The 72,089-nt window shown below is 38.7% G+C and overlaps 2 protein-coding genes and 1 pseudogene across 2 annotated transcripts; all 3 read left to right on the top strand.

Moving 5' to 3' along the window:
• The first annotated feature begins 6,570 nt into the window (after window positions 1-6,570).
• On the top strand, window positions 6,571-7,665 carry LOC133251868 (olfactory receptor 7A10-like; annotated as a pseudogene).
• A 23,955-nt stretch (window positions 7,666-31,620) lies between these two features.
• On the top strand, window positions 31,621-37,753 carry LOC133250515 (olfactory receptor 7A17-like). Its single transcript, XM_061421835.1, has 2 exons — window positions 31,621-32,382; window positions 36,610-37,753. Exon 2 carries the CDS (start codon window positions 36,623-36,625, stop codon window positions 37,592-37,594), a length of 972 nt encoding a protein of 323 aa, XP_061277819.1. The 5' UTR covers window positions 31,621-32,382; window positions 36,610-36,622; the 3' UTR covers window positions 37,595-37,753.
• Window positions 37,754-57,294: 19,541 nt separating this feature from the next.
• On the top strand, window positions 57,295-69,667 carry LOC133251867 (olfactory receptor 7A17-like). Its single transcript, XM_061424623.1, has 3 exons — window positions 57,295-57,791; window positions 67,159-67,170; window positions 68,713-69,667. The coding sequence occupies exons 1-3, from the start codon at window positions 57,295-57,297 to the stop codon at window positions 69,665-69,667; spliced, it is 1,464 nt and encodes a 487-aa protein (XP_061280607.1).
• Window positions 69,668-72,089: the final 2,422 nt, after the last annotated feature.

The following is a 72,089-nucleotide window of genomic DNA, read 5'->3' as shown; positions in this document are numbered from 1 at the left end:
CATAGTATTCTCTTCATTATTTTTAAAAAAGAATGTAAGTTGCAGTTGACATACAAAATGTATTTGTTGCTGCTGTACAGCACAATGAATCAATATTTGTTCATATTGCTAAATGACCACCACAATAAATCAAATTAGCATTTGTCAGCATGCGTAGTACAATTGCAATTTTTTTGTGATGAGAGCTTTTGGGATCTGCTGTTCCTTAGAAACTTATAAATATGCAATAGAGTATTATTAACTATTAGTCACATTACTGTACATTATAACCCTTCCATTGCTTTTTTATTGTTCAGTTCAGTTCAGTTACTCAGTTGTGTCCAACTCTTTGCAACCTCATGAATCGCAGCATGCCAGGCCTCCCTGTCCATCACCAACTCCCGGAGTTCACTCAGACTCATGTCCATCGAGTCAGTGATGCCATCCAGCCATCTTATCCTCTGTCATCCCCTTTTCCTCCTACCCCTAACCCCTCCCAGCATCAGAGTCTTTTCCAATGAGTCAACTCTTTGCATGAGGTGGCCAAAGTACTGGAGTTTCAGCTTTAGCATCATTCCTTCCAACCAGGACTGATCTCCTTTAGAATGGACTGGTTGGATCTCCTTGCAGTCCAAGGGACTCTCAAGAGTCTTCTCCAACACCGTAGTTCAAAAGCATCAATTCTTCAGTGCTCAGCCTTCTTCACAGTCCAACTCTCACATCCATACATGACCACTGGAAAAACCATAGTCTTGACTAGACAGACCTTTGTTGGTAAAGTAATGTCTCTGTTTTTGAATATGCTATCTAGGTTGGTCATAACTTTCCTTCCAAGGAGTAAGCGTCTTTTAGTTTCATGGCTGCAATCACTATTTGCAGTGATTTTGGTGCCCAGAAAAATAAAGCCTGACACTGTTTCCCCATCTATTTCCCATGAAGTGATGGGACCAGATGCCATGATCTTCGTCTTCTGAATGTTGAGCTTTACTCTCCTCTTTCACTTTCATCAATAGGCTTTTTAATTACTCTTCACTTTCTACCATAAGGGTGGTGTCATCTGCATATCTGAGGTTATTGATATTTCTCCTGGCAATCTTGATTCCAACTTGTGCTTTTTCCAGCCCAGTGTTTCTCATGATGTAGTCTGCAAAAAAGTTAAATAAGCAGGGTGACAATATACAGCCTTGACATACTCCTTTTCCTATTTTGAACCAGTCTGTTGTTCCATGTCAGTTCTAACTGTTGCTTCCTGTTCTGCATATAGGTTTCTCAAGAGTCAGGTCAGGTGGTCTGGTATCCCCATCTCCTTCAGAATTTTCCACAGTTTATTGTGATCCACACAGTCAGTCTTTGGCATAGTCAGTAAAGCAAAAATAGATGTTTTTCTGGAACTCTCTTGCTTTTTCGATGATCCAGCAGATGTTGGCAATTTGATCTCTGGTTCTTCTGCCTTTTCTAAAACCAGCTTGAACAACTGGAATTTCACAGTTCATGTATTGCTGAAGCCTGGCTTGGAGAATTTTGAGCATTACTTTACTAGCATGTGAGATGAGTGCAATTGTGCAGTAGTTTGAGCATTCTTTGACATTGCCTTTCTTTGGCATTGGAATGAAAATTGATCTTTTCCAGTCCTGTGGTCACTGCTGAGTTTTCCAAATTTGCTGGCATATTGAGTGCAGCACTTTCACAGCATCACCTCTCAGGGTTTGAAACAGCTCAACTGGAGCTATTCCATCACCTCCACTAGCTTTGTTCATAGTGATGCTTTGTAAGGCCCACTTGACTTCACATTCCAAGATGGCTGGCTCTAGGTGAGTGATCACACCATCGTGATTATCTTGGTGATGAAGATCTTTTTTGTACAGTTCTTCTGTGTATTCTTGCCACTACATTAATTTAGCTGCCACTTTAATATTCTCCATGTGTCAATATTTGCTATAAACAAAACCAAAAATCCTTAGAGGTAATAAATAATCTTTTATACTATTATATGTTCCCAGTGAATTTTCATATCCCTGTTATTCCTTAATGCTCTTTGTGGCCTTGTGACTAAATCCTTTTCTAGAAGTTCATCACCTTTCACCATAATTTGGGAAATATTTATCTTGACCTTTGGACTAAATGTCACCATTATATTCGATAAGCATGTTTGAATCCATCTGTCTCTATATGAGATGAAATTATCATTTATTTACTGCTCCATCCTCACATTTTAAAAGCACTTTGGTTATAATATTATTTCATTTTCAAGTCTTTGGCAATTTTAATGTTGAATTAACGACCCATGTTGGTATCTCTGAATTAATAATTTTTAATCTTTGTATAAGTTAGCCACAGATTTTCATTCAATTTTGTTGCATACTCTTTTTTTTAAATAAAACATGTACTTAATCTAATTTCATTCTTACTGACATTTTTGTCTATAAGTTCTTAGTTTCCTTTAAATCTTCTTGTTCTAAATTATGCACTTACACATATTCACATACATTTTCACAAATATTTGAACATGATCTTGTGTACCTCATAAATGTTCTTTATGTTTTAATGAGGTCTTTTTTCTGCTGTTTGTTCCTCTCTTTTTTAAAATCAATAATACCTTAGGAACTTGCTTCCAATCAAGTAGTATAAGTCTGCTTCATTATTTTAGTGTCTGTATAACATTTCATGGTGTAGCTATAATACTCACATACATGGGGAGTCTGCCATATTATTTTTCAACAAATTACTATTATAGTACAGAGTTACAAATATTTGATATTATTCACCTAAAATTGTGCTTATCAATCAAGGATGATTAATTCCCCCAGGGGACATTGACTACACCCATAGACATTTTTCACTATCACACTGGGATGAGGTAGGTGGTGGGCAAGGATCCTTCTGAATATCCTAGAATATATAGGAAAGATACCACTACAGAGAATAACCTGGCTCAGAATATCCAGTAGTGCAGAGACTGAGGAACCCTGAATTAGAGAATATCTGTTTTTAATGTTTACAGCTCTCTTCAAGTTGTTTCCCCAATGTACCACACTTCACTTTTATTCTAGCAAAATTAGAGAATACTCTTCTTCTTTGTGTTTATATATATCTATATATATATATATCTCTATATATCAATCTCCCAATTCATCTTATCCCAATTTCCCCTCTTAGTTTCCATATGTTTGTTCTCTCTATATCTGTCTCTGTTTCTGCCTTGCAAACAGGTTCATCTGTACATTGTTCTAGATTCATTTTTCCTGAGTATTTTTGACCAAAAATTTTCTGTTTCATAGAGTTTAATGTATGATTCTTTTAAAAAAAAGTATATATTTATTTATTTGGCTGCACTAGTGTTAGCTGGGTCTTCCCAGGTGGCTCGGTGGTAAAGAATCTACCTACTTGCCAATGCAGGAGCCGTAAGAGACTTGAGTTTGATCCCTGGGTTGGGAATATCCCCTGGAGAAGTGAATGGCAACCTACTCCAGTATCCTTGCCTGAAAAATTCCATGGACAAGAGGAACCTGGTAGGCTATAGTCCACCATAGGTTCACAAAGAGTCTCAGCCACTGAACCACCAGAAAAGTTCCCTATATTGTTCTTTTTTTTTTTTTTCTGAATTTATAGCTTTAATTATTTTAGTTTTCTAAGTGCAGATTTTACATGAATTTGCTGTATGTTCATCTGAAATGGACAGTTTACCCTGATTTTCTGAAGCTGTGTTAGATTAAAAACAAAAAAAGTTCCTTATTTCCTCCGAGAAAGACAGTCATTTATTCCAGCTTTTATTCAAAAATTCAGCTTTTCCCAGCTCAATTAAAATGTAACTTTCCTATGTATTAAATGTTCATATCTGATATGATCTTATTTCTAATCATTCAACAAATAATAATGGAGCAACTGCTTTGTGCCAAAAAATTCTAGATACGTTATATGTTATAATCACTTAAGTGAAAGTCTTAGCTAAAATAATTATTAATGCATACTGCTCTTGTTTAGTTACTGCTATCATATATCATGTTTCAATCAGTTTTTGATGTTCCATTTAGTTTTCTTTAATACAACTGTATGAAATCTCCCTATTTAACTGGCTTTATGTTGACTGCCATTATTGCTTTTAACTGAAATATAATTGATTTAGCAAATTATATTAGCTTCTTTTTATAGATTACTCCCCATTTACATTGCAAAATATTGGCTACGATAAATACATACTACATATTAAATAATATATAGTAGTATATTTCTGTAGTTTTGCCACTAATTTTTATTTAATCACTTCCCATTATCTTAAATGTGGATGCAGGCATGCTCAGTCTCTTCAGTCATGTGTGACTCTGTGTGACCCCATTGACTGTAGCCCACCAGGCTCCTCTGTCCATGGGATTCTCTAGGCAAGAATGCTGGAGTAGGTTGCCCATCTTCCCCATCCAAGGACTGAATATGCATCTACTGTGTCTCCTGCATTGCAGACTGATTCTTTACTGCTGAGTCACCAGAGAAGCCCCTGTGTTTGTAAATAGGTACACAAATATGCACATACATTTGGGAAAAACAAAGTGAGCTATGCAGGTGCATCCCCTGCTCATTTGATGGTGGCATATACTGTTGAAGTCTGAGTACAGTATGCGATGACCACCTTTATGGCAGGAAGTGAAGAAGAACTAAAGAGCCTCTTGATGAACGTGAAAGAGGAGAGTGAAAAAGTTGGCTTAAAACTCAGCCTAAGGGAACTAAAATCATGGCATCTGGTCCCAACAGTTCAGTTCAGTTCAATTCAGTCGCTCAGTCATGTCCGACTCTTTGTGACCCTGTGAATCGCAGCATGCCAGGCCTCCCTGTCCATCACCAACTCCCGGAGTTCACTCAGACTCACATCCATTGAGCCAGTGATGCCATCAAGCCATCTCATCCTCTGTCGTCCCCTTTTCCTCCTGCCCCCAATTCCTCCCAGCATCAGAGTCTTTTCCAATGAATCAACTCTTCACACGAGGTGGCCAAAGTACCAGAGTTTCAGCTTTCGCATCATTCCTTCCAAAGAAATCACAGGGCTGATCTTCAGAATGGACTGGTTGGATCTCCTTGCAGTCCAACGGACTCTCAAGAGTCTTCTCTAACACCACAGTTCAAAAGCATCACTTCTTCCGTGCTCAGCTTTCTTCACAGTCCAACTCTCACATCCATACATGACCACTGGAAAAACCATAGCCTTGACTAGACAGACCTTTTTTGGCAAAGTAATGTCTCTGCTTTTCAATATGCTTTCTAGGTTGGTCATAACTTTCCTTCCAAGGAGTAAGCGTCTTTTAATTCCGTGGCTGTAGTCACCATCTGCGGTGATTTTGGAGCCCAGAAAAATAAAGTCTGGCACTGTTTCCACTGTTTCCCCATCTATTTCCAATGAAGTGATGGGACCGGATGCCATGATCTTCATCTTGAGCTTTAAGCCAACTTTTTTACTCTCCACTTTCACTTTCATCAAGAGGCTTTTTAGTTCCTCTTCACTTTCTGCAATAAGGATCACTTCATGGCAAATAGATGGGGTAACATTTATTTTTTGGGGCTCCAAAATCACTGCAGATGGTGATTGCTGCCATGAAATTAAAAGATGCTAGCTGCTTGGAAGAAAAGTTATGACCAACCTAGACAGCATATTAAAAAGCAGAGACATTATTTTGACAACAAAGGTCTGTCTAGTCAAAGCTATGGTTTTTCCAGTCATCATGTATGGATGTGAGAGTTGGACTATAAAGAAAGCTGAGCATCAAAGAATTGATGCTTTTGAACTATACTGTAGGAGAAGACCCTTGAGAGTCCCTTGGATGGCAAGGAGATCCAACCAGTCCATCCTAAAGAAAATCAGTCCTTAATATTCATTGGAAGGACTGATGCTGAAGCTGAAACTCCAGTACTTTGGTTACCTGATGTGAAGAACTGATTCATTTGAAAAGACCCTGATGCCAGGAAGATTGAAGGCAGGAGGAGAAGGCGACAGAAGAGGATGAGATGGTTGGATGGCATCACCAACTCAATGGACATGAGTTTGAGTGTATTCTGGGAGATGGTGATGGACAGGGAGGCCTGGCATGCTGCAGTCCATGGGGTCACAAAGAGTCGGACGCGACTAATCTGAACTGAGTATAGTAAAATAAATATATGTATGACAAGTGAGAAAATCATAAGAAGAAAGTTATTCAGTGTAAAAGGATGAATAATCATGGCATATACATGATTTATAGAGTATGGTCTAGGGAGGGCTTTGAATGCTGGTAAAAGAACAGAACCAGAAGTAGTGTGCCGACTGAACCTACAAAGGAGAGATTAAAGCTTAAAGAACATGAATAACAAAGAAAGTATGCCATATAAGAAAAATGAGAAAGGACTTTTCCTCACCCCCTACTGATACCTATTGAAGTTAATGTCTTGACTGTGAAATGTAAGTAATAGCATTTATGTTGGGTTGGTGCTAATGGTAAACAACTTGCCTGCCAATGAAGAAGACATAAAAGACACAGTTTCGATCCCTGCATAGGGGAAGATCCCCTGGAGAAGGAAATGACAATCCACTCCAATATTTTTGCCTGGAGAATCCCATGGACAGGGGAGCCTTGCAGGCCACAGTTCATGGAATCGCAAAGACGGACATGACGGAAGTGACTGAACATGCATGCGTGCTAGGTTGCTAATGCTTGCTTATGTAAAAGTTAATAAGTTATTGTTCTATATCTTGGTAGTTACCTACATGGCATGGAACCACAAAATATTTCAGAAGTTTCAGAATTTCTTCTCATGGAATTTTCAGAGGCACCTGAGCTGCAGCCCCTCATATTTGGACTTTTTCTGTCCATGTACCTGATCACTGTGTTTGGAAACCTGCTTGTCATCCTGGCCACCATCTCAGACTCCCACCTCCACACCCCCATGTACTTCTTCCTCTCCAACCTGTCCTTTGTAGACATCGGCTTCACTTCCACCACTGTCCCAAAGATGCTGTGGAACATCCAGACACAGAACAAATTGATCACCTTTGAAGGTTGCATCATCCAGATGTACTTTTACATTCTCTTTGCAAGTTTAGATGACTTTCTCCTGGATATGATGGCCTATGACCGGTTTGTGGCCATCTGTCACCCGTTGCACTACATGGTCATCATGAACCCCCGACTCTGTGGTCTCCTGGTTCTGATATCTTGGTTCGTGGGTGTCATGTACTCCTTGTTACAGAAGTTAATGGTGTTGTGATTGTCCTTCTGTTCAGACTTCAAAATACCCCACTTTTTCTGTGAACTCAATCAAGTCTTACAACTTGCCTGTTCTGACACCTTTCTTAATGACATGGTATTGTATTTTGCAGCTACCTTGCTGGGTGGTGGTCCTTTTGCTGGGATACTTTACTCTTACTCTAAAATAGTTTCTTGCATATGTGGAATCTCATCAGCTGAGGGAAAGTATAAAGCATTTTCCAACTGTGCATCTCACCTCTCAGTTGTCTTTTTATTTTATTGTTCTGTCCTAGGAGTGCACCTTAACCCTGCTGCTCCCCACAGTTCAAGATCAGGTGCAGCAGCTTCAGTGATGTACACAGTGGTCACACCTATGCTGAACCCCTTTATCTACAGTCTAAGGAATAAAGACATAAAGGGGGCTCTGAAGAGATTTTTTGAAATATTAGGTAGAAAAGGCCAACTCTGCTGGGGGAAATGAAGTGGCCTTGATGGCATGACTCAAAGGCTCAGAATCAGAAACTGTGATTCTTTGATCATTGCAAAATCAAATTTGCTTCTTTTCATTGTTCCCTGGAATTTTCATTAAAATAATTCCATGTATTGATTTATTAAGCTTTCTTTTTTTTTCTAATTTTATTTTATTTTTAAACTTTACATAATTGTATTATTAAGCTTTCTCCTCAACCTGATATATAGGCTTTTTATTTGTACTTATCCCTACTTCAAAATTTTCCTACATTTGGATCAGCAATATTTGGAAATACTCATGTACTTCATGAGAGGACTGAGTTTCTTAAGAATAATTTATTCTCAAATGACATATGTCATTACAAGTAATTGTTCTCTTATTATTCTAAATGATAGTTATTAGTTTCATTACTCATATTTGTTTAAAGTAAAGTTGACAACTAAGGTATTTTAAATAACTTTTAATAGATTATGTTGAACATTCAGATATGGAACTGTGGATATAGAGAGCTGACTGAAAAATTATATTTAGATTTTTTTACTGCACAGAAGATCAGTGCCCTTCACCACAGTGTTGTTCAGAGTGAACTTTGTATATCAAAATATATACATGACCAAAGGATGGCTCACTGGAGGACTGAAATGCCTATCCAGTCATGTGATTCAAGGTTACATGTTTAGTGCAAACAAGCACACTTTTCATCTTTTCCTGCTTATCTGGAGAGGAAACTTAATGTACCAATTTTTAATATAGTTATCTGAAATAAAATTTAAAGACAGAGTAATCATGAATGCTACCTTTAAATATCAGAATAAGTGCATAGTTGAGAAACCAATTAATATAATTGTCTTCAGTTCTGTTCACTTTTATTTTTGATTAGTTAGCTATTGTTGCATAATAACTCATTTTTGTAGTAGATGCTTTAATATAATGCTTATTAACAAATGAGTTTGTATCAGATCAGATCAGATCAGTCGCTCAGTCATGTCCGACTCTTTGCGACCCCATGAATCGCAGCATGCCAGGCCTCCCTGTCCAACACCAACTCCCGGAGTTCACTCAGACTCAAGTCCATCGAGTCAGTGATGCCATCAAGCCATCTCATCCTCTGTCGTCCCCTTCTCCTCTTGCCCCCAATCCCTCCTAACATCAGAGTCTTTTCCAACGAGTCAACTCTTCGCACGAGGTGGCCAAAGTACTGGAGTTTCAGCTTTAGCATCATTCCTTCCAAAGAAATCCCAGGGCTAATCTCCTTGAGAATGGACTGGTTGGATCTCCTTGCAGTCCAAGGGACTCTCAAGAGTCTTCTCCAGCACCACAGTTCAAAAGCATCAATTCCTTGGCGCTCAGCCTTCTTCACAGTCCAACTCTCACATCCATACATGACCTCCCCCTGGACTGCAGCCCTCCAGGCTTTTCTGTCCATGGAATTTTATAGGAAAGAACATTGAAGTGGGGTTGCATTTCCTACTTCAGTAAATGCAACTCAGATGCAACTCAGGTAAAAGAAACAAAAGACTTGTGTTACTGTGTCACCTAACTGAAAAACACAGAAAGGCCTCCTGTTACCAGTTTGTTGAATTGTTAGAATCAGAGTGAACAGACCTTTACCTAAGTGAAAAAGGTGTTTGTTATTTCAAGTGCACTGCCAGAGGAGCTACCCACTGGGCACTATAAAAAACCACAGTAACACAGAATCACACACACAAAAAAAGACAATTTTCCAGAAAACAATCTTAACACCATAGAAGATTGTGATCAAGGCAGTGGAAAACTCAAATAGTGTCATGAAGAAACTCAGGAAGCTATAGGAACACTCACAAATGCACTTACACTCATAAATTTAAAAAATAAATGAAAATAAGAAACAATTTTCAAAGAGATGAAAAGTCTTAAACATAACCAAACAGACATACTGGAGTTGAATAAATCTATAAATGAGTTGAAAGATGTATTAGAAAGCACTAAAAGTTGAGCAGATCATATGGCGAAGAGAAATAGTGACCTCAAAGGTAGAATGATTTAGGATTAAGAGAACTGCTTTTCTTTCTTTCTTTTTTTTTTTAATGAAGAGAATCTACAAGTATTATAAGACTCCTTTAGAATAAGTAACAAGTATATTATCTTAGAAGAAAAAGAGAGTGCGAGAGAAAGATGCTATTTAAAGAAATAATAGCTGAGATCTTTCCCAGAATAGGGAATAAACAACAGGTGGACTATAACAGGTGGTCCAACTTACCAATTATAAAGCCTTTCTTAATGACATAGGGATATATTTTGAAGCTGTATTCATGGGTGGTGATCACTTATGATCCTTTGCTCATACTCTAAGATAGTTCCCTCAGGTGGTGCTAGTGGTAAAGAACCTGCCTGCCAATGCTGGAGACTTAAGATATCCCTCAGTCAGGAAGATACCCTAGAGAAGGAAATGGCAACCTACTCCAGTATTCTTGCCTAGAGAATCCCATGAACAGAGAAGCCTGGTAGGCTACAATCCATAGGGTTGCAAGGAACCAGACATGACTGAAGTGACATTGCACAAGTATGCACCCATTTCTGTGTCTCACCTCTCAGTCTTCTCCTTATTTACTATAACAGTCTAGACTATACCTTTGCTCTGCTGGTATCCATAGCTCACAGTCAAATGCAACAGCTTCAGTGATGTTCACTGTGGTTACATCTGTGCTGAACCATTTCCTCTTAGCCTAAGGTATGAAGATATAAAGAAAGCCTTGAAAATATTCTTTGGGATGGCAGTAATAGAAGGACTAATTGTCATAGGGTTAAAGAAGTCCTCATTTTTAGCAAACTGCAAAGCATTTGAGCCAGAATTTAATATTATTTGATTGGAGTGTATACATAGAATTGTTCTGTCTCTATTTCCTGAATTTTCATTTCTTTTTTAAAAAATTTTATTTTATTTTTAAACTTTACAATATTGTATTAGTTTTGCTAAATATCAAAATGATTCAACTTCTTTATACCATTGAAGTAACTCAGATTTCTGTTTCCTTCTCTGTCTGATTTATAAATAATTTTTCCCTTTGTTCATTTTCTACTTTCTCAAAGCTTTCCCAAACTTGATTTAAAATATCTCTAATGCCTATTTATTTAGTAGGGCAGCATGGATTTCTTAAGAATAATTTCTACTCAGATGACATATATCAAACCAAATATTTTTTTTTCTTGTGCTACTGAAAGACTGTAGTAAAAAATAGGACTAATGTGGGAATTCCTGTGGTCATGTATGGATGTGAGAGTTAGACTGTGAAGAAGGCTGAGCACCGAAGAATTGGTGCTTTTAAACTGTGGTGTTGGAGAAGACTCTTGAGAGTCCATTGGACTGCAAGGAGATCTAACCAGTCCATTCTGAAGGGCATCAGCCCTGGGATTACTTTGGAAGGAATGATGCTAAAGCTGAAACTCCAGTATTTTGGCCACCTCATGCAAAGAGTTGACTCATTGGAAAAGACTCTGATGCTGGGAGGGATTGGGAGCAGAAGGAGAAGGGGACGACAGAGGATGAGATGGCTGGATGGCATCACTGACTCGATGGACATGAGTCTGAGTGAACCCTGGGAGTTGGTGATGGATAGGGAGGCCTGGCATGCTGCGATTCATGGGGTCGCAAAGAGTCAGACAAGACTGAGCGAATGATCTGATCTGATCTGAATGTGGGAAAACTACTTTTATTATTAGCCAAGGTGTTTGGTATGATCTTATAATAGAGGATATCTAAGACTACAGCTTTTCATTATGTGTACCACATTCTTCTGAAAATCACTGCCATAACTGTCCTTGAAAATGGAGACTTAAACCTACAGTGTGACTGTGTGGATCAAAATAAACTGTGGGAAATTCTGAAAGACATGGGAATACCAGATCACCTGACCTGCCTCTTGAGACATCTGTACGCATGCAGGTCAGGAAGCAATAGTTAGAACTGGACATGGAACAACAGACTGGTTCCAAATAGGAAAAGGTGAACATCAAGGCTGTGTATTGTCACCCTGTTTATTTAACGTATATGCAGAGTACATCATGAGAAACTCTGGACTGGAAGAAACACAAGCTGGAATCAAGATTGCTGGGAGAAATAACAATAACCTCAGATATGCAGATGACACCACCCTTATGGCAGAAAGTGAAGAGGAACTAAAAAGCCTCTTGATGAAAGTGAAAGTGGAGAGTGAAAAAGTTGGCTTAAAGCTCAACATTCAGAAAACGAGGATCATGGCATCCGGTCCCATCACTTCATGGGAAATAGATGGCGAAACAGTGGAAACAGTGTCAGACTTTATTTTTCTAGGCTCTGGTGACTGCAGCCACGAAATTAAAAGACGCTTACTCCTTGGAAGGAAAGTTATGTCCAACCTAGATAGCATATTCAAAAGCACAGACGTTACTTTGCCAACAAAGGTCCACCTAGTCAAGGCTATGGTTTTTCCTGTGGTCATGTATGGATGTGAGAGTTGGACTGTGAAGAAAGCTGAGTGCCAAAGAATTGATGCTTTTGAACTGTGGTGTTGGAGAAGACTCTTGAGAGTCCCTTGGACTGCAAGGAGATCCAACCAGTCCATTCTGAAGGAGATCAGCCCTGGGATTTCTTTGGAAGGAATGGTGCTAAAGCTGAAACTCCAGTACTTTGGCCACCTCATTCGAAGAGTTGACTCATTGGAAAAGACTCTGATGCTGGGAGGGATTGGGGGCAAGAGGAGAAGGGGACGACAGAGGATGAGATGGCTGGATGGCATCACTGACTCGATGGACTTGAGTCTGAGTGATGGACAGTTGGTGATGGACAGGGAGGCCTGGCATGCTGCAATTCATGGGGTTGCAAAGAGTTATACACGACTGAGTGACTGACCTGAACTGAATCCAGTCTTAAGGGAGTACAGCTGCGACCAGTGCACTAAGCATGGGCAGTTGCGACTGGTGCACTAAGCATGGCCAAGAGGAGCTACCCCACGTCCGAGGTCAGGGGCAGAAGCTGGGAGGACCCCATGCTCAAAGGGCAGTGGCCAAGAGGACCCCACATCCGAGGTCAGGGGTAGTGGCCTAGAGTGCCAGGCTGCAATGGCACAGGAACGGCCGAGAAGAGCTACCCAAGTCCGAGGTCAGGGGCAGAGGCCGAAAGGAGCTACCCTGAGTCTGAGGTCAGGGGTGGCGGCTGGGAGGAGCTACAACACGCCCCCACGCCCAAGACCAGGGGCGGCAGCCGGGAGGAGCTACCCCATGTCTAAGGAGTGGTGGCTGCATGGGTATAGGAGGGCCTAGAGGAGCTATCCCTAGGTCAGGAAGGTCAGGAAGGGCAGCGGTGAGGAGATATCCCTCATCCAAGGTATGGAGCAGTGGCTGCGCTTTGCTGGAGCAGCCATGAAGAGATACCCTATGCCCAAGGTAAGAGAAACCCAAATAAGATGGTAGGTCTTGCAAGAGGGCATCAGAGGGCAGACACACTGAAACCATGCTCACAGAAAAGTAGTCAATCTAATCACACTAGGACCACAGTCTTGTCGAACTCAATGAAACTAAGCCATGCCATGTGGGGCCACCCAAGACGGACAGGTCACAGTGGAGAGGTCTGACAGAATGTGGTCCACTGGAGAAGGGAATGGAAAACCACTTCAGTATTCTTGCCTTGAGAACCCCATGAACAGTATAAAAAGGCAAAATGATAGGATACTAAAAGAGAAACTCCCCAGGTCAGTAGGTGCCCAATATGCTACTGGAGATCAGTGGAGAAATAACTCCAGAAAGAATGAAGGGATGGAGCCAAAGCAAAAAGAATACCCAGCTGTGGACGTGACTGGTGATAGAAGCAAGGTCTGATGCTGTAAAGAGCAATATTGCATAGGAATCTGGAATGTCAGGTCCATGAATCAAGGAAAATTGGAAGTGGTCAAACAGGAGATGGCAAGAGTGAACATTGACATTCTAGGAATCAGCAAACTCAGATGGACTGGAATGGGTGAATTTAACACGGATGACCATTATATCTACTACTGCGGGAAGGAATCCCTCAGAAGAAATGGAGTAGCCATCATGGTCAATAAAAGAGTGGGAAATGCAGTACTTGGATGCAATCTCAAAAACGACAGAATGATCTCTGTTCGTGTGCAAGGCAAGCCATTCAATATCACAGTAATCCAAATCTATGCCCCAACCAGTAATGCTGAAGAAGCTGAAGTTCAACGGTCCTATGAAGACCTACAAGACCTTTTAGAACTAACACCCCCAAAAGATGTTCTTTTCATTATAGGGGACTGGAATGCAAAAGTAGAAAGTCAAGAAACACCTGGAGTAACAGGCAAATTTGGCCTTGGAATACGAAATGAAGCAGGGCAAAGACTAATAAAGTTTTGCCAAGAAAATGAACTGGTCATAACAAACACCCTCTTCTAACAACACAAGAGAAGACTCTCACAGGGACATCACCAGATGGTCAACACCAAAGTCAGATTGATTATATTCCTTGCAGCCAAAGATGGAGAAGCTCTATACAGTCAACAAAAACAAGACCAGGAGCTGACTGTGGCTCAGATCATGAACTCCTTATTACCAAATTCAGACTTAAATTGAAGAAAGTAGGGAAAATCACTAAACCATTCAGGAATGACCCAAATCAAATCCCTTATGATTATACAGTGGAAGAAAGAAATAGATTTAAGGGCCTAGATCTGATAGATAGGGTGCCTGATGAACTATGGACTGAGGTTCATGACATTGTACAGGAGACAGGGATCAAGACATCCCCGTGGAAAAGAAATGCAAAAAAGCAAAATGGCTGTCTGGGGAGGCCTTACACATAGCTGTGAAAAGAAGAGAAGTGAAAAGCAAAGAGAAAAGGAACGATATAAGCATCTGAATGCAGAGTTCCAAAGAATAGCAAGAAGAGATAAGAAAGCCTTCTTCAGTGATCAATGCAAAGAAATAGAGGACAACAACAGAATGGGAAAGACTAGAGATCTCTTCAAGAAAATTAGAGGTACCAAGGGAACATGTCATGCAAAGTTGGGCTTGATAAGGGACAGAAATGATATGGACCTAACAGAAGCAGAAGATATTAAGAATAGGAGGCAAGAACACACAGAATTACTGTACAAAAAATATCTTCAAGACCTAGATAATCACGATGGTATGATCACTCACCTAGAGCCAGACATCCTGGAATGTGAAGTCAAGTGGGCCTTAGAAAGCATCACTACAAACAAAGCTAGTGGAGGTGATGGAATTCCAGTGGAGCTATTTCAAATCCTGAAAAATGATGCTGTGAAAGTGCTGCACTCAATATGCCAGCAAATTTGGAAAACTCAGCAGTGGCCACAGGACTGGAAAAGGTCAGTTTTCATGCCAATCCCAAAGAAAGGCAATGCCAAAAAATGCTCAAACTACTGCACAATTGCACTCATCTCACATGCTAGTAAAGTAATGCTCAAAATTCTCCAAGCCAGGCTTCAGCAATATGTGAACCGTGAAATTCCTGATGTTCAAGCTGGTTTTCGAAAAGGCAGAGGAACCAGAAATCAAATTGCCAACATCTGCTGGATCATCGAAAAAGCAAGAGCGTTCCAGAAAAATATCTATTTCTGTGTTATTGACTATGCCAAAGCCTTTGACTGCGTGGATCACAATAAACTGTGGAAAATTCTGAAAGAGATGGGAATACCAGACCACCTGACCTGCATCTTGAGAAATCTGTATGCAGTTCAGGAAGTAACTGATAGAACTGGACATGGAACAACATACTGGTTCCAAATGGGAAAAGAAGTACTTCAAGGCTGTATATTGTCACCCTGCTTATTTAACTTATGTGCAGAGTACATCATGAGAAACTCTGGACTGGAAGAAACACAAGCTGGAATGAAGATTGCCGGGAAAAATATCAATAACCTCAGATATGCAGATGACACCACTCTTATTGCAGAAAGGGAAGAGGAACTAAAAAGCCTCTTGATGAAAGTGAAAGAGGAGAGAGAAAAAGTTGGCTTAAAGCTCAACATTCAGAAAACTACGATCATGGCATCCGGTCCCATCACTTCATGCGAAATAGATGGGGAAACAGTGGAAACAGTGTCAGACTTTATTTTTGGGGCTCCAAAATCACTGCAGATGGTGATTGCAGCCATGAAAATAAAAGATGCTTAGTCCTTGGAAGGAAAGTTATGACCAGCCTAGACAGCATATTGAAAAGCAGAGACATTACTTTGCCAACAAAGGTCCGTCTAGTCAAGGCTATGGTTTTTCCTGTGGTCATGTATGGATGTGAGAGTTGGATTGTGAAGGCTGAGCGCCGATTAATTGATGCTTTTGAACTGTGGTGTTGGAGAAGACTCTTGAGAGTCCCTTGGACTGCAAGGAGATCCAACAAGTCCATTGTGAAGGAGATCAGCCCTGGGATTTCTTTGGAAGGAATGATGCTAAAGCTGAAACTCCAGTACTTTGGCCACCTCATGCGAAGAGTTGACTCATTGGAAAAGACTCTGATGCTGGGAGGAATTGGGGGCAGGATGAGAAGGGGCCAACAGAGGATGAGATGACTGGATGGCATCACTGATTCAATGGATGTGAGTCTGAGTGAACTCCAGGAGTTGGTGATGGACGGGGAGGCCTGGTGTGCTGCGATTCATGGGGTCGCAAAGAGTCAGACACGACTGAGTGACTGAACAGAACTGAACTGAATACTCCATTGTGTATATGCACCACAGCTTTCTTATCCATTCATCTGCTGATGGACATCTAGGTTGCTTTCATGTCCTGGCTATTATAAACAGCAGTGCGATGAATATTGGGGTACACGTGTCTCCTTCAATTCTGGTTTCCTTGGTGTGTATGCCCAGCAGTGGTAATGCTGGGTCATAAGGCAGTTATATTTCCAGTTTATTAAGGAATCTCCACATTGTTCTCCCTAGTGTCTGTGCTAGTTTGCATTCCCACTGACAGTGTAAGAGGGTTCCCTTTTCTCCACACCCTGTCCAGCATTTATTGCTTGTAGACTTTTGGATATCAGCCATTCTGACTGGCGTGAAATGGTACCTCATTGTGGTTTTGATTTGCCTTTCTCTGATAATGAGTGGTGTTTTGCATCTTTCATGTGTTTGTTAGCCATCTATATGTCTTTTTTGGAGAAATGTCTGTTTAGTTCTTTGGACCGTTTTTTGATTGGGCCATTTTTTTCCTGGAATTGAGCTGCAGAAGTTGTTTGTGTATCTTTGAGATTAGTTGTTTGTCAGTTGCTTCATTTGCTATTATTTTCTCCCATTCTGAAAGCTGTCTTTTCACCTTGCTTATAGTTTCCTTTGTTGTGCAGAAGCTTTTAATTTTAACTAGGTCCCATTTGTTTATTTTTGCTTTAATTTCCAGTATTCTGGGAGGTGGGTCATAGAGGATCCTGCTGTGATGTATGTCGGAGAGTGTTTTGCCCAAGTTCTTCTCTAAGGGTTTTATAGTTTCTGGTCTTATGTTTAAATCTTTAATCCATTTTGAGTTTATTTTTGTGTATGGTTTAGAAAGTGTTCTAGTTTCATTCTTTTACAAGTGGTTGATCAGTTTTCCCAGCACCACTTGTTAAAGAGATTGTTTTCTCTCCATTATATATTCTTGCCTCCTTTGTCAAAGATAAGGTGTCCATAGGTGCGTGGATTTATCTCTGGGCTTTCTATTTCATTCCGTTGATCTATATTTCTGTCTTTGTGCCAGTACCATAGTGTCTTGATGACTTCGGCTTTGTAGTAGAGCCTGAAGTCAGGCAGGTTGATTCCTCCATTTCCATTCTTCTTTCTCAAGATTGATTTGGCTTTTTGAGTTTTTTTGTATTTCCATACAAATTGTGAAATTATTTGTTCTAACTCTGTGTAAAATACTGTTGGTATTTTTATCTTGATAGGGATTGCATTGAATCTATAGATTGCTTTGGGTAGTATACTCATTTTCACTATATTGATTCTTCTGATCTATGAACACGGTATATTTCTCCATTTATTAGTGTCCTCTTTGATATCTTTTACCAGTGTTTTATAGTTTTCTATATATAGGTCTTTAATTTTCCTACCTTTGAATCAAAAATGTCTGGAAATTCCATTTCTTTGATGGGGTACCATAGGTTTATTAAGAATAATTACTTCTCAAATTAAATATGGCATCCTAATTAATTTCTCCTCTTTCCCTGAAGTGATGAGTTGCATTATTCATTAAAAAAAATACATTTAAGAACTAAGATAATTTGTATTATTTTTTTTTTAATTTGGTTGAATCAGTGATACAGAAAGATGAGTTTATAGGAGGATTTTTGCCTATGCAGTAGGTTGGAACCCAGCCCTCTTTTTGTTCAAAGGTGAACCTGTGTGTCTATATACACTGCTTTGCCCAAAAGGTTGATTTTTTCCCCCCATACCACGCATCCTGGGCTTTCCTGGTGACTCAGAAGGTAAGAAACTGCCTGCAATACAGGAGACCCAGGTTTGATCCCTGGGTCAGGAAAATCCCATGGAGAAGGAAATGACTACTTTCTTGCCTGGTGAATTCCACAGAGAGGGGAGCCTAGTGGGCTACAGTCCACAGGGTCCCAAGGAATCAAACACGACTGGAAGCAAATAGCATGCACACATATTGGATGACATATTTTAATATTTTCATTGAATTATTTCATTGCTTCCTTTTGAAAACTTCCAATGATTCTTATAAATATGACTCTTCCCATTGCTCTAAATAAAATAACTCAATTTTTTTCTAAATTTCATCATAAACACTAAGGGGGAAGCAGATAAACTATAACTCTTATATATCCCCTATATATTCAGTACAAAGGCATTTCTTCAACTTCATTATCATAAATTACTCATAAGACAACTTGAATCTACCTGTTCATGGTATTCAAGGTAAGCACCAGCATGCTAACCTTGGTGCAGCAATGTTTCTGCACCAACATACATGTCCTGAAAAGCTCTCCTGGGTAGCTGGAAAGGATATCTGTGAAGTCATCCTTTAATACTGTTACCTGACAAAAAGATAAATAATGCTACAATCAGAAGGGTTATCTTCAAATATAAGAATAAATGTCAAAATTAAGATCAATATAGTCATAGCTGTGGTTTTTCCAGTAGTTATGTATGGATGTGAGATTTGGACCATAAAGAAGGCTGAGCACTGAATTGATGCTTTTGAACTGTGGGGCTGGAGAAGACTCTTGAGAGTCCCTTGGGCAGCAAGGAGGTCAAACCAGTCAATCCTGAAGGAAATCAACCCTGAATATTCATTGGAAAGACTGGTGCTGAAGCTCCAATACTTTGGCCATCTGATGTAAAGAGCCAACTCATTGGAAAAGTATCTGATGCTTGGAAAGGTTGAAGGCAAAAGAATAAGGGGGCAACAGAGGATGAGATGGTTGGATTGCATCACTGATTCAATGCACACATTGTTACTCTTTTTCAGTCACCCAGTAGTGTCTGACTCTTTGCAAAACTCTTTGCAACCCCATGTGCTGCAGCACGTGAGGCCTCTCTGTCCTTCATCATCTTCCAAAGTTTGCCCAAGTTCATGTCCATTGCATTGGTGATGCCATCTAGCCATCCCATCCTCTGACATCCTCTTCTCCTTCTGCCCTCAATCTTTCCCAGCATCAGGGATTTTTCCATTGAGTCGGCTGTTCACATCAGATGAACAAAATACTGCAGTTTCAACTTCAGCATCAGTCCTTCCAATGAATATTCAGGGTTGATTTCCCTTAAGATTGACTGATCTGATCTCCTTGCTGTCCAAGGGTCTCTCAGGAGTCTTCACCAGCACCACTGTTTGAAGGCATCAATTCTTCAGCACTCAACCTTCTTTACAGTCCAACTTTCACAACCATACATGACCACTGGGAAGAACATAGCCTTGACTATCAATGGACATTTGTTGGCAGAGTAATTAATGTCTTTGCTTTTAGCACACTGTCTAGATTTGTCAAAGCTTTCTTGCCAAGAAGCAAATGTCTTCTGATTTCATGGCTTCAGTCACCATCAACAGTGATTTTAGAGCCTAAGAAGAGGAAATCTGTCATCACTTCCACTCCGCCCCACCCCCCCCCCCCCGCCCCTGCCATTTGCCATGAAGTAATGGGACCAGATGTCACGATCTTAGTTTTTTTTTTTTTTTAATATTTAGTTTTAAGCCAGCTCTTTCACCCTCATCAAGAGGCTCTTTATTTCCTCTTCACTTTCTGCCATTAGAGTGGTATCATCCACATATCTGAGATTGTTGATGTTTCTCCCACCTGTCTTGATTTCAGTTTGTAACTCATCTAGCCCAACTTTTCTCATGATGTACTCAGTGTATAGGTTAAACAAACAAGGTGACAGCAGACAGCTCTGTTGTACTCCTTTCTCAATCTTGAACCAAACAGTTTTTCTATTCAGGGTTCTAACTATTGCTTCTTGACCCACATACAGGTTTTTCAGGAGACAGGTAAGATGGCCTGGTATTCCCATCTCTTTGAGAGCTTTCCACACTTTATTATGATCCACATGGTCAAAGACATAATTAATGAAACATAGGTAGGTGTTTTTTTTGGAATTCCCTATCTTTCTCTCTGATCCAGTGAATGTTGGAAATTTGATCTCCAGTTCCTCTTCCTTGTGTAAATCCAGCTTGGCCATCTGGAAGTTCTTGCTTCACATAATGCCAAAGCCTATCATGAAAGATTTTAAGCATGACCTTACTAGCATGCGAGATGAGTGAAGTTGTTTGATGGTTAGTATATTATTTAGTATTACCCATTTTGAGAATTGGAATGAGGATTGACCTCTTAAAGGATGATACCATCAAGGTGTTACATTCAATATGTCAGCAAATCTGGAAGACAAAGCAGTGGCCACAGGACTAGAAAAGGTCAATCCTCAATGGACATGAGTCTGAGCAAACTCAGGGAGATAGTGAAGGATAGGGAAGCCGGGCATGCTCCAGTTCATAGGGTAGCAAAGAGTTAGACATGACTTAGTGACTGAAAAAAACAAAAACAAAGAGGAGCAGAGTATATTCACTGATGTCAATTATGTTTGTTCTGGTTATTTAATCAACAATTTCCTCAGTTATTGCAGCATAACAAGCCAATCTAAAATAAAATGATTTATCATCATGTCTTTATTATTGAATGGGGCAGTCAGGTGGGGAGTGGTACCGAGCCCTGCCTGGCACCTGATGAATCTATATTCAGTTGTGAGTCTCTACATTGTGTTTCTAAGGCTCATCCACGAATCTGCCTGTGACTCTCGTGCCCTTTTCCCTCAAACATATTTATACTCATCTTACTCCATGTTTATAACTAAGTTACCCATTTACAGAAAGTAAATGAGCTTTTAAATGTGAATATTCTTAATTTAAGGTCACTGTTGCTATGTCCATATATGTTGTTGTTTAATGGCTGTCATGTCTCCAACTCTGTGACCCCATGGGTTGTATCCCACCAGGCTCCTCTTTCTATGGAATTTCGCAGGCAAGAACACTGGAGTTGGCTGCCATTTCCTTCTCCAGGGGATCTTCTCAACTCAGGGATCAAACTCAAGTCTCCTGCATCAGCAGACAGATTCTTATAAACACACGCACAAAAATAAATAAATAAATAACCCCCCCCCCCAAATAAAAGGAATCTTTCAAAAGAAAAATGGAACAGTAGGAATCAGACTTCCTGACTTCAGACTATACTTCAAAGCTAAAGTACCAAAACAGTATGGTATCGGGACAAAAATATAAGTGCTCATCAATGCAACAGAATAGAAAGCTCTCAGAATTAAGCCCACTTACCTAAGATCAACCAATCTATGACAAAGGAAGAAAAACTAAACCATAAGCATAGTCTCTTCAATAAGTGATGCTGGGAAAACTGAACAGCTTCATGAACAAGAATGAAATTAGAACATTCTCTCTAACAGCATACAGAAAATAAACTTAAAGTGGATTAAAAACCTAAATATAAGATCAGATATTATAAGCTCTTAGACGAAAACATAGGCAGGACTTTCACTTAATCACAGCAGTATCTTTTTGGATCTCTGTCCTAGAGTAATAGAAATGAAAATAAAAATAAAGAAATGGTACTTAATTAAGTTTAAATGCTTTTGCACAGTGAAGGAAACCATAAGCAAAGCAAACAAAAATTTTTTCCTAAAGATGTGACCAGTAAGAGTTAATTTCCTGAATATATCAAACATCTCATGCAGCTCAATATATATTAAAAAAAATTCCAATTAAAAATTAGCAGAAGATCTACATATTTCTCAAAAGACACAGATGTCTAAAAGGCATATGAAAAGATAATCAAAATCACTATTGTGTGCTGTGCTGTCACTTCAGTCATGTATGACTCTCTGCGACCTTTTGGACTTTAGTCCCCCAAGCTCCTCTCCAGGCAAGAATACTGGAGTGGGTTGCCATTTTCTTCTCCAGGGGGATCTTCTCAACCCAGGGATCAAACCCACATCTCTGGGTTCTGTAATAACCTATAAGGGAAGAGAATTTGAAGGAATATATATACATATACATACATATATATATATATATATATATATATATATATATACACACACAAACACACTTGTGTGTGTGTGTGTATGAATTATTGTGCTGAATACCTAAAACAAAAATGGTAGTGTAATTCAACTATACTTCAATAAAAATAAATTAGTAATTGTCAATGATTTTTAAAAATTTACAAAGATGTTTACCATTTTATCTTTTAAAAATATCCTACTATTGTACATGGTATTTACTGTTGCAAATTGTGGGTTTATTCCCTTAGCTCATTAAATCTGAGATATCATTCCTTTCTCTTTTGAATACATTGACTTTTTCTGCTTTAATTGTAATTCTGGGCATTATGGGGATTTAGCAGTTGGACTGCTGCCAGAATTGATTAATCTTTTCCCTTTTCAGGTCTCTGAGGGTCTACTTCAGCTCACTAGATACTTTTTTTTTGCCTTTTATGGCCATTTTCCTCTATCACTGTTTCTTTAACCAATTTTTAAAGTTTCTTTAATTACAAAACACAAAATTATCATATTAAAAGGGAGACATATTTACATATGCATTAAATGATATTTGTGTGTGTGTGTGTGTGTGTGTACCATTTTTATGCTCAGTTCTCAGTCATGTCCAACTCTTTGTGACCTCAAGGACTGTAGCCCACCAGGCTCCTCTTTCCAAGGAAATTTCCAGGCAAGAAGAATACTGGAGTGGGTTGCCATTTCCTTCTCCCAGGGATCTTCTGGACCAAGGGATCAAACCTGTGTCTCTTGTGTCTCCTGCACTGGCAGGCAGATTTTTTTTTTTTTTCACCACTGTGCCACCTGGGAAACCTCAGGAAATGATGAAGGATAGAATTTGGGTACTATATCTATATATTATATAGATACAATATACTGTTGAAGTAAATCCCATTATGTTTCCTTCTCTGCCTGATTTATAGGCAGATTTCCCCTTTGCCATTTCCTACTTTCTCATTTTTTTTTCTCAGACTTGATGCACAATATTTAAAATTCCCATTTATTTTAGGGGCTTTTGAGAAACCTATATGCAGGTGAGGAAGCAACAGTTAGAACTCGACATGGAACAACAGACTGGTTCCAAATAGGAAAAGGAGTACATCAAGGCTGAATATTATCACCCTGCCTATTTAACTTCTATGCGGAGTACATCATGAGAAACGCTGGGCTGGAAGAAGCACAAGCTGGAATCAAGATTGCCAGCAGAAATATCAATAACCTCAGATATGCAGATGACACCACCTAATGGTAGAAAGTGAAGAGGAACTAAAAAGCCTCTTGATGAAAGTGAAAGTGGAGAGTGAAAAAGTTGGCTTAAAGCTCAACATTCAGAAAACTACGATCATGGCATTTGGTCCCATCACTTCATGGGAAATAGATGGGAAAACAGTGAAAACAGTGTCAGACTTTATTTTTGGGGGGCTCCAAAATCACTGAAGATGGTGATTGCAGCCATGAAATTAAAAGACGCTTACTCCTTAGAAGAAAAGTTATGACCAACCGAGATAGCATACTGAAAAGCAGAGACATTACTTTGCCAACAAATGTCTGTCTAGTCAAGGCTATGGTTTTTCCAGTGCTCATGTATGGATGTGAGAGTTGGACTGTGCAGAAAGCTGAGTGCTGAAGAATTGATGCTTTTGAACTGTGGTGTTGGAGAAGACTCTTGAGAGTCCCTTGGACTGCAAGGAGATCCAACTAGTCCATTCTGAAGGAGATCAGCCCTGGGTGTTCTTTGGAAGGAATGATGCTAAAGCTGAAACTCCAGTACTTTGGCCACCTCATGCGAAGAGTTGACTCATTGGTAAAGACTCTGATGCTGGGAGGGATTGAGGGCAGGAGGAAAAGGGGATGTCAGTAAATGAGATGGCTGGATGTCATCACTGACTCGATGGACGTGAGTCTGATTGAACTCCGGGAGTTGGTGATGGACAGGGAGGCCTGCCATGCTGCGATTCATGGGGTCGCAAATAGTTGGACATGACTGAGTGAGTGAACTGAACTGAACATATATTTCTAAAGAATAACTTCTTCTCAAGTGACAGACATTATTCCAAGTAATTTTTATTTAGTATTACTGAAAGAATAGTCACAAGTTACATTATTCATATGGAAAAACACTACACCTAATAGCTGGGGCAAGACATAAAGTTTTGTGATAGAGGAAAGCTTATACCACTGTTTTCACTTCTGTGTACATCGTCCCTATGTTAATCACTGTCTTAACTGCCCTTCTTAAAAATGGAGTACTTAAGTTATTTTTTTTTACATTGGTGGTTATTCAGTTTTATTCTTCACTTTAGTATGTTCTCTCATTCATTTGTGTTCACAGTGCCTACCCTAGTCAGTGGGACAATGATTATCAACTATGTGACTCCAAGTGCAGTCTACAACAGGAGTCACCTGTTGTACAACAACTCATGCAAATGGTTACTAGAGGGCCTAGCCAGGGTCCAAATTCAAATAGATTCACTTAGTATTACCTTTGAATCAGGGAAAATGTTAAAAATGATAAAATTTTAATTTACATTTTATATTTCTGAGCAAAATATATCATTTTTCATTTTCTATATCTGTTCATTGAAGTATGGGTTTTGGTGTCAATGGGAACAAATCTTATTTCAGTAGGATGAAGGATTCGCTGGTTTACACTTTACAAAAACTGTTAACACTTTTTAAATTGAAGTATCTACTTGTATCTGTTTGCAAACTTCCAGTGCTGCATAGAAATGACTCTTTCTACTGCTTTAAACAAAATATATCCTCTTTTCAATTTTTTAATAACCATGAATAGGAAGTGGGCCTCCCTGGTGGCTCAGACAGTAAAGAATCTGCCTGTAATGTGGGAGACCTGGGTTGATCCCTGGTTTGGGAAGTTCACCTGGAGGAGGAAATGGAAACCCACTCCTGTATTCTTGCCTGGAGAATTCCGTGAACAGAGGAGGCTGGTGGGCTACAGTCCATGGGGTCATGAAGAGTCAGACACGACTGAGCACCTACATAATCATATGTAATATCCATTTATCCTCATGATCAAAGAATGACTCATTAGAGAGCTTCAATTTATGTCTGTACATGTGACTCAGGTCAGCATTTTGTACAGAGAGGCACATGTCCTTTTGACTCCTTATGATTTCCTGGAGGGAACTTCCACAGAGTCTCTCATAAACACAATTATCTGTATTTAACCATGAATGTTATCTTCAAATATCAATAAAAATACTTAGAATGATATAAAACAAATTATTATAATTTCCCGGTTTTTCCAGAAGTTTTCACTTTTGTCTCAGGTTCAAAGGATTTGTTAACAAAATAAGCCACTCATTATACCCAAGTAAATATTACCAATATTTATTAGAGAATTATCTAGCTTACTTTTAATATATTAACATTAAAAGAAAAGTAGAAACAGCAGTGGATGCATCCAGACTCAAACAGCACTGAGAAGTCCCGTGACACAGCTCATCTGGAGTCCCCATCGAAAAGGTTTCCAGGCAGTGTGTCCTATCTATAGGTGAGACTTCAAAGATTGCAGTTTGGGGTTCCCAGATATAATCCCAGGACTCAAACTAATATCATCATTAGTGTGTGAGCAAATTGCACCTCTGATTTCATGTTTATGCTGTTGGTTTTGTCATGTGAAACTTGAAAAGTGGTTAAGCCTGGGGCCTGTTGGCCAGACCATCTCCAGGCGCTCAACAGTCTCAAGATTCCTCCCCCATCTCATCTAAGGTGCTGCAAGTTTGGCACTCACAGTAAGCAGTCATTCACAGTCACCCATATTCAGGTCAGTGTCCAGGCAGGTTAGAAGCAAGGTCAGAGGCCTGCTCTGTTTTGCCCCTGAAGCCTAAACAAGTCTATTTAATTTATCTAACATTCCTCAGTTCTGTTAGCTTTTATTGGTTGGCTCTTACTGCATAAGAAGCTAACTTAAAAACACTTATTTTATGATAGTTCCATTACCAATCCAGTGATTGTTTGGTGAGATTTTTCCAACCTCTTCTGGGCTGCCCATAGATCTAATTCAGCTGTCATTTGTTTCTGAAGCTTATGCATGATGTTGCATCTGTACTCTTCTCCTTTCTTCAACCAATATATGATGTTTACTCCATTTATATATGTATGTTAACCCTTTATGGGAGAAATAGTTTACAAATTTAAATTGGCTTAATTTCACTATTTCTCTATCAATATATAACACTTTTCTTTCTTCATAGTTATGTTAGGAAACCTCCCACTCTGGCTAGGCACCACAGTAACCATTGGCATGAGTTGTTTTAAGACAGGAGGTCCTGGGAAGGAACATGGAACTAATAAGCTGTCATGAACCGGAAGAGTTTGGGGAAGGTCAAAAGGAGACACTACATATCTGACCACCTCCCAGAATCCTCACTAGCATCCATCTTGGCTGAATAAGGCGGGCATCACCTAGAAGGACTCTGAGTGAGAATGATTGTCTAAAGACAACCCAGAAACTAATCCCATCACCATAAAACCAGAGAGCCAGTGGCACAGCAGTTCTCCTAGGTTCCCTTACCCTAGTACTCTCCACCTGGCCACCCTTTCCCAATAAAATCTCCTTGGACAATTCATTTCTGAGTGTTAGACAATAGTCCAGTTTCAGGGGCCCTGGAAGGGGTCCCCCTTCCTGCAACAGTTATAAGGTGACTCTTCTAGCAGTGTCTGGAGTGAATCAGCTATATTTAGATATGACCTGACTCATGAACACTAAAATTTTAATTTTAATTAATTTACAAGAGTACAATCATATTCAGTAATCTTCACATAATGTAACAGTGAAAAAAATAAAAATAAAAACACTGACTCTCTGTGCTTGAAAAAAAAATGTACAATCTGCCAAATTAAAGGATTCTTACAAAACTGATAATACATAATATATGGATTCATTTGTATGCAACTGAAGAAGATACTGAATAAGTTTGAACTGCTTTCTCAAATAATTGTTAAAATGTAATCCACCTGGGAATAAGACCCTTATTTCTGAAGGCAGTATGGGATAATACAACTTAATTCAGATGAAAGTTGTGAAATACATGAAATGGTGGATATATTTTGAGTCCAAAGAAAACCTTCAGGAGTAAGGAGTGTGTGTATATATACATGTATGTGCATTCGTGAACATTCCTCTTTCAACTAAACAGACTCACACATTGTTGTAGGAAGCAGGGGCACCCCTCCAGCTCCCCAAGAGTGGGCTCTTGTCTAAGACTTTGAAAAGAATTGTCTAAGGAGACACGTGCTGACAAAGTAAGAGACTTTACTGGAAGAAGGCACCCAGGCAGAGAGCAGCAGGCTAAGAGAACCTAGGAGGACTGCTCTGCCACTTGGTTCACAGTCTCAGGTTTTATGGTAATGGGATTAATTTCTGGGTTGTCTTTGGCCAATCATTCTGACTCAGAATCCTTCCTGCTGGTGCACGCATCACTTAGCCAGGATGGATGCTAGCGAGAGGGATTCTGGGAGGTGGACAGACTTGCGGCATCTCCTTATGACTTTTCCTGAACTCTTCCAATTGGTGGTGGATTATTAGTTCCGTATTCCTTACCAGGACCTCCTGTTGTAAAACAAGTCATGCAAATGGTTACTAGAGAGCCTGGCCAGGGTGGGCTGTTTCAGTCAGTATGCTTCCTCTGACACTGTGTCTTGAAATGAGTCTCATTGGGTTTAAATCAAGACATCTGGAGGGCTTGGATCTTTCAGGATGTTCCAGGTGAGGAATAATTCTTTCTCCTATTCCAATTTTCAGGGACCACCTCCATTCCATATATCCTGGAATGATATATACTCTTATATCCTTCCTCCATCTTCAAAGCCAGCAGCATAACATCTTCACATGTTTCTCTGACTCCAGTTCTTCCTCTCATTCACACTTAGAGGGTCATTGTCCTTACACTAGTCCAAAGTGAAAATTCAGGCTAATTTTTATATCTTAAAATACATTCAGTTCAGTTCAGTCACTCAGTAGTGTCTGACTCTTTGTGACCCCATGAATCGCAGCATGGCAGGCCTCTCTGTCCATTCACCAACTCCCGGAGTTCATTCAGACTCACATCCATCGAGTCAGTGATGCCATCCAGCCATCTCATCCTCTGTCGTCCCCTTCTCATCCTGCCCCCAAACCCTCCCAGCATCAGAGTCTTTTCCAATGAGTCAACTCTTTGCATGAGGTGGCCAAAGTACTGGAGTTTCAGCTTTAGCATCATTCCTTCCAAAGAAATCCCAGGGCTGATCTCCTTCAGAATGGACTGGTTGGATCTCCTTGCAGTCCAAGGGACTCTCAAGAGTCTTCTCCAACACCACAGTTCAAAAGCATCAATTCTTTGGCGCTCAGCCTTCTTCACAGTCTAACTCTCACATCCATACATGACTACAGGAAAAACCATAGCCTTGACTAGATGGACCTTTGTTGGCAAAGTAATGTCTCTGCTTTTGAATATGCTGTCTCGATTGGTAATAACTTTCCTTCCAAGGAGTAAGTGTCTTTTAATTTCATGGCTGCAATCACCATCTGTCATGATTTTGGAGCCCCAAAAAATTAAGTCTGACACTGTTTCCACTGTTTCCTCATCTATTTCCCATGAAGTGATGGGACCAGATGCCATGATCGTAGTTTTCTGAATGTTGAGCTTTAAGCCAACTTTTTCATTCTCCACTTTCAATTTCATCAAGAGACTTCTAGTTCCTCTTCACTTTCTGCCATAAGCGTGGTGTCATCTGCATATCTGAGGTTATTGATTTTTCTTCCAGCAATCCTGATCCAGCTTGTGCTTCTTCCAGCCCAGCGTTTCTCATGATGTACTCTGCATATAAGTTAAATAAGCAGGGTGATAATATACAGCTTTGACGTACTTCTTTTCGTATTTGGAACCAGTCTATTGTTCCATGCCCAATTCTAACTGTTGCTTCCTGACCGGCATATAAGTTTCTCAAGAGGCTGGTCAGGTGGTCTGGTATTCCCATCTCTTTCAGAATCTTCCAAAGTATATTGTGATCCACACAGTCAAAGGCTTTGCCATAGTCAATAATGCAGAAATATATATTTTTCTGGAACTCTGTTGCTTTTTCCATGATCCAGCAGATGTTTGCAATTTGACCTCTGGTTCCTCTGCCTTTTCTAAAACCAGTTTGAACATCTGGAGGTTCACAGTTCACTTATTGCTGAAGCCTAGCTTGGAGAATTTTGAGCATTATTTTACTAGCATGTGAGATGAGTGCAATTGTGCAGTAGTTTGAGCATTCTTTGGCATTACCTTTCTTTGGGATTGGAATGAAAACTGACCTTTTCCAGTCCTGTGGTCACTGCTGAGTTTTCCAAATTTGCTGGCATATTGAGTGCAGCACTTTCACAGCATCATCTTTCAGGATTTGAAAGACCTCAACTGGATTTCCATAACCTCCACCAGCTTTGTTCGTAGTGATGCTTCCTAAGGCCCACTTGACTTCACATTCCAGGATGTCTGGCTCTAGGTGAGTGATCACACCATCGTGATTATCTGGGTCATGAAGATCTATTTTGTACAGTTCTTCTGTGTATTCTTGCCACCTCTTCTTAATATCTTCTGCTTCTGTTAGGTCCATACCATTTCTGTCCTTTATCAAGCCCATCTTTGCATGAAATGTCCCTTTGGTATCTCTAATTTTCTTGAAGAGATCTGTAGTCTTTCCCATTCTGTTGTTGTCCTCTATTTCTTTGCATTGGTCGCTCAGGAAGGCTTATCTCTTCTTGCTATTCTTTGGAACTCTGCATTCAGATGTTTATATCTTTCCTTTTCTCCTTTGCTTTTCATTTCTCTTCTCTTCACAGCTATTTATAAGTCCTCCCAAGACAGCCATTTTGCTTTTTTGCATTTCTTTTCCATAGGGATGGTCTTGATCCCTGTCTCCTGTACAATGTCACGAACCTCAGTCCATAGTTCATCAGGCACTCTATCTATCAGATCTAGTCCCTTAAATCCATTTCTCACTTCCACTGTATAATCATAAGGGATTTGATTTAGGTCATACCTGAATGGTCTAGTGCTTTTCCCTACTTTCTTCAATTTAAGTCTGAATTTGGTAATAAGGAGTTCATGGTCTGAGCCACAGTCAGCTCCTGGTCTTGTTTTTGCTGACTGTATAGAGCTTCTCCATCTTTGGCTGCAAAGGATATAATCAATCTGATTTCGGTGTTGACCATCTGGTGATGTCCAGGTGTAGAGTCTTCTCTTGTGTTGTTGGAAGAGAGTGTTTGCTATGACCTGTGCATTTTCTTGGCAAACTCTATTAGCTTTTGCCCTGCTTCATTCTGTATTCCAAGGCCAAATTTGCCTGTTACTCCAGGTGTTTCTTGACTTCCTACTTTTGCATTCCAGTCCCCTATAATGAAAAGGATATCTTTTTTGGGTGTTACTTCTAAAAGGTCTTGTAGGTCTTCACAGAACCATTCAACTTCAGCTTCTTCAGAGTTACTGGTTTGGGCATAGACTTGCATTTCTGTGATATTGAATGGTTTGCCTTGGAAAAGAACGGAGATCACTAAGACACATTACTAGTAGCTATATTCCATCTACTGTCTTAATTATCCTGCTATGTAAACTAATATATTAGAAAGTTATTTGGTTTAGAATGTGATGTCTTTTGGAGTCCTTTATTTTCTCTATCACAAACTCTTCTTAATATGTATATTTTATTTATGATACTCAAGAGCTCTTATATTTAAAAGATCTGCCACATAATTCACTGCCATCTATAAAATGAGTGAATTTTTTTTTCAAAATTACATACATAAAAGAGCCTCTGTGGAATAGACTAAAGCTATATACACTTGACCCTAACATAGGAGTGCTGCCTTGATGCCCAAACTGTCGTCCACAGACCAATACTTGCAGTTTCAATAACTAAGAGCTTATTTGAAATCCATTCCATGGGCCAATTAGAGACCTCATGAAACAGATTTTGCATTTCAACCACAGACCTTGGTGATTTTTATGCAAAATGAACTTGTAGAAGTTCTGGTCCAAAATAACTTTTCTTACCTTCTTACTGTTGGTATTTGGGACAGTACAATTACTTTTATTGGACTCTATCTTGTAGTATATAAGAGATTAACATAATCCCTTTGCTGCTGTTTAGTCGCTCAGTTATGTCTGAATCTTTGCAACCCCATGGACTATAGCCCACTAGGATCCTCTGTCCATGAGATTTCCCAGAGTGAGCATCCCTTTAAACATTGCCAGATATTCCTAGGAGAAAAATCATCTATGGTTAAGAACCTCTGCCCAGAATCTGAAAACTGGAAGTATCTTCAAGGTTTCATCCCTCACTTGGTATGTGCCTTTAAGCAGAACATTAAATCCCTCTGAGTTCCATCTCTACAATGGAGAATGAAATTCATATAAGTTCTAACTCATAGAACAAAGTGTTTTAAAAATTAAATTTGACAGTCTCTATAGTATGTAGGTTAGTAGTGCATAAGAGTATCTATAAAGGTCTTCAATAGTTACAAATATTTTATAAAGAAGGATAAATGACAGCTCTTAACTTCTGATATAAGCAGAGAATCCGTATTGGAACTGCAAAACTTTCATGAAACCAATGATTATAATACCCAATACTTTTATTAAAGGAGTAAAATTATCCCCCTCTAGGATGAGTGGGAATAGTCACATTCAGAGATTTCAGAGGTTGTGCTCCACCACAAATCAAAGCATTGAAGAACCAAGGTACCTGGTCAAGACAAACCTTCAATATTATACTTTTGAGAATATTTGAACTCAGGGATGTGATGAAGTGCTGGGAGTCAGAGCTTTGGAAGAAGGAGAGATAAAGGAGAAGGAGTGATGAAAACTGGATTCATCTAATGTAATGCAGTCTGCTAGGAATGGAGAAGCAATAAAAAATATTCATTATGTCCACATCAGCATCCCCAAGGGAAATCATGTACTTGGAGGTTGGAGTAACAAGAGGAAAACATGACTAATGAGCTGATATAGAAAGATGTAAATACCTCCTTGGCTATAGTCCCTCAGCTTGTGCAACTTTGGACAGAATGTGGTTGCTGCCTTTGCAGTCCTAAATCTAGCTGGGTGATCAATGCTTGATCCTCTTCCCTATTGTGTGGTTTGGGAACAAAACCTGTCTCCATTGGCAATCATTTATGAAGGAATTTTGACTTCCACACCAAAAGCTTCTTCCCAGAGTCTCCATGCAGGTGAGTCTGAGAGCTTAATAGGCACTTCAGGAGAGGACCGGAGAGCAAGGAAGCCGTGAACTTGTCCCAGAGGTCACCTAAGAGCCAATACAGCATAGCACAGAGGCCAGAGATCACTCAGGTTGTTTGCTGGCTTTCTTAATAATGCATTTATTTATGATGCTGACAAAGGAGCATTGCATTTAGAAACTCAATTGCCAATGTTCATAATTAAAGTGTGCTAGTGGAAGCCCAGTGGAAGAAAGAATGGGAGCTGTAAATTGCTTCCAATGAAAGTAGTTGTTGTTGTTCAGTCACTAAGTCTGGTCCAGCTCTTTGCCACCCCATGAACTTCAGCACGCCTGGCTTCTCTGTCCATTGCTATCTCCCCTAGTTTGGTCAAACTCATGTCCATTAAATTAGTGATGTCATCCAACTATCTCATCATCTGTCTCCCCCTTCTCCACAATTTTTCAGGGTCTTTTCCAAAAGGTGGCCAAAGTATGGGAGCTTTAGCTTCAGTATCAATGTTTCCAATGAATGTTCATAATACAATAAATTACAGGACTAGACAAATAGGTTATTACCTGAGAGGGATATCCAGTGAAATAAGGACATTTCTTTTTGTTTTAAGATGAGACATATTAGACTACATATGCTATGGTTTCTCACATCATACAGATATCACTGTTTCTGTCCTTGGGGAAAACAGAAAGGTATTTATGTTTATGATTTTTTTGTGGCACCAAAGAATGTAGCTGAAGTTGGAAGGCTGCCCAACTAAGAAAGCTTTTCTTCATCACATTGTCTCAGGGGCCATTTGAGCTTATTAGATATTTTTCCTTCATTTTTTCCCCCTCTCTATCCCTCTCCCATAACTTTTTTATTTCTTTAAAAACAGGGCAGAAAGTGGCCATAGCAAAAAGGAACCTCAAATCTATTCTTCTCTTGGAAGCTTATAAGCTGGAATTTCTGGGTTTTCCACATTCTTTAGGGGAAAGCTAATCTGATCTGACCAGCTTGAATTGTCATCCCCAATGGCTTAAGGAGGGTGGTTCTGGGAGTGAAATTCATGATAGAAACACAGCCCAGGAGACCATGGTGTGTCTGCAAACCTGTGCCTGTGGAGTGAGAGAAGTTCCTAAAACAGAGGCACTTGGACTCGTGTATTTGTTTTTGTTATTCGCTAAATCATGTCTGACTCTTTTGCAACTCCATGCTCTGTAGCCTACCAGGCTCCTCTGTCCATGGGATTTCCCAGGCAAGAATGCTGGAACTGGTTACCATTTTTTTCTCCAGAGGAGCTTGCCAACCCAGAGATTGAGCCAGTGACTCCTACATTAGCAGGCAGATTCTTTACCATTTGAGCCACCAGGAAAGCCCATTCCCTGTGCCAGGCACACATTTTTTCTGATCCCTCTAGATCCTTCTCTCTCTTTCTTGAGCTGAAAGTGAAAGTGAAGTCTCTCAGTCATGTCTGACTCTTTGCGACCCCATGAACTGTAGCCTACCAGGCTCCTCAGACCATGGGATTTTCCAGGCAAGAGTACTGGAGTGGGTTGCCATTTCCTTCTCCAGGGGATCTGCCTCACCCAGGGATCAAACCCTGGTCTCCTGCATTATAGACAGATGCTTTGCCATCTGAGCCACCAGGGAAGCTCCTTTCTTGAGCTATCTGTTCAATCATCATCTTGTTTGCTGGCCTTGCCTGAACACTCAGTACAGAAAAGCACCTCTTGCCTCTCCTTCCTTTATACCTGGTTTTATTTTCTTCATAGAATCTGCCATCAGTGGATATAGTCTATATATATTTATTTGAATATTATCTTTCATCTTTCTTGGAATGTGGGGGATTTGTTTCTCTGTATCTCTGTTTATTCCCAGTATGTGTTTGAAATATGTTGACTCTCAATATACACTTCTCAAAGTCATGAAGGAGTTTCTCATTAGAACTGTACATATTGTGCTGACAAAAAAAAAAAGTTCCTTCATTTTTTCAAGTAAAATAAAAGACATGTTTTTCCTTTTCACCAAGAACTTTATTGGACAGCATATTCAATGTTTTGTTCCACTACTTTCTGCCATTTTCCAGGCAACTTCATAATTCCATCTTCCTAAAATGTTAAACCTTTTTGAACAGAGAATTGCCCCAGGTGCTTTTTGCAGTCTTCCAAGGAAGTGAAAAAAAATTTTTTTCTCTTAAAGAGAATTTTGTAAAGACTGAAATAAATGGAAATTTGAAGGTACAATGATGGTGAATATGGTGGATGACTCAGAACTTCCTAGCCAAGAAGTAACAATTTTTTCCTGTTCATCAAAGAAATAAGCAGTCTTGTGGTTTCCTGATGGAAGATTATGCTTTTTCTGCTCACTAATTCTGGATGTTATTCATCAAGTGCTGCCTTCAGCTGGTCTAATTGGGAGCAGTACTTGTTGGAATTAATCTTTTGATTTTTGAGAAGGACCTCACAATAGAGGACTCCCTTCCAATCCCACCATATACACAGCATCACCTTCTTTGATGGTTGGTGGTGGGTTAATTTTGCTTGGCCCATGAGCTCTTCCATTCCACATTATTGTGCAGTACTCTTTCCATTGCCCATCACATATTGTTTCAAAAGTAGAATGTTTTCATTAAATTTAAGTAGAGTCACATGTGGAAATGTGGTCAAAAAGGATTTTATTTCTTTCTTTCTTTCTTTTCTTTTCTTTCTTTTTTTTTTGCTTAACTTATGTGATAAGGGCTTCCGTTGTTGCACAGTTGATAAAGAATCTGCTTCTATGTGGGAGAACTGGGTTTGATCCCTGGGTTGAGAAGACCCACTGGAGTTGGGAAAGGCCACTCACTCTAGTATTCTGGCCTGGAGAATTCCATGGACTGTATAGCCCATGGGGTCACAAATAGTTGGACACAGCTGAACAACTTTGACTTATGTGACAAGCAACCTAGATGCCCATCAGCAGATGAATGGATAAGAAAGCTGTGGTACATATACACAATGGAGTATTACTCAGCCATTAAAAAGAATACATTTGAATCAGTTCTAATGAGGTGGATGAAACTGGAGTCTATTATACAGAGTGAAGTAAGCCAGAAGGAAAAACATAAATACAGTATACTAATGCATATATATGGAATTTAGAAAGATGGTAACAATAACCCTGTGAACGAGACAGAAAAAGAGACAGTGATGTATAGAACAGTCTTATGGACTCTGTGGGAGAGGGAGAGGGTGGGAAGATTTGGGAGAATGGCATTGAAACATGTAAAATATCATGTATGAAACGAGATGCCAGTCCAGGTTCGATGCACGATACTGGATGCTTGGGGCTAGTGCACTGGGACAACCCAGAGGGATGGTATGGGGAGGGAGGAGGGTTCAGGATGGGGAACACATGTATACCTGTGGTAGATTCATTTTGACATTTGGCAAAACTACTACAATTATGCAAAGTTTAAAAATTAAATAAAAATTTTTAAAAAAGTTAAAAACAGAAAAAAAAAACATCAAAGTGATTAACAAAACCAAGCTAATGATTGTAAACACTTGATTTGGATATTTTGAGTTTATTAACTCTCTCCTTCTTGGTGTAATGTTGGCTGTTCTCAGTGAACATCTTGATTTTATTGTTATCATGTTTAACTGGTATTCTTGTCCAAGGTGCGTTGTACACCAAGAAATCTCCAGCATGAAACTTTGTAAACCTCTTTTGACATGCTTGATCAGTCACATCATCTTTTCCATACATTTCACAAATTTTTTTGTCATTTTTTTTTTTTTACCTTTTGTCATTGTGTTTTTACCGTTCTTGAAATAATAAAGAATAGAATTCTGAGAATGTTGTGTTTCTCTTCCATCTTCAATATTAAAATAGCTATACAAAAATTCACCAATTTTTATGTTTTTTAATGCATGCCGGTATGATATCTGTCACGATATAATCAAACACAATTGTTTCAAATGACGTTAAAGACAAGTGAGTGCTACTATATCCATCTTACAGGAGAAAAACAATGAGCAAATCTTTTGGCCCACCCAATACATGAACTCTTTAAAAATATACTGTGAATAGGACAAAATTTTTTAATAACAGGTGAAATGGGGTATGCCCTCAAGGAGAATTTATCTGTATATACCATCTTAACATCAATTTCTTGCCAGCAAAATAGAAATTAAAGTAGTTCAGTTATGTAAATTATGCCTGTTAAAGTGAAAATTATTCTTAGTATTTTCTTTTTCCCAATAGTCACTTCCACCACATGGAACCAAGGAACAATACAAAATTTTCAAAACTTCTTCTTCTGGGACTTTCAGAGGAAATAGAACTGCAATCCCTCATATCTGGACTTTTCCTCTCCATGTACCTGATCACTGTGTTTGGAAACCTGCTCATTATCCTGGCTGTCAGCTCAGGCTCCCACCTCCACACCCCCATGTACTTCTTCCTCTCCAACCTGTCATTTGTAGACATCTGCTTCATCTCCACCACCATCCCAAAGATGCTATGGAACATCCAGATGCAGAGCCAAGTCATAACCTATGAAGGCTGCATCACCCAGATGTGTTTTTACATTCTCTTTGGAGCATTAGATGACTTTCTCCTGGCTGTGATGGCCTATGATCGCTATGTGGCCATCTGCCACCCTTTGCACTACACAGTCATCATGAACCTATGGCTCTGTGGATGTCTGGTTCTGGTGTCCTGGGTAATAAGTGCAATGTACTCATTGTTACACAGCTTAATGGTGTTGCATTTGTCCTTCTGCTCAGACTTGGAAATACACCACTTTTTCTGTGAAACCAAACAGCTTGTCCAACTTGCCTGTTATGACACTTTCCTCAATAACACAATGCTGTGTTTTGGAGCTGTGATTATGGGTGGTGGTCCCCTGACTGGTATTCTTTACTCTTACTCAAAGATAGTGTCCTCTATCTGTGGAATCTCATCAGCCCATGGAAAGTATAAAGCATTTTCAACCTGTGTGTCTCATCTCTCCATTGTCTCCTTATTTTATTTTTCTGGCTTAGGAGTGTACCTTAGCTCTGCTGCTACCCACAGCTCCCACTCAAGTGCAACAGGCTCGGTGATGTACACTGTGGTCACACCCATGCTGAACCCCTTTATCTACAGTTTGAGAAATAAAGACATAAAGAGGGCTCTGAAAAGATTATTTGGGATGGAAACTTTTATAAAAGGGCCATTTTCTCTTGGGCTGAAGAAATGTCCATGATACCCTGGCTGAAAGCCTCAGAGCCAAGTATTTTGACTCTTTGATTGTTTTGTGATTATAGCAATTGTTTCTTCAATTGACTGCTTGGCATTTACTTTTCTTTGATTTCAACTTCTCTATACTTCTGTTCTCTGTCATGTATAGTTTTTATTTTGTCACTTTTTGAGTCTCCAAAATTGACTTGAAAATGTGAAATATATGTAAATTTCCAATTTCTTAAGAATAAATTCTTGTTAGATAAAATACTTTACACTGAGTCATTTTTTTTCACTTTACTAAAAGTATAATCATGAATTGTGCTACTTATACAGAAAAAAGAATAAAAATCGTGACAACAAAAACAATTACATAATTCCATAGGAGAGACAAATATGAAACCAGTTTATCACTTTTTAGTTCAGTATAACTTGGAACATCACTACAATAATTACTCTATCTGAAAATGTATTCATAGACATTAGCAGAGAGTGTGTTTCATAACTGGTCATCTGATTTTACTCCCTCACAGTGTACTGTTCTCCATTTAGCTCAGTGTCCATGTTGCCTACAGGACATACTGGCAAAATGGAGCATCAGATGTATGTCTCCAATTGTCTATCTGAAGCAAATTTCAATAAAGACTTTGACATTATAAGGTCTTGATTCAAAGAGGATTCTAAGCATGATGTAGCAAAACTTTATGTCAGATTATTACCATGCCAAATAGTTTTTCATGGTGTTCATTCATGAAGGGGTTTATTGTTGGGGTGAAGTAGTGTTTGGTTTAACTATATCTTTCTGTTTCTGCTTGAAATTTTCCATTACTGATTACAAATATGATTCCTTCCTCTGCTCTAAATGAAGTATTTCCCACATTCCAAGTTCTGTCATTTCCACAAAAAGAGTAGTCAATGAATAATATGAAAGTGAAAGTCACTCAGTTGTGTCCAACTCTTTGTGACTGCATAGTCCATGGAATTCTCCAGGCCAGAATACTGGAGTGGGTAGCCTTTCCCTTCTCCAGCAGATCTTCCCAAGCCAGGAATCACCCAGGATCTCCTGCATTACAGGCGGATTCTTTACCAACTTAGCTATCAGGGAAGTCCTAATAATATAAATATTATATGTATGTGTATATATATATATATATGTGTGTGTGTGTGTGTGTGTGTGTGTGTGTGTGTATAATCTCCAAAGTGTGGCTCACTAGACAGCTTAAACTCCTATACAGTCCTGTGGTTCAGTAACAAGTTTTGTACAAACAGGTATATCCTTTTAAATTTTCTTGCTTACCTAAAAGGAAACCTCAGTGGAATCCCTTTTTAACACAACTGTATGAAATAAACTTGAATAACAGGGAAATCATGAATGCTATTCAAATATCACAAAAATTGCCTAGGAAAAAAGCAGCATGTTATTATAACTTACCTCAGTTTTGTTCACATTGCTTATTGCAGCAGTTAGCTCTTGCTACATAGAAAGTCATCCTAAAAGCAAATGGTAATATAATGGATTTATGATCAAATGGATTTCTATGATGGGGATTTTATCTGAGTTCTGATTTGTCTCCTCGTGGGTCTATTGTCAGCTGTCAGGCTCTATGTTGTGTTATAAAAGCTCATCCATGATGTTGTGTGCAGTTGTAATGCTTCTCTGTTTTGAACCACTTTATGTGAAAAGCAGAGACATTATTTTGCCAACAAAGGTCCGTCTAGTCAAGGCTATGGTTTTTCCAGTGTCATGTATGCATGTGCGAGTTGGACTGTGAAGAAAGCTGAGTGCTGAAGAATTGATGCTTTTGAACTGTGGTGTTGGAGAAGACTCTTGAGAGTCCCTTGGACTGCAAGGAGATCCAACCAGTCCATTCTGAAGGAGCCCTGGGATTTCTTTGGAGGGAGTGATGCTAAAGCTGAAACTCCAGTACTTTGGCCACCTCATGCGAAGAGTTGATTCATTGGAAAAGACTCTGATGCTGGGAGGGATTGGGGGCAGGAGGAGAAGGGGACGACAGAGGATGAGATGGCTGGATGGTATCACTGACTTGATGGACATGAGTCTGATTGAACTCCGGGAGGTGGTGATGGACAGGGAGGCCTAGCGTGCTGCAATTCATGGGGTCGCAAGGAGTTGGACATGACTGAGCAACTGAACTGAACTGAACTGATGTAAAATTCTTCCTTTTATATATGCAGGTTAGTTTAACAAGAAAAAAGATGGGTTTCTCAAATGTTAACTATTTTATCTAAATTTCACCATTACTATATCCATAAGTGATGTTTTGTTTCTTCCTAGTTAGAGGAGCTAGTGGTAGTTTAGTCAGTAAGTTGTGTTTTGTGACCCCATGGGCTATAGCCCATCAGGCTCCTCAGTCCATGGGATTTCTCAAGCAAGGATACTGCAGTGGGTTGTCATTTCCTCCTCCAAGGGGTCTTCCTGACCCACGGATCAAACCCAGGTCCCCTGCACACTCTTCACTGGCTGAGCCAATGGAGCTGACTACCACTAGAGCACGTAGAGGAGCAATCTCTCACCAGTTTTAGGTTTGACTCAACTACATGTGCTTAACATACTATGCTAAACAATGTACCAATGAAATGTTTAATTCTCAACTAATTTATTAAAGTGTAATTACATAGAATAAACTGCACATGTTTAAAATATGCAATTTTCTGGATTTCAAAACAATAAAAACATCATTCAATTTGTGTATGATTTCAGAAGGTGCACAAGATGTTTTAATTCATTTTTAATGTTATTGTTGATCATACAATTTGCTCTTAGCCTAAGTTTTGCTTATTTCAGAATAAATTTTGAGATGATTAATTCTAACTCACTTGAACGTTGTGAAAAATGAATTAAATATATAGAAATACTTTGCTGAGTCCACAATTTTCAAGTTTAGAAGTACATGTATGTTATTTGTATACACCTTTCTCTCAAACAGTCACACTCATCCATACATATACATGGACACAGTCTCATTTGTAATCCCATCCATTGTTTTAGAAGAAAACTTGAGAGAAAGTTGGAAGGATAGTCATGAAAGAATAAATGCTTGAATTAACATAAATTGAATATAAAAAGTTTAACAGGAAGATGTAAAATAGAGTGTATGATCTTAAGTTTGATAATGACTTACTTTTTTAATTTAAATTTATTTATTTTAATTGGAGGCTAATTACTTTACAATATTGTATTGGTTTTGCTATACATCAACATGAATCCACCATTGGTGTACATGTGTTTCTCATCCTGAACCCCCCCTTCCTCCTCCCTCCCTGTACCATCCCTCTTAAATTCTCCAAGACCTTAAAGTCAAAACCATATTTACATTTGTTGTTATTGTTTAGTCCCTAAATTGTGTCTGACTCTTGTGACACTGTGGACTATAGCCCTGTAGGCTCCTCTGTCCATGGGATTTTCCAGGCAAGAATACTGGAGACAGTTGCCATTTCCTTCTCCAATATTTATATTGGGCAATGTGAAATTCCCTGTACCAGCTAATGGGGCAAAATTTCTCCAAACTGACTCTAATTTTCTTATACTTAAAATAGGAATTCAACACAGAATGCCTTTTAAGGGAAGCTCACTGACTATTGAAAAGCTTAAACTCAGCTCAGAGGGACAATATCTGATTGAACAAATATCTGTATTGAAATTCTAGAAAGTCAGGAAACTGAAATGGATCTCTTTGGCTAAAATTGAAATGTTGGCAGGTCTTTGATCCTCATGGACACTCCAGAGGACAAGTATTCCCTTTCTTATTTTATTTACATTGGTCACCAGCATTCCTGGGCTCATGGTCCTTCCTCTATCTTCAAACACAGATGCATAGCATTTTAAACTGCCTATCTAACTTCACTTCTTCTTCTTTCCCACTTTTAAAGGGTTACTGTGATTACATTAGTCCAACTTGGATAATCTGTGCTAATCTTCTTATATCAAGATTAATTAACAATCTCATTGCATCTGCTATTGTAATTTTTCTTGCAGTGCAAGCTAGGATATTTAAAAGTTCTTGGGAATATGATGAGGACATAGTTTTTGAGGATTTTATTCTGCCTGTGTTTTGTCACTTTGACTCTTTACAACCTGGTGAACTGTAATCCAACAGGTTCTTCTTTCCATGGAACTGTCCAGGAAATAACGTTGGAATAGCTTGCCATTTCCTGCTCTAGGGGAACAACCCAACCCAGGGACTGAAATTGCCTTTCTTGCTTCTGCATTGGGAGGCAGATCCTTTACCACTAGCACCACCTGGGAAGCTCCTTTATTCTGCCTACTGCAAAGTATTTTTCAGACAGAAATTATTTGATGTTACTCATTTATTTTACATAAATAAAAAATCAAATAAATTTACCACTATAAAGTAAGTGAAACTATTTTTTTTCAAAATTACATACACGAAATATTTTTGGTAAAGACCTAAGACTACCAACACAGGAGTCAAATTTAGGACCACTGTCTTGCTGTTCAAATTGTGGTCCACAGACCAGGATCTGCGGCATCAATAACATTTAGCATCTTGGTAGAAATGCAGAGATCCTGGGCTACATGAATCAGACTTGTTGAATCATGATTTGAATTTGAACTACAACCTTAACAATTTGTGGAAATAGTGAATTAGAGACATGCTGGTCTAGAATAAATTTTCTCACTTTCTCACTGTTGACATTTGGGGCAGTATAATCATCTGTGTTGGATGCTGTCCTGCACAGGTTTTCAGTGGTAGCCCTACAGATAAGCCAAATATCACCAGTTGTAAAATGGTCTTTGGTTGACAATCACTGTCTCAGAGTTTGAGAGAACTGGAAGAATCCTGAGAGAGTCCAGTCAAAATGCATTGTCTTACTTGTTTAAAACTTTGATTAGAACATTAAACCTGTCTGAATCTCTTTTGTACAATGGAGAATGAAGTGCATAAGAGGACAACATCAGAGAATGATCTTCTATAAAATTAAAGCAGACTGTAATTTCCAAGGAAGGTAATGGTATATAAAAATATCTAAATATGTCTCATAATAACAAACATTTTGTAATGAGAGGCTAAACAATGGCTCTAACTTCTGAAACCAAGTATGAAATTTCTTATAGCTTTGGGAAAAGATTCAGGAATGCAAGCATTGTAGTGCCCAAAGTTTTATATGAAAGAAAAATGTTATTCCACTTGTGAAAAGGGGAATAACAATTTTCTAGAGCTATCAAGAGCTGTCTAGTCAATGATTGGTAGATTTGAGGGACCTAATCAAGAGAGAATTCACAGTCTTAAACTTTGAGGAAACTTTAACTCAGGCTGGGACAATGTGCTGAGAGGTTTAGACCTCCAGATGCAGGAGAGTTCATGAAGAAGGAGGAATAAAATCTAAACTCATCTTCCTTGTAACCTGGCCTCCTAGGAGCAGAGAGTCAGGTGGAAATAGTTCCTTCTGTCCAGACCTGTGTTCCACAGGGAAATCATGACATAAATGTGGGTTACAACAGAAAAGATACCTAATAAGAATACAAAGTGAGCTATAAAACTCCTCTGCTGCAATTCCCTCAGCCTGAGAAATCTTGGACTTCATAGGATGTGTTTCCTTTGGAGACCTAAGTCTGTCTGGTCTTCAAGTCCTTCCTGCTGTTTTGTGAGACAGAGCTTCAGTCTCCAATATCAACCCTCCAGGAGGCATTCGAACTTCCACACAGAGACCTTTCTCTCAGTTCCCATCCAGGTGAGTCTGAGAGCCCAGTAGCTATTGCAGGAGAGGATTGGTGCTGGTGCTAAGTCGCTGCAGTCATGTCTGACTCTTTGTGACCCCATGGACTGTAGCCCACCAGGCTTTTCTACCCATGGATTCTCCAGGCAAGAATACTGGAGTGGGTTGCCATCTCCTACTCCAGGTGACCTTCCCAATCCAGGTATCGAATCCATGTTTTTTGTGTCTCCTGAGATGTTTTACCACTGCACCACCGGGGAAGCCAATGGGAGAGGACTGGAGAAAAAGAAATCCTTGAACCTCTATCAAAGGTCACCTGTGAGCCAATCCAGTCTAGTTCAGATATCAAAGGTTATTGGCCAGAGAAGCAAATATTGGCCTCAGTAAGGCAGGCTCAGTGTTGACAATTCAATATAAAAACATGTCCATTAAGAAGAGGGAATGGGAGGCATAAAATGCTCCAAGTAAAAGTGGAACATAAGTGTTATGATATTACTAAATAACAAGAGTAGAAAAATAACGTTATTAGTGGTTGAGTGACATACAGTGAAATGAAGGCATTTCATTTTATTTTAAGATGGATATTTTGACAGTTTCCATATTAATTAGAAAGATCCTAACCAGGGGATTTATGCAAATATATCCCTACAACAGCATTTTTTGTAACTTATGTATCCTAGTATCTCTTCTCTCTCTTTCTGGATACTCACATAAAAAACATGTGAACATGGGCAAACTAAAGAGATTTACTTTGCCGTTATTTTGTTATCTGTGAGGTTGTATATATATTTCCATTTGTTAACCATTTGCTTTCTCCACGAAAAGTTGTCTGTGAGAACCCTTAGCTTTTGTATAGTATTTCTGGATTATAAGCATAAAAAATAATTTGAGGTTTTACTTTTTCACAAAATTATTGTCTGCAGTTCAGTTATTTTATGTGTCTATAGATATATTTATGGGGATATTTGAGATTCTAAACTATGTATGGTTAAATTATCAACCATATGGTGTTCTTCCCATTGCTTATAATTTAAAAAAAATTTTTTTTCTGACTGAAATAACTGACCTATCACTTTATATTCTTCATGTGCAAAATCTTGTTTTAAACAAGAATAATAATAAATGTTCTCATGCATACTGTGAATAAATAAATTTGTACACATATCTCTAACTTTATCTATTTTTCTGTATTGTTCCATTCAGCGTTTGTGATTAAATGCATTTCTAAAAGTTATATTACCTTCGGGCATCATGTAGAGAACATTCTTCTTTATCTTTGGAATAAAAAAGGTCACCTTAATCTTCCATAGGGATTTCCTGGTGGCTCAGGACGTAAAGAATCTGCTCACAATGCAGGAGATCCAAGCTCAATCCCTGAGTTGGGAAGATCCCCTGGAGGAGGAAATGGCAACCCACTCCAGTATTCTTGCCTGGGAAATACCATGGACAGAGGAGCCTGGCAGGCTACAGTCCATGGGGTTGCACAGAGTCAGACAAGACTGATCAACTAACACTTCACTTCAATCTTCTGTAAATGTATTTGAATCCATATATCTTTATATGAGAATAAATTATAACTAGACTATTCCTCTCTCCTCACATTTTAAAATCTGTTCTGCTATAATCTTTTATTTCCAAGTTTTTGACAATTTAATATTGAACTGTGGCCCATATTAATGTCATTAAATTATTCCCATTTTATATCATCATATAAATGAACTGTAGACTTTCATTCAGTTTTGTTATATTCAATTATTTTGAAATCTTCATACTTAATTTCATTCTCATTCACATTTTCACATAGGTTCTTGGTTTCTTTTAAAATTTCTCTTTCTGTGTTACGTATGCATATCTATTCATGCACTTTTCTACAAATGCATAAATGCTCTTTATATTTCAGTACAGTCTTTTTTCTACCTGTTTCCCATTTTCCTTATTTATCAATATGCACCAGGGGCTTTCTTCCTGTGCAGTACTAGTTTATTATTTTCAATAGCTATTTAATAATTCATGGTAGGGGATGTGCTATTTACACTATGAATGATCTTCCATAATCTTTCCCTTTAAAGTGCTATTGTATCATTGCTACAAAAATATTTGAGATGGTTAAGTTCTAACTATTGTTCTGACTGGGAGAAGCTATGTTTCCAGAGAACACTGAGAAATGCTCGTACAAATGTCTGTCTGTCACACTGAGGAGGGATGGCTGGAGGCCAGGGATGCTCTAGACATCCTATAAGTCACAGGACAGACCCCGCCACAGAGAACACCTGCTTGAGAATGTCAGTAATGCTGAGACTGAGAAACTTTGAGTTAAAGAACTTCTATACTTGTAATATCTATACCATTCTTCAGAATGTTTTCCCAACATTGTAACACTATAAATTTCTGTCAGCAGGAATAGATAGTACCTGTTTGCTCCTTGTTTCAAGGTACCACTGCAAACAGCGTGATGGCTCCTTAAGTGTTTTCCAAGGCTGTGGGGTGTGGAAAAGTTTGTTGTTTTCTAAACTAGTACTGAGTTTGATCATAGTCACATATTTGATCACCATTCTAGTTTGCCTGTTATTATCATATGGCGATATATTATATGTATATTGCTTGTGTGTGTGCTTAGTCACTATTGTGTCTGACTCTTGCAACCCCCTGGACTATAGCCCACCAGGCTCCTCTGTCCATGGAATTCTCCAGGCAAAAATCCTGGAGTTGGTTGCCATTTCCTACTCCAGGGGATGTGAAATATTTTTATGGCCAAATATTTATGTTTATGTATACATATACATTATATGTTTATTACTCTACCATTATCAGCCTTTCAAATAAATTTTTAAAAGCTAGGGTTTTTCAGTTGGCATTTGGAGGATGTTCTGGCTGTACAAATAGTTCACCTTTTATTTAGTTAAATATGGTTATCTTTTTACTTGTCAGTTTCTTGCCTTAATTAAAATTCCTTGCTCCACCTATAGATTGTAATATGTAGTTTTCTAGATGTTCACCCAAAATTATTACTCTTACAGTGAATAGATAATCCCTGTGATTTTTTGGTAATATGAATGAGGGAGGGGGAAAACTTCATTTTCTTCCAGGTACATATCCACTTTTACCAACTTTTATTCAATAATCTAGCCTTGCAAAATAAACTGAAATATAACCTTATCATATATTCAGTATACATCTATACTGAGACCTAATTCCTGATTCAGTCAACAAATAATAACTGAGCATCTACTATATGCCACTGTTTCTAGGAACATTGTCTATTATATTCACTTATGCCTATAGCTTTGCCAACTTAATTACTAATCCATGTGACATCATTAAGTCATTACAATTTTTGCCACCTTTCTTTTATAAATTTTTGCCACCTTTAGTTTTTTTTTTATTGAAGTATATTTGATTTACAAAATTATATTCATTTTAAATGTGTGACATGATGACAGCATTATTATAGATTATACACCATATAAAGTTTTTATAAAATGCTGGCTATATTCCCTATGCTGTACAAAGTATCCTTGCAATTTATTTATTTTATACATAGTAGTTTGTGCTTCTCAATTCCATGCTTCTATCTTGACACTTCCTTGTTCCTTTTCCTCAATGGTGACAGACAAAGCAAATGTTAATGCTTATATGTAGAATCTAAAAAAAGAAAAAAAAAGAATATACCCAACAGACTCACAGATGTAGAGAATGAACTACTTTTTCGGTTAGTTTTTGATGCTCCATTAAATTTTGTTTAATATAGTTTCTCTGAAACTAATCTATTTAACCTGGCTTCATTCTATCTGCCCTTCTTTTTATTTCATAATTTCACATTTACTTAAATGTTTTCTGTGTAAGTACAGATATAGTCACACATCTTTCTGAAAATAAGAAATGAAAAAGTAAGTGAAGTCTCTAATGATTAAGATCTTACATTATAGTGGCAACATTAGGCGTGCTAAATTGCTTTAGTCATGTTTGACTCTGATCCTGTGGACGGTAGCCCACCAGGGTCCTCTGTCAATGGGATTCTCCAGGCAAGAATACTGGAGTTGGTTGTCATTTCCTCCTCCAGAGGATCTTTTTGACCCAGGGATGGAACTGGCATCTTTTATGTCTCCTGCATTGGCAGGCAGGTTCTTTACCACTAGCGTCACTTTATTTTCAGATGGCAACATCATAGTACAGTGAAATAAACATGCGTGTGACATAGTGTTCTTGGGCTTAAATCATTTGAAGAAAGTTACCACAATAAAAGAATGGATATTCAGGATGTGCTCAAGATTTACAGAGCAGGGTCTGGAAAAGTCTTTGCATTTTGGACAAAGACAGGAACCAGGATTAAAGTGTACCCATGTATTTATAAAAGGAAAATAAGACAAAATATTAAACCCAAAAATAACAGACAAGTAATTGCCTATAGTCTATAAATTAATTAAATGCAAAACAAAAAAAGGGCTTTATTATTCTTTGTAAATCACATCAAATTTCATAACAATGATTAAAAACCTGGCCTCTGGACTCAAACTCTTTGGGTTAAAATACCAACTGTCTAGCTTTGAGACCCTGGGAAAGTCATTTCACTGCTCTGTGCTTCAGTTTCGTATCATCAAAAATTCAGATAATAATGAAACTGCTTTGTAAGTTGTGAAGATTAAGTGAAAACAATCCATTTAATGCATTGGTTCATGTTAAATATTCAGTTAAGTGTTAGCCACTTGCTGTTGTTAGCCATAAGTCGTGTCCAACTCTTTTTCCACCCCATGGACTGTAGCCTGCCAAGCCTCTCTGTCCAGGGGATTTCCCAGGCAAGAATATTGGAGTAGGTTATCATTTCTTCCTCCGGAAGATATTCCTGACCCAGATATTGAACCCAAGTCTCCTGCATTGGCAGGCAGGTTCTTTACCACTGAGCCTTCAGGGAAGACCTAAATGTTAGACATTAATATCTTTTATAACATCATGCTCAATAGATATTTATTAAATAAATGAACAGTGAGATATTAAATTCATGTTTCAGGTTTATCTGTATTAGATTAATGGTATTTGAAATATTTAATATGAAAAATATTTATTAAAAATGTTAATTAAAAACATGCTTACAAAAACAAACAAAAAAAAGCAGTGCCCTATAAGAAAACTGAGACAGGGCTTGCTTCATTCCCTATCAGACTGTTCTCAGAGAGACAGTAGTCTTGAAGCAGGATCTTATTTCCCTGTTCTTGTATTGAATTTAGCTATTAGTCCACCAAGAAATGAAAGTGAAAGTCACTCAGTCATGACCGACTCTATGGAATTCTCCAGGCCAGAATACTGGAGTAGGTAGTGTTTCCCTTCTCCAGGGGACCTTCCCAACCCAGAAATTGAACCCAGGTCTCACTCAATGCAGGCAGATTCTTCACCAGCTGAGCCACAAGGGACACTCAAGAATACTGGAGTGGGTAGGCTATCCCTTTTCCAGCAGATCTTTCTGACCCAGGGATCGAATGGGAGTCTCCTGCATTACAGGTGGATTCTTTACCAACTGAGCTATTAAGGAAGCCTTAGACCACCAAGGCTAGAAGCAAAGTTCCCTGATTCTCACCCTGTTTGAAAGCAAAAATGTTTCAAGGAGGCAAAGACTGCAAAACAGGTACAAAGTTTATTATTAAGAGACACAGCACAAAAAATGGAAGGATACCCAGAGAAGCAGTTTATTTATTTAAATCAGCACAGAAATACACCCCCAGAGAGGAGTGCTGGTGTCCTGAATAAGGAGCACAGTAAAAAGGTGATTTAAATCATATACAAAGGACAGTCCTTCTGGGTCTTTGCTTACACTTGGCCAGTCAACTTTTTTTCTTTTATCACACCTGATTGGTCCTAGGACCCTCACCAAGATGCATACAGAACTTTTTGCTAAGATGGGTCCCATCACAGACCTGTGGGTGCGTGTCCACACTTATTTTTGGATGGCACCCCCTCCCTTCTCGACTCCCAAGGAGCCTCCCTGCACACGTGCAGACACGGAAGTCTTCCTTGACCTTAGGAGTGGGCTCTTTATCTCTTTACTTCAGCAGAAATCAGCTTCTGCCTCTAGCTTTGTCCTTGGAGTATCTGGGTGAGAGCAAAACTTCAATTTTACTCCATTTGACCAACACCAGCTATCCAGTCCAGGCACAGGGCTCATCTATCTCCTACTTCAAGACCACAAAAATGAAAAAGTCTAAAAATATGGAAAAGTCTCAGGACAAATCTTATACTGCTTAATGCAAGACATACTAAACTCTTATTGTGTCTGTATATGCCCTTTTGTGAACTGTTGATTTATTCCTTTTGCTTATTTTTTCTTGGATATTCAATCTGTATGGTGTTTCACATCATACACATATCACTGTCTGTGTTGTTGGAATACAGGTACTTTTTCCTCTTGAATCAAGGAAATCTTACAGGGGCTGGAATTTTGCCAAACCGAAGAAGTTATTCTTCATCACATTGTCTTAGAGAACATTTGAGCTTAGTAGATCATTTTCCCACAATATCCATTTCATTTCTTTTAGTCTGTCTTGTATTTAAATACATACACACATACTTTATGGCACCGCTAGTGCAGAGGCACTACTGCTCTTCGTGGTGGCACCGCTACTCTTCATTGCGGTGCACTGGCTCCTCATCTTGGTGGCTTCTCCTGTTGCTGAGCACGGGTTCTAGGCGCACAGGTTTCAGCAGTTGTGATGAATGGACTTAGTTGCCAAGTGGCATATGTGATCTTCTGGGAGCAGTGCTCAAACCTGTGTCCCTCAGGTTGGCAGACAGATTCGTAACCACTGGACCATCAGGGAAGCGCTTTCTCTTACTTTTTAATTTATTTTTAAAAATACATGGCAGAAAAACTCATACCTAAAAGGAACCCCTAGTTTATTGGTCCATGGAAAGCTTAGGAAGTGGAATTTCTGGGTACCATTTATACATTCTTTAAGAGAAAGATAATCTGATTTGACCAGCCTCAATTGTAATGACACAGGCAGGTAGTTCTGGGTGAGAAGTGCATGGTAGTAACACAGCCCAGGAGGATTTGGTATGTGTCTGTGCCCTGTGGCTTGAGAGCAGTTCCTAAAGCAGAGGCACCTGGGCTTATATATTAAGGTGACATAACATGGAGGTCAGAATTCAGTCAACAGATAGTATTAAGAAATTTGTTTGAATTCACAGGAAGCCTTGGCAACAAATTAATCAAATGCAAGAAAGAACATACAAAAAGGGATTCTCTGTGGACTGAAATGTAATATGTATCAGGGAAGCCACCTTGTTCCTCAGCATCCCTGACACCATCTCTAATCACTCCCCATCTTGCTTATTCCTCTGCCACAGTGGCTTCCTTGTTTGCATTTGAACACGTGGAACAAATATCTTCCTCAGGTCCATGGCAGTGGCCATTCCCTCTGCCAGGCACATGCTCCTCCTGATGTCATACTACACCATTCTCTTTCCTTCTTGAGGTACCTGCTGAATTATCACCTGTTTGCCAGCCTTATTTGAACACTCAGCACAAGATAATATCTCCTACCAAGATTTTTTTTTAATACATGGATTTGTTTCCTTCATAGCATTTGTCACCACCTGATATACTTATTTGCATATCATTTTCACTGTCATTGGATGGTGGGGTATTTATTTTTAAGCACCCTATGCTTATTGCCTATGTGTTCTCGGAATGTGGTTGGCACTTGAAATATGTTCCTCAAATACATGCAAGAATTTCTTCTTACAATTGCAGCATGTATGATATTTTTGAGAATATGCTGAGAATGGGGCAAAATTTCCTATGCAGAGATGAAATGAGTGGGGCATAATCTCAAGAAGAACTTATCTATAACCAATTAAAATCAATATTGACTGCAAAATAAAAATTGTCCAGGTTAAGTAATATGGGTAATGCCCATTGGTGTGAAAATTATTCATGTTCTGTTTTGACACCTTTCTTAATAACTCAGTGATGTATTTTGCATCAGTGCTGCTGGCTGGTGATCCCCTTGTTAAATTAGTATCCTCCATATATGCAATCTCTTCACCTCAGTGAAAGAATAAAGCATTTTCCACCTGTGCATCTCAGCTCTCAGGTGTCTCTTTATTTTATTGTAGGCGCTTAGGAATATATCTTAGTTCTGTGGCTACCCACAGCTCAAACTTAAGTGCAAAAGCCTCAGTGATGTACATAGGTGTCAAACTCATGATGGGCCCACTTCTCTAGAGTTTGAGGAATAAAAACATAAATGAAGTTCAGAAGAGTTCCTGTATGATGACAAGAATAAAATGGACAGATATCCTGGGTGTGATAAAATACTCTCAACTGCACAGTTCAAAGCCTTGGAACTAAAAATTGTGGTACTTTGATCATTGTAGAATCAGCTTTGTTCTGTCCATTTACTTCCTGGGATTTTTATTTTTTTAATTAAAATTCTTTATGCAGTGTCTGTAACTCATTTTATTAAACTTTCTCCTCAGTCTAATATAAAGCCAGTTTTTTTTATTTGTATATTTTTAAATTTACAAACTTTGCCCATCTTTGCATAGAAATATATGGAAATTTTCAATTCTTTATAGGGTGAGACATCAATTTCTCAATGATAATTTCTGTTCTGACATTTTTCTTAATAACATGGTGATGCATTTTTTATCCCAAGTAATTTTTTCTTGTTTTCCCAAAACAGTAGTTGTCGTTATATTACTCATTTTAAGAAATACAATTAAAAACCAAAATAATTTGTAGAATTTTTTACTAGAGGAATATCTGAGACCATAATTTTTTTCACCTTTGTGTAAATCATTCCTTTGTATGTCATATTTTAACTGTTTGTTCTGATAAAGTGAAAGTGTTAGTCCCTCAGTTCTGTCCAACTTTTGTGACCCCATGAACTATAGCCTGCCAGGCTCCTCTGTCCATGTAAATTTCCAGGCAAGAAAACTAGAGTCGGCAGCCATTTGTAGACTTAAATAATAGTGTGTGTATATGTGGGCATTGAGTTTTACTCTCCTCAAAAGGATCCTATTCTCTTATTCAGCTCCATGTCCACAGTGCCTGCTCGAGTGACTGTTGAAATGGTCACCAAATACACATCAGCAGGCGGAGTCTACACTGAAACAAATTTGATTAAATAAAATTTATTTATTTAATGTTACTTATTATACTTAATATGGCTTTTGAGTTAGGGAAAACATGAATACAAAGAAAATTTTTAAATTTTCTTTGTATTACTAAGTGAAATACTTATTATGCTATACATTCACACATTGAAGTATGGAAGATCAATGTCCCTGTGGAAGGATGTGTTTCACTGAGGTGATGGTTTGTTATGCTTAAGTTGTTTTTTATTGAATTTTCTTCCTGATTTCATCTTGAAATATTTCAATGATGCCTGTAGATGCTACTCTTTCCATTGCTCTAAACAAAATTAAAATTTTTATGATCATTAAATGTTCAGTGATTAACAATATAAATGTCATTCATTATTACATATAATAGATATATAATATATACTATATAATATACACTACATATTGTAAAATACATATTATATAGTATATATACCATATACAATATATACTCAATACTGTATTATATATTATGATATATAATATATATCATAATATATAATACATAGTAGTGTTTATATTTGTGTGTGTGTGTGTGTGTGTGTGTGTGTGTGGTGTGTGTGTGCACACTCAGTTGTTTATGACTCTGCAATTCCATGGACTACAGCCTCCAGGTTCCTATGTCCATGGAATTTTCCAGGCAAGAATATTGGAGTTAGTTGCCATTTCCTTCTCCAGACGACCTCCCAACCCAGGGATTAAACCCAAATTTCCTGCATTCCAGATGGATTCTTTACCACTGAGCCACAAGGAAAGCAGAGGCCCTGTGAGTCCCACCCATATCACCTTGATCCTTTACATTTCTGAGGTTTTAAGTACAACTGCCAATAGTTAGCTCCTAAATCTCTTTACCTGGGGGCTTTACCTGACCAACAAAATCTCTCTGCCTACTTGCATGGCTATCTGACAGTGACAGTGGTATAATAATTGCACCCTCAGGAGAGGAATTCTACATTTTCATTTATTTTCTTGGGCTCCAAAATCACTGCAGATGGTGATTGCAACCATGAAATTAAAAGATACTTCCTCCTTGGAAAAAAAGCTATGAAAAACCTAGACAGTGTATTAAAAAGCAGAGACATCACTTTGCTGACAAAGGTTCCTATAGTCAAAGCTATGGTTTTCCAGTAGTCATGTACAGATGTGAGAATTGAATCACAAAAAAGGCTGAACACTCAAGAATTGATGCTTTAGAACTGTGGAGCTGGAGAAGACCCCTGAGAGTCCCTTGGACTGCAAGATCAAACCAGTCAATCTTAAATGAAATCAACCCTGAATATTCATTGGAAGGACTGATGCTGAAGCTGAAGCTCCAACATTTTGCCACCTTATGCGAAGAGCCAACTCATTAGAAAAGACCCTAATTCTGGGAAAGACTGAATGCAGGAGGAGAAGGGGATGACAGAGGATGAGATGGTTGGATGGCATCACTGACTCAAGGGGCATGAGTTTGAGCAAACTCTGGGAGATAGTGAAGGACAGGGAAGCCTGGAGAGCTACAGTCCATGGGGTCACAAAGAGTCAGACATAAGTTAGCAACTGAACAACAACAACTATATGAACTAGATTCTCCTGACATCTAACCTGGTCTCCTTGGAACAGAGCATCATAAGAATAATTTCTTGTCTAACTAGACCAGTGCCCACAGGGAAGTGTTGTGCTCAGAGGTGGGAGTAACAATGGAAACAGTGCCTAATGAGCAGACACAGGGAGCAGTAAGTATCTCCTCTGCTGCAGTCCCTCAGTCTATACAACCTAGACCTGCACAGGACATGGGTTGTTGGTTTTGAAGTCCTACATCTGAATAAGGACCAATGCTTCTCTCTTTCCTTCTGACCTGCCTGGGAACAGAGCTCCAGTTCATCATTCACCATCCAGGGAGGAATTTGAATTTCCACACAGGAACTTTCTTCTTATAGTCCCCATCTAGGTGAGTGTGAGAGTTCTATAGGTACTTCAAGAAAGGTTCAGAGAGAATGGAAGTAGAAAACTTTTACCTGAGGTCACCTGAGTGCCTAATCATCTTATAACAGAGCAGAGATATTAGTCATGCTGTTTTGCTCGGTTGACTAATTATAATTTTCTTATTTAATGTTCAAATGAGAAGTGTCTGATAGACTCAGCAACACAAGAGTCTTTGCTGACAATTAAGCGATGGGAATGGAAGTCTGATTCGGAGACATGAATGAAGGAGGAATTGGGACCTCAAACTGGTTCAGATAAAGTAGAGCAGGTTAGAAGTTCATAGTTACAGAGAAAAAGAAACCTAGGTTTGGAGGCATGAGCGGTGAAACATACACCTTTTTCCAGCATTCTAAGATGGGATATATTTGGCATCTTCCATTTTTCCCCCACATCTATTGAATTAGGTATTGCCTTGGAACAGAGTTCTTGAGACATACATTTCACAGTATCTTCTCTCACATTGAGTGTTCACATGAAAAAGCTGTATTTGATATGCAAGATGATATACTACTGAGCTTTAGTTTGCAACTCTTCATTACCAAGTGGTGGGAAGGCAATGGAGACATTTGTGAGGTAGAAGAAAATAATCAGCCAAACTCATCACAAGTTATGATCATTCACTTAGTGACATGAAACAAGTATGTTAAGTTTTGTATACACATTGAGTAAATTTGTCTACCAACTTAGACGAATGGATACCTCTTCCCTCACTTTTTGTGTAAAGATATTAACAGTTAGAATGGGTCTGTAGTCTCACTAATTACAAACAGCTGATAGACGGTAGTTCTGAGATTCAAACAGGGGTTTTCTGACTCAAAAACTTTTCATTTAAAATCATTTAGAACCTCTATACCACTTAAGTTTAAAATCCTCATCTATTGTTGAACATTGTATATTTTCTGTTGTAAATTGTGGGCTAATTCCCTTTGCTCCTTTTTCTAGTAGAGTTCAGTTAGTAAAATGCATTATCATTACAAAGATAATGATTCATGTTTCCTTTGATAAATTCCTTTAGGGTACCTTATTAAGTATTCTGGGCATCAAGGGAGTATAACTGGGATTGGGATGCTGCTGAAACCAAGGAGTCTCTCTTTTTCACTGTCTCCCAGAGACTGCCTGAGCTTATTAGATCTTGTTTTGTAAATAAAGGGGTTCAGCATGGGGGTTACCATAGTGTAGATCACTGAGGCCATCAGACTTATCCAAGAAGATGAAATACCTGCAGAACTGAGATACACATACTCCAAGGACAGTGCCCTAGAGCAAGGCAACCACCAAGAGGTGGGATATATAGGCAGTGTTTATTTTCCTCCACATGTTCTATTCTTTCTTCTCTCTCAGTGTTTTTTTTTTTTTTTTTTTTTTTAACTTCTTGTCCAGGGATCAAACCTGGGTCTCCCACACTACAGGCAGATTCTTTACCATCTGAGCTACCAGGGCAGCCCACATAAATTTTATTTTCAGAGAAGGCAAAAAAAGAGCTCATATTAAACAGAATGCCACTTCCTCAAGAGGCTTGCCAACTTTAATTTAGGTACTATTTCTACATTCTTTATGGTAAAGATAATTTGCTATTAGTAGATAGCACAATGTCTTAATTATTGTGATTGGAAGTAGGAAAAGCCAAGAAGTAACAAACCCAGCAAACCATAATATGCTGTATTTGTGTGTGTTTGCAATGAGCTTTTCTCTGGGCAGTGATACCTGAGTTTATGTACTCCAAAATGGACAAATCCTGCAATGTTAACAGCAGAAGGGCATAAGGAGTGGATCCACTTCTACTCAGAGGAATGAATCAAAACAAACAAAAAATGTGAGAGGAACAACATGGGAATTAAGGTCTCACCTGTAGCAGGGAGGTCGCCTTGTTCCTCAGCAGCCTCTGACACCATCTCTCATAACTCTCCCTCTTGCTTATTCCCCTAGACACTTTGCCTTCCTTTTAAGTCTAGAATTTGAAGCAAGTGACATACTTAGGACCTTCTCACTGACTCTTTCTCCAACAGGGCACACTATTTCACCAGGTAATTTTGTGTCTCTGCTTTGTCTTTCTTCAGGCTTCTGTTCAAATTTCTCCTAGTTTGCAGATCTGGTTAAACTTGCATTCAAATGTAACACCTTCATTCACTCTATTTATACTTATTTTTTCCCCTAAAACCTATCACCAGGTATATACTTTTTGTTTGCTAATTTATATTATTCCTTTATTATTTATCATTGGGAGTCTCATTGTCAACATCCTATAATTTTAGCCCAGAATACAGTCAATTATTGTTTAATAGTTAATTTATGTCTGACTCTTTTGCAATCTCATGGACTATAGCCTGCCAGGCTCCTCTATCCATGGGATTTCCCAGACAAGAATACTGGAGTGGGTTGCCATTCCTTCTTCAGGGGATCTTCCTGACCCAGGTATTGAACTCTCATCTATTGCATTGGCAGGTGGATTCTTTAACACTGAGCCACCTGAGAAGGCCAAGAGACAGTATTCAACATAAATTCCTCAAATGTATGAGAGAATTTTGCATTTAAACTGTGTAATAAGAGTACCTGTTGGTGGAAAACCTGCCTATGGGAATTTCTATTCATTGTTGTTACAGCTTCCCTGGTGGCTCAGACCATAAAGAGTCTGCCTGCAATGCAGGAGACCAGGGTTCAATCCCTGAGTCAGGAAGATCCCCTGGAAAAGGGAATGGTAACCCACTCCAGTATCCTTGCCTGAAGGATCCCATGGATGGAGGAGACTGGTGGGCTGTAGTCCATGGGGTCGCAAAGAGTCAGATATGACTGAGCAACTGAACTGAAATGAATTGATAACACTTATGATGTCACAGAAGGCCATTTAAAATGACTGAATATAATTTACAGCATTTCACTATGCTAAGGTGTATATGTGTAAAAATTAGTCATTTTTCTTTCTGTCCTAGTAGTGATCACTACCACATGGTACCAGGCAACAATACACAAATTTCAGAATTTGTTCTTCTGGGATTCTCAAAGGAACCAGAATTTCAGCTCCTTATATTTGGCCTTTTCCTATCCATGTACCTGATCACTGTGTTTGGAAATCTGCTCATCATCCTGGCTATCATCTCAGATTCCCACCTCCACACCCCCATGTACTTCTTCCTCTCCAACCTGTCCTTTGTAGACATCTGCTTCACCTCCACCACTATTCCAAAGATGCTGCTGAATATAATAACTCAAACCAAAGTCATTACCTATGAAGACTGCCTCACCCAGATGTATTTTTTCCTACTGTTTGTACAGTTGGACAATTTTCTTCTGACTGTGATGTCCTATGACCGCTTCATAGCCATCTGCCACCCCCTGCACTACACAGTCATCATGAACCCTGTTCTCTGTGGACTGCTGGTGCTGATATCATGGCTAATAGGTGCCTTGAATTCCTTGTTACAAAGCTTACTGGCATTACGACTGTCTTTCTGTACCGTCTTGGAAATCCCCCACTTTTTCTGTGAATTCAAAGATGTGATCCAACTTGCCTGTTCTAATACCTTTCTCAATAATGTGATGATGTATTTTGCAATTGGGCTGTTTGGTGGTGGTCCATTCACTGGGATATGTTACTCTTACTCTAAGATAGTTTTCTCCATATGTGGAATCTCATCAGCTCGAGGGAAGTATAAAGCCTTTTCCACCTGTGCATCTCACCTCTCAGTCGTCTCCTTGTTTTATTGTACAGGCTTAGGAGTGTACCTTAGCTCTGCTGTTACCCATGGCTCACACTCAAGTGCAACAGCCTCTGTGATGTACACAGTGGTCACACCCATGCTGAACCCCTTCATCTACAGTCTGAGAAACAAAGACATAAAGAGATTTCTAAGAAGATTCTTTGGGATAGCAGCTGTAAAAGGGCCAATTGTCCTGGGGCTGAAGAAGTGTCAGTTATTACAGCACTCAAAGCATTAGAGGCAGAAATTGTGATTCTTGATCAGATTGCAGAAAGAGCTCTTATTCCTTACATTTATTTCCTGGTCTTTCTATTTCTTTGATTTCAACTTCTCCATATAATTTAAGTAAGTCACTTGATTAAGCTTTCTATTCTGTCTGGTATATGGATACCTTTCCTTTCTTCTCTAAGTTTCTTATTTTTTTTCTGAAATTGGATAAGGAATATTTGAAAATTTCCATTTACTTCATGGGAAAATTTTTGTTCCTCATTTTTTCCCTTTAAATGAGAGCTATCTTCCCAAGTAATTTTTTTTAAATTTTCCATAAAGAATTGTCTTGAGTTGTATCACTCACATAGAAAGACCACACTTAGCAGCTAGAGTAACCTATATAATTCCATTGCAGAGTGAAATCCAAATCAGTTTGTTATTTTGAGTCTCTCATTTTTTGTCTATATCATAACCTTATTTCCATGATATTTTGGTAATATCAACTTTATTCATACTATTGAGTTTTATAACTGCTCTTCTGGGGTTATATGCTGCTTGTTCAACCCGTGTCCCTAGTATCTACCATGCTGTTGCTGCTAAGTCGCTTCGGTCGTGTCCAACTCTGTGTGACCCCATAGACAGCAGCCCACCAGGCTCCCCCATCCCTGGGATTCTCCAGGCAAGAACACTGGAGTGGCTTGCCATTTCCTTCTCCAATGCATGAAAGTGAAAAGTGAAAGTGAAGTTGCTCAGGTTGTCTACTTGAAAGTTATACAGTCGTGTCTGACTCCTAGAGACCCCATGGACTGCAGTCTACCAGGCTCCTCCGTCCATGAGATTTTCCAGGCAAGAGTACTGGAGTGGGGTGCCATTGCCTTCTCCGAGTATCTATCATAGTCACCTATTAAAAATCATCATCAAATGTGTATCTCCCAGTAAAATCTATATTGAAATGCAAATGTGAATAAACAGACTGACCTAATATGGTCTTTGTGCTCCAAAATCACTTCTAATGGTGACTACAGCAATGATATTAAAAGACTCTTGCTCCTTGGAAGAAAAGTTATGAAAAATCTAGACAGCATATTACAAAACAGAGACATTACTTTGCCAACAAAGGTGCAAATAGTCAAAGCTATGGTTTTTTCAGTAGTTTTGTATGGATGTGAGAGTTGAACCATAAAGTCAAGCACTAAAGAACTGATGCTTTCAAACTGCGGTGTTGGATAGGACTCTTGAGAGTCCCTTAACTGCAAGGAGATCAAGCCAGTCAATCCTAAAAGAAACCAACCCTGAATATTCACTGGAAGAACTGATGCTGAAGCTGAAGCTCTAATACTTTGGTAAACTCATGTGAAGAGCAGAGTCATTGGAAAAGATCCTGATTCTGGGAAAGATTGAAGGCAGAAGAAGGGGATGACAGGATAAGATGGTTGGATGGCATCACCAACTCAACGGACATGAGCTTGAGCAAACGCTGGTATATGGTGAAGGACCGGGAAGCCTGGCCTGCCGCAGTCCATGGGGTCACAGAGTCAGACATAACATCAACTGAACAACAGCAACAGTATGGTCCTATTGTCACAGATAACCTTAAATATGTCATAGCAAATTTTCAACCTTACATGTAAAAAATTTCTATCTATATATATCTACTCATTGAAAAGTGGAAAATTGGTGTCTGAGAGAGGGAGTCTATACATTGGAGTTAGTTATTGGTTCGTGTGTTTTATAATTGTTTTCCTGGATCACTCAACTTTGACTTTAAAATTTCCTGTCCTGATTACAGTTATGACTCCTCTGTTGCTCTGAACGAAGGATCTTCACTTTTCTAAATTTCATCATAACCACTAAAGAATCATGAGCAGTGAATGAACAATATCAAGCTGAATGATTTCATATGTCCTTCCTCCTCAGGAACCTTCATTCTTCAGGATCAAAGGATGACTCACAAGCAAGCTGAAATTTCTCCTAGTCATGTGATTCCAGATCACCATTTACTTTGGCACAATGTGCATATCCTTCCAACCATTCCAAGTTTCTTAGAACAAGTTCCTCATTAAGGAGAAACCAATGAACCAATTGATAATCTAGTTATCTGAAACAAGTTTAAATAATAATCATGAATATTGTCCCCAAATCAAGATGTATGCCAAAAATAAAAAGCAGTGGGTTTTTATGCGTGCTCTCATTACTGTTTGCTTTGTTGTTTCAGTTAGCTATTGCTGCATAACATCCTATATCATATAGTTTATTACAATGCCTTTCTTATCAAGTGAAATTAAATAGCTGGAGGTGCTCTGATCACTATTCAAATGCTCATAAGTCCATATAGCTGAGTACAACATTGTGTACATTGTGTATCATCCTATCATCCCAATGTGCTCACTCCATACCTGTGTGCTCACCTCACATCAATAAATTCAAGAATAGTAGATTTTCAACAAATCCCCAAGGGATGAACCATGCTACATGTATCTATATTAGATACTGGTGTGTCCCACATGTATCATCTTGATTCTTTCCATATATAAAATTTCTCAGCCCAACTACAAACTGCCAGCTTCTGTAATTATTTGCCCAAGAGCTTTATTTGACAATCAACTTTGCCTGGTCTGTCAACTTGCATGACTATCTAGTAGTTGCAGTGAAATAATACCCCCTGCAATGTACTTCTTCTCATACAGCAAGTCCATACCTGACCTCTAGAAATTGATTAATATTTTATGCAAAAACATAAATTATTACATTTTTGCCGCTCCTGTTAGTCTTTTCCAGGCAAGTTGTTTCTCACATCCTCATTCATGACTCTCACTGAGGGTGTCTGTCTTTCTTTATGTTTCAAGTTAGCTAGTTTCTCTGGCATCATGCCTCCTCTGAGGTGGAACAGGTCAATGCCATGTGCAACGTTTGGTCTTCTGATTTCTCCCACAAAAAAAGTGAAAGCATATGAGTGAGAGTTAAGCGTCCCCAGCTGTGCAGGAGACTCAGTGACTACATGTCCATCCAGAAAACTGACATAACCTTCATGACAAGGGGGTAGAGAGAGACTGGAATAACAGCAGCCGGGACTCTTGAAGGGAATCATAGATAAGCAGATTCTAACAACTTCTTCATGAATTCTATCAGGAAATGTTCTAAAACTGTTGATGGTTGTAGATATCTAAGAATGTGCTAAAAAAATTGAATTGTACATTTAAAATTGGCAAATTGGATGGCATGTGAATCATACCTCAATAAAGCTAATTTTAAAAGTTAAAAAATCTTTAAAGAAGGAAAAAGGAAACTATAGTCCAATATATTGGATGAATATACATGAAAAATTTCTAAACAAGATATTGTAAACCAAGTTCTATGGAGCATTAAATGGATCATAACCAAGGATCACATGGGGTTAATCTCTGGGACACAAGTGTGGTTCAACAAAAGCATATCAATCAATGTAATACACCATATGAATGGAATTAAAGGTAAACATCATATGTTAATAACCATAGATGCAGAAGAATAATTTGACAAAATTCAACATTCTTTCGTGATAAAAATTCTACCAAAGTCAATGTAGAAGGAATGAACCTCAACAGTAAAATGACCATATATGAAAAGCCCATAGATGACACTATACTGACTGGTAAAAAATTGAAAACATATTCTTTAAGATCAGACACAAGACAAGAGGGTCCACTCTTACAACTTCTATTCAACATAGTCCTGAAAGTTCTCATTAGAGTACCTAGGAAAGAAAATAAAGGCATCCTAATTGAAAGGAAAAACATTAATTTTTCTGCTTGAAGAAGATAAATCTTTATATCTATCTATCTATCTATCTATCTATATGAAAACCTTAAGTCTCCATCAAAAAACATTATAACATGTAAACAAATTCAGTAAATTTGCAGGATAGAAAATCAATATGTAAAAATCAATTATGTCTATATACATTAACAATGAACAATCTAGAAAAGAAAACTCTCAATTACAATAGCATCAAAAAGAATGTAAAAATATTCAGAAATCAATTTAACCAAGAGGTCAAATTCCTATACACTAAACCATTTTTAAGACTTTCATGAAAGAAGTGGAAGTAGGCACAAATAAATGGAGCAATATCATATGTTCTTGGATCAGAAGAATTAATATGTATAAATGGTAGACAACAAATTAAATAATTACTTTTCCTATATTAATGTCTCAAGGACATCGCAATCTAAAGCACATTTACATTTATGCAATGAGAAAATCTTTATCATCTAAAAAGTGTGAATATCCCCAAATTGAATTTAAATTTCCTCTTCTACTTAAGAGGAGATTACAACACAGTATGTCTTTCCCCAGGGGAAGCTAAATGAATACACTCAGAAATGTAATCTCAGTTTCTTGAACACAATTTTATTGGCTAAATGTCTATGGTGTTGGTGGTGGTTTAGTCGATAAGTCGTGTCTGACTCTTCATGACCCTACGGACTGTAGCCTTCTCTGTCGATTGGATTCTCCAGACAAGAATACTGGAGTGGGTTGCCATTTCCTTCTCCACCTGATCTTCCTGGACCAGGGACTGAACTGGTATCTTCTACATTGTAGGTAGATTACCGACTGAACAACCAGGGAAGTTGAATAAATATCTATAGCCAGTTCCTAATGCAAATGTAAAATTACCACACTAATGATTTAAACAAACACATTTATGCTCCTACAATTCTGGAGGTCAAAAGACTGAATGAGTCTCATTGGGCAAAGTCAAAATGATTGTGGTACTGGATTTCTTCTGGAAGCTATAAGGAAGAACATATCTACTTTCCTATTCGGAGTAAATATTACAGAGGGAAAAAATCCAAATATATACCTTACAATTAATAAACATTTCAATGTGAGGTACTAAATGACAATTCTTAACTTGTGATATAATTATGAAATTCCAAATGATTTTGAACAATGTGGCATGAAACTGAGGTGTGCAGAGCTCAAGGTTTGTACCAAAGGAATAAAGTTATCCTCCTTGACCTTGTTAAAGAGAAGAGCAATTTTCTCTAGCCATCAGGGGCTGTGTCTCTACTACAAAATACTTTATAGTCTCAAGGAATCTAATCTATGCAAGTATGTAATGTAGTCTTAAATTTGGAGAAAATCTTAAGTCAGGTTTGAGATGAGGTGCTGGAAGGTTAGACTGAATAATTCAGAATGTCCACAAGGAAGAACTATGATAATAAGCTGTGGATTCTCTTGACTCTAACCTGGTCTCTTGGAAACCCAGAGTCTCCAAGACATTCCCTTCCGTCTTCAGACTAGTGTCCCACTGGGAAATCATGTGCTTAGGCTTTGGAGTAACAAGACAGAAATGTGCTGATGAGCAGACAAGGGGAGCTATAAATATCTCCTCTGCTGTATCCCTCAGCCTGTACAACCTTGGACTGCATGGGGCATGGTAGTTGCTCTTGGAGTCCTAAGTATGGCTGGGAGACTCTTGTCACCCTCCTTCCTGCTGTCTTTTGAGGAGCCAGAGTGTCAGTCTCCATCATTAACCATCCAGGAGGAGTTTGGAGTTCCCCTCAGTGACCTTCCTCTCAGAGTTCCCAACCAGGTGAGTTAGCAAGTCCAAGAGGTACTGCAGAAAAGGATCAGAGAAAATCAAATCCAAGAACATATCCTTGAGGTCACCTGATAGCCGCTTGCTGGGCCCAATGCTAAGATATTGCTAGTTGTTTGCTTTTCTGATTAACTAATTAATACATTTATTTATCATGCTGAAAAGGGATGTGAGCATGCACCTTCACAGGGGTGACTGTTGACTATTAAGTGAAGGTAACCCATTAGAGTCAAGAATGGCTGGTGTATAGTGCTTCTAGTAAAAGCAGGACTTATCTAAGGGGTTTTGGAAAAAAAGAAAGTAAATAAAAATCATTTGGTGTGGAGGTAGTCCGATGAATTGTGGGTATTTCTTTTTTTTTTTTAATTTTTAAGATGGGCTACTTTTGAAACATTTCTATATTTGTAAGAAAGATCCAGACCAATGTATTGTTTGCAAATATTACTTTGTAATAAAAGTTCATGATACATTAATGTTACATTATCTCTTTTTCACTCTGGGTATTCAGATTAAAAATATCTTTGAGAATTAAAAAGCAGTATGCTAAATAGCTTTATTTTGCAATTATTTTCCTGTGAAGCTGAATACTATTTATGGATTACTTTTTCATTTGTATTCTCTATTATAGTCTATACAAAATCTTTACATTTGTGTAGGAAGGGTTGGAGAATTTTTATTCTTGTTTTTTATTACATTGTCCCAAATAAGGAACTGGAGTTTTTCAACCAAATCTCTGTTTAAGACTGAGTTCTTTTATGAATGTACAGGTGTATATGTAAGGGATTGTGAGTGTTTATTCATAGTATGTGGTCAAATATATCACTCAGTCTATTCTGTTTTCTCCATATTTTTCTTTACTGAAAAATTGAGCTGTCACTTTAGTATTCTTAAAGATCTTTGATAGAAACAAAAATGAAAGTGAATATTCTTCTGTATGTGTGGAAGCGTGCTCAGTCACTAGGTCATCTCTGACTCTTTACGACCCTATGAACTGTAGCCCTCCAGGCTCCTCTGTCTATGGATTATCCTGACAAGAATATTGAAGTGGGTTTCCATGCTCTCCTTCAGGGAATCTTCCCAAACAAAGGATCAAATCCTCATCTCCTGTGTCTCTTGCATTGCATAAACTTATATGAATCAGTATATTCTTATATAGGATGAAAATAAAACTAGGCACTGCACTGCTTCTTCCATGAGTTTAAAAGACCTTCCCTTATATCCTTACACTGCACTGCTTCTTCTATGAGTTTAAAAGACCTTCCCTTATATCCTTACATTTCCAAGTCTTTGGAAATTTAATCTGTAGCCAGAGACCCATGATGTTACTGTCAAATTTTTATCATATAATTTTGCTGTATAAGTTAGTTTTGGATTGTCATTCAATTTTGCTTCATATGGTTGATTCAGTTCAGTTCAGTTCAGTCACTCAGGTCGTGTCTGACTCTTTGCAACCCCATGAACTGCAGCATGCCAGGCCTCCCTGTACATCACCAACTCCTGGAGTCCACCCAAACCCATGCCCATTGAGTTGGTGATGCCATCCAACCATCTCGTCCTCTGTTGTCCCCTACTCCTCCTGCCTTCAATTTTTCCCAGTATCAGGGTCTTTTCAAATGAGTCAGCTCTTTGCATCAGGTGGCCACAGTATTGGAGTTTCAGCTTCAGTATCAGTCCTTCCAATGAATATTCAGGACTGATTTCCTTTAGGATGAACTGGTTGGATCTCCTTGCAGTCCAAGGGACTCTCAAGAATCTTCTCCAACACCACAGTTCAAAAGCATCGATTCTTTGGTGCTCAGCTTTCTTTATAGTCCAGCTCTCACATCCATACATGACCACTGAAAAAACCATAGCCTTGACTAGTCGGACCTTTGTTGACAAAGTAATGTCTCTGCTTTTCAATATGCTGTCTAGGTTGGTCATAACTTTCCTTCCAAAGAGTAAATGTCTTTTAATTTCATGGCTGCAATCACCATCTGCAGTGATTTTGGAGCCCAGAAAAATAAAGTCAGCCACTGTTTCCACTGTTTCCCCATCTATTTCCCATGAAGTGATGGGACCAGATGCCATGATCTTAGTCTTCTGAATGTTGAGCTTTAAGCTAACTTTTTCACTCTCTTCTTTCACTTTCATCAAGAGGTTCTTTAGTTCTTCACTTTTTGCCAAAAGGGTGGTGTCATCTGAATATCTGAGGTTATTCTCCCAGCAATCTTGATTCCAGCCTGTGCTCTTTCAGCCCAGCATTTTTCATGATGTACTCTGCATATAAGTTAAATAAGCAGGGTGACAATATACAGCCTGATGTACTCCTTTTCCTATTTGGAACCAGTCTGTTGTTCCATGTCCAGTGCTAACTGTTGCTTCCTGACCTGCATAGAAACCACTAATTCTAGTCTAATTGAATTCTTACTGACACTCTCTACATTATAAATTCTTTTTAAACTTCTTTTCCTGTAGATATATAATCTATATATAATGTATATACTTGCATATATATTCATATACTTGTATTTCAATAAATAAATAGAATTATGTGCATGTCATATGCACTCTTTATTTTTTAATGCTGTCTTGTTTCTTCTTTGTGTCCACTGTTCCTTCTTACTCATTAAAACCTCATGGACTTGCCTCCAGTCCACCAGTGTTTTGCTCATTCACTATTTCAATGTCTGCCTAATATTCGATGCTATGGCTGTGCTACTCACATTTTGAAAACTCCTGGATGTTTCACTCCTGGACACTCTTTCACACTTCCTTTCATCATTTTCCCCTTTGCACATTCATCTTGCAGCGTTAGCTTCGGATTTATTGCTTAAACACTTGCATCAAGCAGCTTTCTCTTTGCCCTGTCATTCACAGGACTGAACATGGAGACTCATCACCACTGGCAACCATTCTTTTGCAAATAGGAAGGTGAGGCTAATCTTTTTGCGTGTATTGTCAACCACCTCAGGAAGATAAATACCACTCTTCCCATTATTTGGGTAAACACGTAAAAATATAGAATGATTAAATTGCCTTTTATAAATAGATACTACGTGGTAGATCCAAGATTTGATGAAAGGTTTCCTAATTTTAAAAGGATGTGTCTAATACAATTTAGAAGTGTATTTTACCATTTCCCTTTAAAATCCTTTCACTATTTTTGTATATTGTGCATTTCCATTTGCAAGTTCTGGGTTTATTCTCTTCACGGATTTTTCTATGGGATGTTGAATTGATAGGATGACTTGTTATCATAAAGATGTAACTCTTTTTTTTTTTTTTCCAATCTGGAGATGTATATACATATATTCCCTTGCGGCTCAGACAGCAAAGAATCTGCCCCGAGTGCAGGAGACGCAGGTTTGATCCCTGGGTCAGGAAGATCCTCCCTTGGAGAAGGGAATGGCTACCCTTTCCAGTACTTTTGTCTGGAAACTGCCACGGACAGAGGAGCCCGGCAGGCTACAATCCATAAGGTCACAAAGAGTCAGACATGATTGAGAGACTAACATATATATATATAATATGTATATATGTTCAGTTCAGTTCAGTTCAGTCGCTCAGTCGTGTCCGACTCTTTGCGACCCCATGAATCGCAGCATGCCAGGCCTCCCTGTCCGTCACCAACTCCTGAAGTTCACCCAGACTCAAGTCCATCGAGTCAGTGATGCCATCTAGCCATCTCATCCTCTGTCGTCCCCTTCTCCTCCTGCCCCCAATCTCTCCCAGCATCAGAGTCTTTTCCAATAAGTCAACTCTTCGCATGAGGTGGCCAAAATACTGGAGTTTCAGCTTTAGCATCATTCCTTCCAAAGAAATCCCAGGGCTGATGTCCTTCAGAATGGACTGGTTGGATCTCCTTGCAGTCCAAGGGACTCTCAAGAGTCTTCTCCAACACCACAGTTCAAAAGCATCAATTCTTCGGTGTTCAGCCTTCTTCACAGTCCAACTCTCACATCCATACATGACCACAGGAAAAACCATAGCCTTGACTAGACAAACTTTTGTATGTGTATATATATGCATGTATATATATTATATACATATATTTGCTTTATTAGTTATTCTGAGCCTCAAGCAGATGTACAGAGAGCAAGGAACAATACACTGGATGATGTTTTCTCCATGTTTTGAAGTTTTAGTAATAGCACAAAAGTCACTTTATTTTTCAGCATCCTCTGACACAATCCTTTATCGTCCTCCCTCTTACATTCCCCTGAACACTGGCTTACTTTTGAGCTTAAATATCTAGAAAAAGATCTTCAGTATCATTGCAGGTTCTTTTACCTACAGGACATGTACATGACCTGATAAACTCTTGTCATCTATTGTGTCTTCCTTGAATTCTGTTTTCAAACATCATCTAGTTAGCAGATTAACTGAACTCTCAATGAAAAATAAGTGCCATCCACTCACTTTTATACCTGCATCTTTCCTTTATTCATAGCACCTAACACCACCCAGCATGGTATATATTTGCTTACAGTCTTTCTCTGTAATGGGACTATAGGGATTTTTGAAAGGCAAAGTCTAGGACAAAAACTCACAGTCAAAGAAGTCATAGAGACCCATGTAACAGGATGAATCCCATAGAAAATATATATATTGGCAACTCACTCCAGTGTTCTTGCCTGAAAAGCTCCATGGACAGAGGAGCCTGGTGGCCTCCAGTACATGGGAGTTGCAAAGAGTGGAACACAGCTGAGCCAATTAGTATGCATGTACACACACACACACACACACATATGTAGCTTAACCTCAAAATATTAATTGTAAAATTCCACCTATTTTAGTAATGGCTATTTGTATGAAAATTAGTCATATATATATATATATATATATATATTTTTTCCTTTGCTAGTTGTCACATCAATCTTATGGACCTAGTAATAATACACAGATTTCAGAATTTCTACTTCTGGGATTATCAAATGAACCAGAACTGCAGCCTCTCATATTTGGACTTTTCCTCTTCATGTACCTGATCACTGTGTTTGGAAACCTGCTCATCATCCTGGCTGTCAGCTCAGACTTCCACCTCCATACCCCCATGTACTTCTTCCTCTCCAACCTGTCCTTTGCAGACATTTGTTTCACCTCCACCATCATCCCAAAGATGCTGTGGAACATCCAGACTCACAGCAAAGTCATAACCTTCGAAGGCTGCATCATCCAGATGTATTTTTTCTTACTGTTTGGGGGATTGGATGTCTTCCTCCTGACCATGATGGCCTATGATCGATATATGGCCATCTGTCACCCTCTACACTACATGGTCATCATGAAACCCCGGCTCTGTGGTCTCCTGGTTCTGTCATCTTTTATTATGAGTTTCCTATATGCCCTGATGCAAAGCTTAATGGTGGTGCAGTTGTCCTTCTGTACAAAGCGGGTAATCCCCCACATTTTCTGTGAAGCCAACTTGATGATCAAACTTGCCTGTTCTGACACCTTCATCTGTGACATGGTGGTATATTTTGTATCAGTGGTGCTGGGTGGTGGTTCCCTTGGTGCTATTCTTTACTCTTACTCTAAGATAATTGCCTGCATAAATGGAATCTCATCAGCTCAGGGGAAGTATAAAGCATTTTCCACCTGTGCATCTCATCTCTCAGTTGTCTCCTTATTTTCTTGTTCAGTCCTGGGAGTGTACCTTACCTCTGCTGATACTCACAGCTCACACTCAAGTGTGATCGCCTCGGTGATGTACAGTGTGGTCACACCCATGCTGAATCCCTTCATGTACAGTCTCAGGAATAAAGACATTAAAAAAGCTCTGAAAATATTTGGGAAGGAAACTAATAAAGAGTTAATTGTCCTGGGGCTGAAGAACTGCCACTGATTGCAGGGCTTAAAACTCAGAGCCATAAATGGTGAATTTTTAAAATTTCATTTTGAAGTAGAAGTTGCTCTTTCTATTTATTTCTGGAATTTTTATTTCTTTGGCTTCCATTTATCTATATAAGTTAACTCACTTTATTAAGCTTTCTTCTCTCTGTGATACTGAGAGTTTTCCCCTTTGTTGTCTTCCTATTATTCCTAATTTATTTGCCATCTTGGAAAAGAAATATTTGGACATTCCCATTTATCTCGTAGGACTATATTCAATTCTTAATAATTTTTCTCAAATGAAAAATGTAATCCCATGCAATATTTACTTAGGTTTCCTAAGAGTACTAGGTTGTACAAACTCTATGAAAAAACACACTTGGAAACAAATACAATTGATAGGTTTAACAGTTCAAGTCAGTTGCTCCCTTGTGTCCGACTCTTTGTGACCCCCATGGACTGCAGCATGCCAGGCTTCCCTGTCCATCACCAACTCCCAGAGCTTGCTCAAACATGTCCATCTAGTTGGTGATGCCATACAACCATCTCGTCCTCTGTTGTCCCCTTCTCCTCCTGCCTTCAATCTTTCCCAGTATCAGGGTCCTTACCAAAGAGTCAGTTGATAAGTTTATATGACAGGAAAATCTAAGACCACAGCTTTTCACTATATGTCCACCAATCATAGTATATTACTAATTTAGTTGCATTTCATAATAATATAAATTAACATACAGTGTCTTATAGCAGCCTATTTGTTTTTATTCTCCTGACTAGGGTAATCCTCTTCTCTAACTCACCTTTGTGTACACAGCTCCAACACTAGCTCTTGATTAAAATCAATTATCAAATACATGTCTGTTAGTGATTTCTGCACAGAAACAGAAATTAAAATAAAAAGGTGAATTGATATTACCTTGAACTGTTGTTGCTTAGTCACTAAGTTGTGTTTGACTCTTTTTTTTTTTTTTTACATCTTTAACCCAAAGTCTTTTAATTCTTCATGTCTTTTGTATTCATTCTTTACATTTTAACCATCATCACATTGTACTGATTCTTCTTTTTTTTTTTTTTTTACTTTACAATATTGTATTTGTTTTGCCACACATCAACTTGAGCCATGGGTGTACACGTGTTCCCCGACCTGAACCCTCCTCCCACTTCCCTCCCCACACCATCCCACTGGGTCATCCCAGTGCACCAGCCCCAAGCATCCTGTATCATGCATCAAACCTGGACTAACGATTCATTTCATATATGATATTATACATGTTTAAATGCCATTCCCCCAAATAATTCCACCCTCTCCCTCTCCCTCTCCCACAGAATCCAAAAGACTGTTCTATACTTCTGTGTCTCTTTTGCTTTGACTCTTTTTTTGACCCCAAGGACTGAAGCCTGTCATGTGCCTTCTATTGATATTGCTGATAATATGGCTCCTCCTTGCCTTGCTCTAAATGAAATAACTCCCTGATTTAAAGTATTGCCATAACCACTAAAGGTATCATGATTAATCATTATCAGTATCTTTCATTATATATCCCCTCTACGGTCAGAAATCTCTTCATCTTTCTGGTCAAAGAATGCCTCAAGCAAGAGCTTGAATTCCTGTCCAAGCATATAAATCAGGGTCATCAGTTTTCCTACACAAAAATGTATATCCTTTCAATCTTTCTTGGTTACCCGAAAAGGAATCCCAATAGGATAATCTTTTTAATACAGCTGTCTGAAAAGAAGTCATGAATGTTTTCTTCACATATGATAACAAGCCAAAAGTAAGCAGCAGCAGATTATTATCATTGCCCTCACTTCTGTTCACTTTGAATAGATATAAGTTAGCTAATGTTGTGCCAGATATCCAAAAAGCCAGTGATCAGATTCTATGGTGAAATGTTGTCATGAGCTCTGCTGTTCTCCTCCTGAGTCTATCTGGGTCTCTACCCTGTGCTTCTGCATCTCATTAATGATGTAAGATGTGGTCATGGTGCTCTTCTCTCTTGAACAAATATATTATCAGTTTCTGCTATTCACCTATTTTACCTTCTATTTTACTGGGAAAAAAGTGCATCAAGTATGAATTGCCTTAATTTAGTACTACTGGTTCCAAATAGGAAAAGGAGTTCATCAAGGCTGTATATTGTCACCCTGTTTATTTAACTTATATGCAGAGTACATCATGAGAAACGCTGGGCTGGAAGAAAAACAAGCTGGAATCAAGATTGCCGGGAGAAATATCAATAATCTCAGATATGCAGATGACACCACCCTTATGGCAGAAAGTGAAGAGGAACTCAAAAGCCTCTTGATGAAAGTGAAAGTGGAGAGTAAAAAGTTGGCTTAAAGCTCAACATTCATAAAACGAAGATCATGGCATCTGGTCCCACCACTTCATGGGAAATAGATGGGGAAACACTGGAAACAGTGTCAGACTTTATTTT

Source organism: Bos javanicus, chromosome 7, assembly GCF_032452875.1.
Source record: "Bos javanicus breed banteng chromosome 7, ARS-OSU_banteng_1.0, whole genome shotgun sequence".
Classification (NCBI taxonomy): Eukaryota; Metazoa; Chordata; class Mammalia; order Artiodactyla; family Bovidae; genus Bos; species Bos javanicus.
This window is presented reverse-complemented; position numbering and strand designations above follow the sequence as displayed.

Coding starts and splice junctions, on each gene's coding strand:
- LOC133251867 (XM_061424623.1), top strand. CDS start 57,295: ATGGTACCAGGCAACAATACACAAATTTCAGAATTTGTTCTTCTGGGA.
- LOC133250515 (XM_061421835.1), top strand. CDS start 36,623: ATGGAACCAAGGAACAATACAAAATTTTCAAAACTTCTTCTTCTGGGA.